General features: G+C 43.1%; 4 protein-coding genes across 6 annotated transcripts; 2 read left to right on the forward strand and 2 right to left on the reverse strand.

Annotated features, from left to right (window-relative positions):
• Nucleotides 1–1,182: 1,182 nt before the first annotated feature.
• On the forward strand, nucleotides 1,183–11,681 carry LOC139376650 (histone H3.3A). The gene is made up of 5 exons (XM_071119470.1): nucleotides 1,183–1,275; nucleotides 2,078–2,209; nucleotides 2,362–2,515; nucleotides 2,649–2,846; nucleotides 11,671–11,681. Exons 2-4 carry the CDS (start codon nucleotides 2,082–2,084, stop codon nucleotides 2,775–2,777), a joined length of 411 nt encoding a protein of 136 aa, XP_070975571.1. The 5' UTR covers nucleotides 1,183–1,275; nucleotides 2,078–2,081; the 3' UTR covers nucleotides 2,778–2,846; nucleotides 11,671–11,681.
• LOC139376647 (uncharacterized) lies at nucleotides 3,453–14,681 on the reverse strand. Its single transcript, XM_071119465.1, has 16 exons — nucleotides 14,576–14,681; nucleotides 12,631–12,738; nucleotides 12,466–12,541; nucleotides 11,959–12,115; nucleotides 11,752–11,797; nucleotides 11,229–11,287; nucleotides 11,006–11,041; nucleotides 10,837–10,889; nucleotides 10,462–10,594; nucleotides 5,647–5,864; nucleotides 4,906–4,951; nucleotides 4,674–4,739; nucleotides 4,532–4,591; nucleotides 4,327–4,412; nucleotides 3,769–3,863; nucleotides 3,453–3,609 (listed from the first exon to the last, which is right to left on the reverse strand). Exons 1-16 carry the CDS (start codon nucleotides 14,610–14,612, stop codon nucleotides 3,575–3,577), a joined length of 1,311 nt encoding a protein of 436 aa, XP_070975566.1. The 5' UTR covers nucleotides 14,613–14,681; the 3' UTR covers nucleotides 3,453–3,574.
• Nucleotides 14,682–15,146: 465 nt separating this feature from the next.
• Nucleotides 15,147–30,226, forward strand: LOC139376648 (butyrophilin subfamily 1 member A1-like). The gene is made up of 9 exons (XM_071119466.1): nucleotides 15,147–15,284; nucleotides 17,583–17,667; nucleotides 18,214–18,312; nucleotides 18,396–18,503; nucleotides 18,687–18,845; nucleotides 24,980–25,120; nucleotides 25,460–25,511; nucleotides 27,606–27,632; nucleotides 27,732–30,226. Exons 2-9 carry the CDS (start codon nucleotides 17,605–17,607, stop codon nucleotides 28,316–28,318), a joined length of 1,236 nt encoding a protein of 411 aa, XP_070975567.1. The 5' UTR covers nucleotides 15,147–15,284; nucleotides 17,583–17,604; the 3' UTR covers nucleotides 28,319–30,226.
• Nucleotides 29,846–59,476, reverse strand: LOC139376642 (integrin beta-4-like). 3 transcript variants are annotated; one of them, XM_071119455.1, is made up of 39 exons: nucleotides 59,258–59,476; nucleotides 52,811–52,896; nucleotides 52,504–52,586; nucleotides 52,319–52,414; nucleotides 51,834–52,038; nucleotides 51,635–51,731; nucleotides 51,248–51,419; nucleotides 50,700–50,963; nucleotides 50,365–50,454; nucleotides 50,105–50,227; nucleotides 49,062–49,229; nucleotides 48,714–48,790; nucleotides 47,078–47,283; nucleotides 46,668–46,771; nucleotides 44,223–44,577; nucleotides 43,749–43,855; nucleotides 43,612–43,645; nucleotides 43,282–43,476; nucleotides 42,955–43,058; nucleotides 42,782–42,840; nucleotides 42,484–42,656; nucleotides 42,191–42,370; nucleotides 41,841–41,989; nucleotides 41,500–41,707; nucleotides 39,684–40,001; nucleotides 39,373–39,542; nucleotides 38,894–39,074; nucleotides 38,520–38,657; nucleotides 38,197–38,379; nucleotides 37,642–37,770; nucleotides 35,589–35,780; nucleotides 35,117–35,290; nucleotides 34,459–34,581; nucleotides 33,916–34,065; nucleotides 33,185–33,373; nucleotides 32,480–32,635; nucleotides 32,202–32,366; nucleotides 31,775–32,002; nucleotides 29,846–31,628 (listed from the first exon to the last, which is right to left on the reverse strand). In XM_071119455.1, coding segments are annotated over exons 1-39 (5,982 nt in total). In that variant the 5' UTR covers nucleotides 59,260–59,476; the 3' UTR covers nucleotides 29,846–31,479. The 3 variants fall into 3 exon arrangements, with proteins under 3 accessions (XP_070975556.1, XP_070975557.1, XP_070975558.1); XM_071119456.1 differs by lacking the exon at nucleotides 59,258–59,476 and adding an exon at nucleotides 56,556–57,206; XM_071119457.1 differs by lacking the exons at nucleotides 34,459–34,581; nucleotides 59,258–59,476 and adding an exon at nucleotides 56,556–57,062.
• Nucleotides 59,477–66,512: the final 7,036 nt, after the last annotated feature.

Consider the following 66,512-nt stretch of genomic DNA (forward strand, 5'->3'; position numbering starts at 1 on the left):
CAAGACATCAGTAGGTTTATAATTGAACACATTTATGAAGATTTTACACTATTGTGGAGAGATGTACTGTTTGGATTCTTTACATACAATAGAAATAAGCGGAATCATTTTTATGTAATTAATTTCATTATTCTTTTGGACAAATTTCATATACACAAATGTAAATTTACAAACATTTTCGTACCCTACAAAAAGAAATTGAACTGTATTTTAAGACGGTTAAATGCTCTACTAACAAAAAAGCTGTTAGAATTGTAAGTATATGCATGTCCCTTAAGGTCCTTGTGTAATTGTAATGTGATATTGTACCCCCTAGCTCGATTGTCTACTAGTTGTAATCTATGTATGCTTGTGTTCCCTCATGTGCTTTATGTATTGATTTGATATTAATAAAAAATAAAAAAAATGGAACCATTTCCCTGTTTGACCGCTAGGTTTTATGGGTATTTTGACACCAGCACTGTGTGGCTCTATTGAAGAATAGCTACTGTTGACCTATCTCCAGGATCCGAACTTCAGTTTGCCTCCAGAAAAATGCAGTTTGCCCGAACAGCCCCTCAAAAAAAATCACACAATTCAAAAACGTGCTCATAATATATGCACGAACTCTACCGAACTATTTCGGCTGTGAAGCATGTGGACGCCTTAACCCTATCAAGGTGTATATCAATTTAACCTAACATGTTTTCCTTGTTCTTTCTCGCTGATATGAAAGATAAGGTCCTTATATGCTTCCAAAACCATACCGCAAAGCGATGGATGTTAATGTTTAGACCGAACCCCTGGGATCTTAACAAAACTCCCCCCCGACTAAAGAAGTATTTGTTTAATGACTCTTATGTGTCATTTAATGGAACTGAGAGACATGATCAAGAGCTATAGTGATGTGCTTCAAATTGCACCGAATTGTTAGAACATGTTGAGACATGTTATGAATCCCATTTTGTAAAAAAGAAAATTGAAATGGCAATATTTTCAACCAAAGTAGTTTCCTATGATGTCCCGGCTGCTGATTGGCTACAGAGGACAGACAACAACCAATGGGAGGGTGACTTTGTTAACCAATGAGAGAGACGTTTTGATGGAGTTTAAACCAATGGTCTCACGAGTTTCTAGTTCTCAACCAACCGGATTTATAAATGGTTAGTTGACGTCATGGGGAAATATAACGTTTAACTCACTTCCCCAGTTATCGTTATTCGTGGTGTGTGTCTGGAGGAAACGGAGTCACTTTAATTACGTTCAGTTTTGGAATAATCCAGCAGTTACCAATCGGTAAGTAACTTTTGCGGTTTTGGTAGTTTTCGTCTTACCAATCACAAATATTTGAAGTTGACGGTCTTCAATATGGAACAATAGAATCTGAGATGGCTGGAGGCTAAGCATACTTGGTTGTCTACAGTACTGTAGGTAAATTACGTTAATTGGTTTATTGCATTTTCTCGAATGTGACTTTCGATTCAAGCAGGCGCGTGAGTTTTAATGAACGTTAGCTAGCAACATGCCATATAGCAACGTTAACGTTAGCCTTGGTGCTAATGCGCTTGGTTGGTTAGTATTCGATCAGTGTTGTAGCTTTACGTTTACGTTACAGTAAGTGTTTGCGTCTTGTTGGCGTCATACCCACAATGACTCGTTAAATTGATAGCAAAACGTTCTTGACGTGTGTTTTACACCTAGCTATAGCGTTTGCCCGCTCAAACGAACAAAGTAAATACGAAATGTTGGAGGCAACAAGTTAAGGCGGGGAGGTTTGTTCATAATCAAGCGCGCTGCTGGGACCAAGACTCTTCTCCGAGCGGTACCTAGGGGCGGGGGAGAATTCAAATTAACGATTGTTACAATGTTGCTCAATTGTTGCAAGCTTAGCAACAATCGTCACTACCTAGCAAAGGTGACGAACAATTTTAAGCGTTTTCGGCTGCAACATTTGAGCTGTTGGTTTGAGGCAACTGAACTTGCAGCATATATCCCAAGCTCTTAGATGTTGTGCCTCGTTTTGAAAAGCTATTTCAAATCCGTATTGCCCTCTTCAAATCCCAGACGGACCATAATCGCCGTTATTTAAATTTTCTAGTAAAATGGCTCGTACCAAGCAGACCGCCCGCAAGTCCACCGGAGGAAAGGCGCCAAGAAAGCAGCTCGCCACAAAGGCAGCCAGGAAAAGCGCGCCATCCACCGGAGGAGTAAAGAAACCCCATCGTTACAGGTACTGGGAGCAGTGCAACCGGTTTTCCAACATTATTTTGTTTACTTTGTCTAGATTGAACCTGCAGATGTGTCAGTAACAGTTCTAGTTTCACACATTTTTAGGATTAATATCTAATTAACCAATCTAACACTACTGTTTTTATTCCCCAGGCCAGGAACCGTGGCTCTGCGTGAGATCCGTCGTTACCAGAAGTCAACTGAGCTGCTGATCCGCAAGCTGCCCTTCCAGCGCCTGGTGAGAGAAATCGCCCAGGACTTCAAGACAGACCTGCGTTTCCAGAGTGCTGCCATTGGAGCTCTTCAGGTAAGATCCATGCGGACTGCTGCTATCACACTAATAGTATGAGGGCTATTGGACAGGGCACACTGGAAAGATATATATATTTTTTTTATTATTCCCATTTTTTGTGATTTCCAACTTTTCTTCTCAACAACAGGAGGCCAGCGAAGCATACCTGGTGGGTCTGTTCGAGGACACCAACCTGTGTGCCATCCACGCCAAGCGTGTCACCATCATGCCCAAAGACATCCAGCTGGCCCGGAGGATAAGGGGAGAGCGAGCTTAAATGGCATTCAACTGCCTGCTCCAGACATAATCCTATTTATCTTACTTAACAATTTCATATGTTTTATTTCCTGTTTTTTTTGTTGTGTATTTTACAATGATAAGAGATGAGTCATTCCACAAACCTCAATTCAGATCTGGCCAATGACAGAGGAATTTGGGAATATCTGCTTCAATTGCAAATGAGGCTTGTTTTTACATTGAGTAGAGGATAGTGTATTACATTACTGTATTGACTGTTCAGTCAGATGCCCTCTTCAAATGTTAACTGTCTCATTTTGGATCCTGGTGGATAGTATAGGCTCCAGATGAGGTTGGAGCTCTTGCTTGTGGGGGGGGTGGAGATGTCTGAATTCTTCTCAGCTGCCAGGGGAAGGAATGGTCTGGGTCCTTCATCAATTTCCACCCTTTGTCTGTCAGCATGTCTTGCACAACACCTCACTACTACACAGTGGTGTTGGGATTTACCTCTTGACACTGTCTGGGATGGCCAGGAGCACGACAAAGCCCCCTGTATATTCTGACCTGCTTTTTACATGTTATTTTCCCAACATACAAAACCTTGGCAGCTACATTTAATACTATTTATGGAAGCGTTGTCGCATTGTAGTCTTTCTATTAAATGTCTTTATGAATAAATGCTCATGTGTTTGTGGTTCTTGTTCTGAGGATAATGTCTCTAGCCACTAGGGGCTTTTACATTTGGTTTTCACACTTGAGTTTTTCAAAGCACGTGTTTATTCAATCACCACAACATTTTGATGTTTGGCACATATCCAGTTGTCAAGGGGTTTCTTTTCATACGAACCACTCCGTGTGCTTGAAACCAATAGCTGTGGAATTTGGGGAAAAAAATCTGATTTTGAAATGTGACTGGAATGGGATTTGAATTGAAAGACTATCCCAATATTTCAAATGTTTATGGTCTTGATGGCATCCCACAACAGGAACTGCTCATACCAGAGATTTTAATTATCTTCAATTATACTCACCGATTCGGTTGACGATCTCCTCACATTCTTTGACCGCACTGGCTCTAAGCACCACGCAGCAGAATCCTGTTGACTGAGGAGTTTCTGGGGATTCTCTGAAAATGGAGCCAATTACACATTCTGACATCTGCTCTCAGGCAAAGGTGCTGTAGCAGCTCAAGATGCTTCATCGCTGCTGTTAATGGTTTTCTCCAGAGGCGCGCCTTAGACCAGCATCTGCAACCTCATTGAATTTCTAAGAACTGTTCTCTATTTCCCCTCCTGAATGTTATTGTTAGGATGGGGATAATGTAAACTGATCCTAAATCTGGTTACGGGCATTTTATAGATGGGGAGGTGTGAGCGACAGGAAAATAGGATGCTGCTACTCTTCCTGTCCCGTTATTTGGTCTACTGTACAATGAATAACTCAAGTGTGTGTGCTTTTGCACAAACTGTTAAAATGTCTTACGGTTGTAATGTTTGTAAATATTGGAATATCTGCAATGGTGAGAAGGCCTGGGACTATTCTCTGATATATATATAATGGCTGATCATTTAAAAAAAACTCATACTCACACTACGCAGAAGGCAAAGATGGTATAGTCTGGCTGGCCAAACCGCCCTACACATGAGATCTCTGGATAATGATGCTGGAACAACTCCTAAACATAACACACAAGGGGGAAAATTGTGTGAATTTCAACCAACAACCCTATATAATAATTTTGATCCGCTGGAAAACACCTGTTTAGCCAACGTGTGACATGTTCCAGTTACTCACTGTCATATTGGATTTCTCAGTGCAGATCAAGTGGGTTTCCTTAAGGTCTAAAAGTACTTCCTGTTGGGAAAGTGAGAGGATATGTTAGTAGTCAGATTACAACAAACTCTAGTCAGGTCAGCATGTCTCTATTTGTCAGTACCATGCTGGGCTGGTTTTGCTGTATGACCAGGGGGATTCCATTTTGAAGCACCTCCTTGCCTCCATACTGTCAAGAAAATATATAAAACATAAACACAGTCACACACAATAACCACAAGTACACAACAAACCACAATTGATGTGCAAATAGTACGAAATAAAAATCTCAAACAGCGAAGCATTAAGACAATACACACCAACATGTAATTATAATGTTCAAATAACATATCTACCATTCCAATGTTTGTCTTTCCCAAGAACTGCACAATGTACACAATTCTGTGGGGGGAGAGGGGTTTAGTGCCTCAGATTAGGTAAACATGCCTGTGTACTATTTTAATATAAGAGATTAGAAACAGATTTCAGTGTGAAACTACAAATAGCCCTACAACCTGAACACTGTAGATCTGAATGGATAGGATTGGTATAAGCAATATGATAGTGCCCAATAATGTAAATTTTCATTAGATGACTAACAGCCACTGCTGACGACATCGCACCTCCATCTTGAACTCCCCCACTGTTGCAAAAAATATTTTGGAAGCTATAGAAATGCATTTATTAATGTCTATGTTTGTTTTCGTTAAATGTATTCTATTACAAATGAATGCACATTTAATTAATTATATTATGTGAGCTAAGAATAAAAACATGAAAAAATACTTTTTTCCTTAAAGTAACATTTGCAGAAAGTACTAATGTTACTGTCCCCACAAAAAATACTAAATACATGTAATTTTGTCCTTGAAACATTTCATTGAAATTCTGTAGAATTCCATTCATTCCTATGGAGGACTGCTTCTTCTGGGGAGTGCCAATATTGCCGACCGGTGGCTTCAAAGCCTCTCATTGTCCAATACATAGCAATCCAGGGTTTATATACATCATTGGTAATAACACCAAATTGCTTTCTTATTAGCAGGCTGCAAACCAATAACAGATGCATTACCGCAACAACAATCGCTCAGACTTGCCTTCCCTCTTTGAGGCACTGAGAGGGTGTGGGCCTCTGGCCCTGATTGGTGGGTTCTTGGGAGGAAGGGGAGGGGCCTAGCTGCAGGGCGGGGTTCTCTTCTCTGAGAGCTCTTAGGAGTTTGATGATGGGGCGATATACACCCCCGTCCTGCACACACCACCGTAACACACGCAGGGACAGGGGATGCCCCTTAAGCCCTGAGAGGACCACACCTGCCTGAGAACACAAACACACAAAAGCACAATGTCTCAATTAAATATTCAAACAGAAAAACGCCTTGTACAGCATATTAAAAAAATATATTGTTTGATTAAGGTGTGGCTGTATACAGCACCAATCATAAGATTGGACACACCTAGTCATTCAAGGGTTTTTCTATATTTGTACTATTTTCTATCTTGTAGAATAATAGTAAAGACATCAAAACTATGAATAACACGTTGAATCATGTAGTAACCAAAAAAGTGTTAAACAAATCAAAATATATTTTATATTTGAGATTCTTCAAAGTAACCACCCTTTGCATTGATTACAGCTTTGCACACTCTTGGCATTCTCTCAACCAGCTTCATGAGGTAGTCACCTGGAATGCATTTCAATTAACAGGTGTGACTTGTTAAAAGATTATTTGTAGAATAGATTTCCTTCTTAATGCGTTTGAGCCAATCAATTGTGTTGTGAGAAGGTAGGGTGGTATACAGAAGATAGCCCTATTTGGTAAAAGACCAAGTCTATATTATGGCAAGAACAACTAAAATAAGTAAAAAGAAACAACGGTCTATCATTACTTTCAGACATGAAGGTCAGTCAATCCGGAAAATGTCAAGAACTTTGAAAGTTTCTTAAAGTGCAGTCGCAAAAACCATCAAGCGCTATGATGAAACTGGCTCTCATGAGGACCGCCACAGGAAAGGAAGACCCAGAGTAACCTCTGCTGCAGAGGATAAGTTCATTAGAGTTACCAGCCTCAGAAAATGCAACCCAAATAAATGCTTCACAGAGTTCAAGTAACAGACACATCTCAACATCAACTGTTCAGAGGAGACTGCGTGAATCAGGCCTTCATGGTCGAATTGCTGCAAAGAAACCACTACTAAAGGAAACCAATAAGAAGAGACTGGGCCATGGGCCATGAAACACCGGTGGACCGGTGGAAATCTGACCTTTGGTCTGATAAGTCCAAATGTTATATGTTTGGTTCCAACCGCTGTGTCTTTGTGAGACGCAGAATAGGTGAACAGATTATCTCTGCATGTGTGGATCCAGCAGTGAAGCATGGAGGAGGTGTGATGGTGTGGGGATACTTTGCTGGTGACACTGTCTGTGATTTATTTAGAATTCAAGGCACACTTAACCAGCATGGCTATCATAGCATTCTGCAGCAATACGCCATCCCATCTGATTTGTGCTTAGTGGGACTATCTTTTGTTTTTCAACAGGGCAATGACCCAAAACACACCTCCAGGCTGTGTAAGGGCTATTTGACCAAGAAGGAGAGTGATGGAGTGCTGCATCAGATGACCTGGCCTCCACAATCACCCGACCTCAACCCAATTGAGATGGTTTGGGATGAGTTGAACCGCAAAGTGAAGGAAAAGCAGCCAACAAGTGCTGAGCATGTGTGGGAACTCCTTCAAGACTGTTGGAAAAGCATTGCAGGTGAAGCTGGTTGAGAGAATGGCAAGAGTGTTCAAAGTTGTCATCAAAGCAAAGGCCGGCTAATTTGAAGAATCCCGAATAAAACATTTTTTTGTGGTTTTTTGTGGTTACTATATGATTCCATATATGTTATTTCACAGTTTTGATGTCTTCACTAAAAAGTAAAAATAAAGAAAAATGAGTAGGTGTGTCCAAACTTTTGACTGGTACAGTATATATATACAGTTGCAGTCGGAGGTTTACATACACTTAGGTCGGAGTCATTAAAACTTGTTTTTCAACCACTCCAAAAATTTCTTGTAAAGAAACTATAGTTTTGGCAAGTCGGTTAGGACATCTACTTTGTGCATGACACAAGTAATTTTTCCAACAATTGTTTACAGACAGATTATTTCACATAATTCACTGTACCACAATTCCAGTGGGACAGAAGTTTGCATACACAAAGTTGACTGTGCCTTTAAACAGCTTGGAAAATTCCAGAAAATTATGTCATGACTTTAGAAGCTTCTGATAGGCCAATTGACATAATTTGAGTCAATTGGAGGTGTTCCTGTGTATGTATTTCAAGGCCTACCTTCAAACTCAGTGCCTCTTTGCTTGACATCATGGGAAAATCAAAAGAAATCTGCCAAGACCTCAGAAAACAATTGTAGACCTCCACAAGCATGGTCAATCCTTGGGAGCAATTTCCAAACGCCTGAAGATACCACGTTCATATGTACAAACAATAGTACGCAAGTATAAACACCATGGGACCATGCAGCCGTCATACCGCTCAGGAAGGAGACGCGTTCTGTCTCCTAAAGATGAACGTACTTTGGTGCGAAAAGTGCAAATCAATCCCAGAACAACAGCAATTGACCTTGTGAAGATGCTGGAGGAAACAGGTACAAAAGTATCTATATCCACAGTAAAACAAGTTCTATATCGACATAACCTGAAAGGCTGCTCAGCAAGGAAGAAGCCACTGCTCCAAAACACCATAAAAAAGCCAGATTACGGTTTGCAACTGCACATGGGGACAAAGATCATACTTTTTGGAGAAATGTCCTCTGGTCTGATGAACCAAAAATTGAACTGTTTGGCCATATTGACCATCGTTATGTTTGGAGGAAAAAGGGGGAGGCTTGCAAGCCGAAGAACACCATCCAAACCGTGAATCACGGGGGTGGCAGCATCATGTTGTGGGGGTGCTTTGCTGCAGGAGGGACTGGTGCACTTCACAAAATAGATGACATCACGAGGAAGGAAAATTATGTGGATATATTGAAGTAACATCTCAAGTCATCAGTCAGGAAGTTAAAGCTTGGTTTCAAATGGGTCTTCCAAATGGAGAATGAACCCAAGCATACTTCCAAAGTTGTGGCAAAATGGCTTAAGTACAACAAAGTCAAGGTATTGGATTGGCCACAAAGCCCTGACCTCAATCATATAGCAAATTTGTGGGCAGAACTGAAAAAGCGTGTGTGAGCAATGAGGCCTACAAACCTGACTCAGTTTACAACGGGCCAAAATTCACCCAACTTATTGTGGGAAGCTTGTGGAAGGCTACCCGAAATGTTTGACCCAAGTTAAACAATTTAAAGGCAATGCTACCAAATACTAATTGAGTGTATGTAAACTTCTGACCCACTGGGAATGTGATGAAAGAAATAAAAGCTGAAATAAATCATCCTCTCTACTATTATTCTGACATTTCACATTCTTAAAATAAAGTGGTCATCCTAACTGACCTAAAACAGGGATTTTTTTACTAGGATTAAATGTCAGGAATTGTGAATGTAAACTTCCGACTTCAACTGTATATGTATACAGTATGTGATAACCAATGTGATAATTTGCTTGTTTTTGTTGTTCTCCAAATAGCATTTTAGGGTTTTTAAATTGTTTAGAAATGCAGTAAATGAGCTTCAACTTTCTTCAAAGTTCCCCAGGAACAGTGGAAGAAAAATAGCCCCATATACTGTACTGTAGTGCCTTCAGAAAGTATTCACACATTTTGTTGGTTACAAGGTGGGATTTAAATGGATTTAATTGTAATTTTTTGTCATCAATTCACACAAAATACTCTGTAATGTCAAAGAAGAAAAATTCTAACATTTGTTATAAAAAAAAAATGTCTTTCTGGCTAAGTCTCTAAGAGCTTTGCACACCTGGATTGTGCAATATTTGCACATTGATATTTTTTAATTCTTCAAGCTCTGTCAAGTTGGTTGATGGTTATTGCTATAAAGCCATTTTCAAGTCTTGCCATAGATTTTCAAGCTGATTTAAGTCAAAACTGTAACTAAGCCACTCAGGAACATTCAATGTTGTCTTGGTAAGCAACTCCAGTGTATATTTGGCCTTGTATTTTAGGTTATTGTCCCGCTGAAAGGTTTTCCTTTAGGATTTTGCCTGTGCTTAGCATTATTCTGTTTCTTTTTATTCTAAAAAACTCCCTAGTCCTTGCCGATGAAAAGCATACCCATAACATGATGCAGCCACCACCATGCTTGAAAATATGAATAGTAGTACTCAGTGATGTGTTGTGTGGATTTGCCCCAAATATAACGTTTTGTATTCAGGACATAAAGGTAATTTCTTTGCCACATTTTTCTGCAGTTTTACTTTAGTGCCTTATTGCAAACAGGATGCATGTTTTGGAATATTTTTGGGGAATATTTGTGTTCTGTACAGGCTTTCTTCTTTTCATTCTATCATTTAGGTTAGTATTGTGGAGTAACTACAATGTTGTTGATCCATCATCAGTTTCCTCACAGCAATTAAACTCTAACTGTTTTAAAGTCACCATTGGCCTCATGGTGAAATCCCTGAGCGGTTTCTTTCCCCTCCGGCAACTGAGTTAGGAAGGATGCCCGTATCTTTGTAGTGACTGTGTATTGATACACCATCCAAAGTGTAATTAATAATTTTGCCATAAACAAAGGGATATTCAATATCTTTTTGATTTAATTTTTTAACCATTTACCAATTTGTGCCCTTCTTTGCGCTGGTCTCTGTGGTTGAATCTGTGTTTGAAATGAACTGCTTGACTAATTATTTTTTATACCTTGTCGGATGATTTTGCATGGTCCTGAGGAGCAGCTGACTAAAAAGCAGGTGTGTTAGATTAGGGCTGGAGCCATTTTCTTTGTAAAGGTCTCCTTACCTGTCCATTGCAGGCATTCCGTAAGGAGACTCCGTTGATCTCATCAATGATGTCACCTGGATGTACACACTTGTCCACCTGAGCCTGGCTACCTGGCAACAGTTTCAAGACAAAGACACGGCCACTGAGATACCTGGGGGAAGAGAGAGAGAGAGAGAGAGAGGTGGGATAGAGAGAGAGGTGGGAGAGAGAGAGGTGGGAGAGAGAGAGAGAGGTGGGAGAGAGAGAGAGGTGGGAGAGAGAGAGAGAGGAGAGAGAGAGAGGTGGGAGAGAGAGAGAGAGAGGTGAGAGAGAGAGAGAGAGAGGTGTGAGAGAGAGAGAGAGAGAGAGAGGTGACTGTGTATTATGAGGAAGGATACAAGCACTGCCACTTACCTGAGCACCATCCCTAGCTCACGACAGGGTACTGCCTCATACATATCACACACCTGGAAAACACAGACATAGTCCTCACTTCAATAGGCAAAATATACACTGACTAACTATGAGGCAGGGAGGTCATACATAGATCTGAGATTGTACAGGGCTCATTTCAATATCTTACCGGTAGAAGCCAGCTCTCATCCAGAAAACTGCAGTTCTTAAGTGAAAATGCAGACATTTTGCTGATGTGAGCAGTGACATTCTATGTTTTGAGAACTCTTTGTATTTGCAACATTTTGTTTTAGGCCAACAGTCTAAGCAGAGACTTGCCTCGTGCTTTCTGACACTGTACATCAACCACATCATAGTCAGGCAAACAGGAGAGGGAAGGAAACATTTTGTACCTCCATGTCCAGTTTGAATTCCATTTCTGAGAGGACCATGAGCAGGGACATGAAAGGCTCTTAGAGAGGAAGGATATTTGACTCAGTCATCATGAGTGTTGTTGGACACTTCACAAGTTGAACTTTAATAATGGAACACTGGTCACTTTAATCATGTTTACACACTGCTTTAATCAACTCATATGTACAGTATATACTGTATTCTATTCTACTGTAGTCTTACTTTAGTCAATGTCACTCCAACATTGCTTGTCCTAATATTTATATATTTCTTTATTCCATTGTTTTACTTTAGATTTGGGTGTATTGTTGTGAATTGCTAGATACTACTGCACTGTTGGAGCTAGGAACACAAGCATTTCTCTACACTCGCAATAACATCTGCTAAACATGTGTATGTGACCAATAGAATTTGATTTTATTTGATCTGGTGTGATGAAAATTATTTCCTGATATTAAGGCCAATGCCAACACCAAACATTCAGTGAAAACAAAACAATCAGGAAGAGAAGAAAAGCCTCACCCACAAATTCCTCATTCCTAAGAAGTGAAATAGCTGGGTTGTACCACTGGAAAATAGAAACCAGTAAAACAAGTCAATGATATGATTGCCTATTCAAACATAACTGGAATATAGCTTAATTACTGAACATCAAAGAAATGTAAATTGTAATGTTACAACAATGTAACAACAAGGTATTAGAGCCAATAAGAGTGAGAGATAACAGACCTCTAGTACTTTGGGTGTGTGTAACAGGTGTTTGATGACTCCTTCTAGAACCCTCCGTCTGAGGGCTAGCCTAAGGAGGTAGCGTCCTCGTCCCTGAGCTGACAACAGCTTCCTGCAGGCTAAGGTCTGTTCAACCGCAAGTGACACAGCACTCAGTCTAGAATACACGCACAGGAACACACACACACACACGCACAGGAACACACACACACACACACACACGCACAGGAACACACACACACACGCACAGGAACACACACACACACGCACAGGAACACACACACACACACACACGCACAGGAACACACGCACAGGAACACACACACACACGCACAGGAACACACACACACACACACACACACACACACACACACACACACACACACACACACACACACACACACACACACACACCAGTGAGGGAGCCAAGACAACAACAGGGGGGTTAGTAGTCACTGTATGTTATTTTCTAGAACACCATCTCTAAATGTGCTGTAGGTAGTTTACCTGCCGCAGTTGTCGTGTTGGAGGAGTTGCTCGAAGCATTGCCAGTAGTCCCTGTGTACTAGACCAAGGACTGGCTCTGAGGGAGACACACACTAGTTAGAATGTAGGCAGGCTCTAATGTTCTGTACTCCTGTCTGTATGGCTTTGCTTTGTTATAATACTCACGTTGAAGGCCCTTCCTGAGGGTGAGCTCCAGTAGTTCACAGCAGGAGGAGAGGTGAGGGTTGACATCTGTCACTGTCCCCTCTTCTGACTGCAGGTTCAGGATGCATACTGGACGAGATAAAAATATACACACAATGCAATATATGTGCGCACACATTACATGGGCCACATGGGGTAGATACTGTATGTGCACAGGCGTTGAGGCAACAATGCCTGAATCATAATGGACAGACATAGACACAATAATAGACCATACACAGTCAATTTAGACGTTTTAAATCAATACTTCAAGAGTTCATTTTAACACCATCCCAGATAACATATGGTCCTACTCTACAGAGTCTATAAAGTACTTTGATTATACTGTTACATTTTGAGTGTTAATGCAACACTTTATAATGTAAAAAATGAACACCGCATTAGACTTGCCATTGTTACTCAAATGTAACACTATGGGGTAATTAACACTCACAGTGTTATTTATGTTCAACACTAGTGTTAATCTAGAGTTAACTCCTACTAGTGTTATGCAAAAGCCTTGTTACAGTAAGTGATTTTGGGTGTTGTTTTAACACTATGTGGTGTAACGCCTAATTTGCATATTTCCTATTTTTGCATATTTTCCTATCAATTATTTTATTTTAAAGGCCTATGGCTTCCACCAAATGAGGCGAATGTTATCATTAAAATACTGAGATTTGTCAAGATGTACTCAAGAGAAAGAAAGGATTGGTTCATTTCCCCTCTGTGGTTTAACTTTATGACAATACATTACATATATCACAAGCCCTTACTTTGATGGCCTCATGTTGCCCTAACACAGTGGTGGTGGGAAAATCCTGGTTTACAAATTACAGGCCACATCAGGCCTGCAAGTCACATTATGCTGGCTGACAAAGTGATGTGTAATTCCGTTTTGGAATTTGTATTCACTTACATTCAGATTGACTACCAGGGTTAGGAACTCTGGTAAAAGAGACTACCTAAACCATTTAACCCGGGAAACAAACAGTTCAGTAACAGTGCAATAAATCAAACTAACTGATTGGATTAGTTTAGAATAATGTACGTTGTGCCATTTGTGTAGTATAAAGATTAATCAATCAATGCAAAAAACACAGGTATTAAAAACAATCCCCACCAAAAATCTACCTGCATAGCATACAGGGTAATCAGATAATGATGGGTGTGGATTGGATGGGAATATCTCTGGTTATTGACACCAACACTGGGGTTATTTTAGACCACTGAGTGTTAATTTCACTCTAACAGAGTGAACATTTAACTCCTTAATCAACACTAGAAATCAACACTGTAGGCTTGTGATATATGCACAATACATGGACAAAATATGGCAGATATGTGGGTGGTCTCTTTGCTTTTGCTGTATGGTGATGACTGACAGAGGGCACCTCTTCCACACTTGATGGCCAAGGAGGACCCAGTTACTTGGCAACCTGGAAACATCCCTGCTTTTGTCTATTTGTGTTTTGCATAGTGTCTGATAGGCTTCACCAGCTCTAGATTGCATCAGGTGGTTGAGTGATAGAATAAAATAGAGGTGAAAGGTGCAGTGAAACTGCATGAATGCATCAAAGATGCAGCTCCAATAGTAACATCGGAAAGTGATCCTTCAAGATATTTCATACAGATGATGACATGTCGAACATTCAGAGATAACACATGCTTCACAAAAGATAGACTATGAGGCAATTTTCTGGTAGAAGAATGTACTTATTCTATAGTCCCTGCTGCGGCACATGAGCGTAACCTGAGCCGCCTATGTAGGAGCGTCTGTCTAATGATTGAGCTACACTAGGCTGAGTAAATATCTGCTGATACTCTCGCTCAGCCTATTCCTGTCTGTGTATCTACAAATGAACAATACATAACCCCCATATGCATGTTTCCATTCACTCGGTGTCCATTTGCAGTATGTTCTTACCTTTGAGGGTCACGAGCAGCGGGTCTTTCGGAGGCATAATTAATATTATTAGCGCAGATATAGACGCACTGTACCGCCAGTCATTTAACAACGCGTCATAGCTTGCACACACTTCCGCATGTCTAAAACATACCGAGACACCCTTTCCCTTCGGCTGTTACAGATAGGGAAATGTAAACATGCTATCAATGTCCAAATAGACTACACGAATCCCATTTTGGGGAGGTTGGACTGAAAATATCAGTGACAGCTGCAATAAACAATTTTCTCTCAAAAACATTGAAGCTAGCCTACTCAGTTTCAGAATAGACTGCTTCATTTTGCACACACTGAATGGCTACATTGTTTCTGTCATATAATCGCGGTCTCTCAAATTGACGCGCTGTAAATGAGATTCTATACTCTGACGACCTCTTGTGGGAAAAAAAGTGAATTATCAAAACGCGTGAAGACCCAACAAAGATGTCTACCTGTTTCGTCTGCATTCGTCAATTTTTCGGAAACACCCGAACTTTTATTCGCACAGCGGGGTGCTAATAAGGTCACTCACTCACTCACTCACTCACTCAATGCAGTTGCAGTAGATAGAGCCTGGCGCATGTATAACGGCAGTGCGGTGCAGAGTAGGCTACAACAGTAGTTAGTCATAGGTCCTACTCCTACTGAGAACATTTTCTGGACTACAACCATTTCCTTGTGGATTCCCTAGGTAAGTATTTCTGCTCCAGACATCTTAATTTCAATGCAATGTTTTCTTGTTTGTTTCTCTCACGATGTCTAAAATAATCCACGAAGGCTACTGTAGACGCAAGCTTTACGCATCAAATGATGGCGGCACTATCCAAGCTAGTCTTGCAACATTGAGTTTGGATATGTTTGGAGAATTGTTTAACGCTCTGCATGCTGCGCCCTGAAAGTGAAATCTTTTTTATGACTTGATGTCTGCGCTGTGCGCTCTGGGGAAGGGTCGGGTCAGCGACAGAAGTATTGTGTAACATATTGTATATGTTCTTATTATATAGACTTCATAATGGTATTACTCATGTGATATTACGCGTTGGAACCAGTCCAAATGAAACCTCCAGCCCACTCTGTTGTGATAATCTGTTCGTACCGGCCAGAGGTGTTGTCTTGTGTGTCCTAGAATAGAAAGTCACTAAGGTTGTGGTCAGGGACAGGTGAGTTATAATCCGGGATCTCCTCTTATCTCAAATCCACAATACATCTAATGCATAGCCTAATAAACCTTTAATTTCAGGTGCGTAATGATAAAGGTGTCCATTAACTAGATAGCCTATGTTTTTATGTTTCGCCGGAAATTGCCTGTCGTGTTTACAAATCTGGCTTTATGTCTATTACAGTTTACTCAACTCCGTTTAATTCGTTAACCGGATTAATGGCACGGGTTCTGCCGGTGTCCTCGGTAGACTCTCCCGGTCACTGTGTGCGCGCACGTGTCCCAGTCACTCGTTTTGGACATGCGCTAATCCCGCTTGTTGTTTTGACCACAGAAAAAGAAGACGCAGGTTCACCTGTTGTGAAAGTGTTACAGTCACGTTTAGGTTCAGTGGCTCAACTGCCTCATTCAAAACTCCCATCTTTGCGTAGTAATATGGTGCATACATATTGGCGTGTAAGGCCTAAATTCTTCTGTCAATTCTGATCTAAATCAATAAATCTAAATGACAAGTTACAAGTTCAGGTCTAAGGGGAAGGGGCTCTAACTGATCAAACTGTGTTAGAACAGTGGTGGCCAGCCCTCCTCTTGGAGAGATACTGGTTATGCAGGCTTTCGTTTCAACCCAACTATAACACACCTAATTCAACTAATCAAGTTCCTGAGCATCACCTTATTAGTAGAACCAGTTGTTTCAGGGCAGGGTTGGAACAAAACCCCACAGGAGGGTAACTCCACCTGATTAAGGATAAGTCCTTTCAAGGTGTTATTATAAGGTGATGGCACAGAGCCTTCAAAATAACCCTAACAACCAACCAGCCGTGAAAATCCTTTGTAGGCAACATTTCCAAACACAAAGCATCATTGTTACTCTGCTGTGTTCTCCTTGGAAAGTTGATGAATTGCATCTTCTTTTGGCCAATTTCTCCTGCTGCCTCTGTCACAAAAAGTACAGAAAATGTACCCTCTTGTACATCAAACTAGGAGGTGCTGCTGATTCACGCAATTGAGAATCGATTCTTGTTTAGATGGAGTATTTGGCTGTTTTGACTTCCAGAGCCAATTCACCCTTTAAACAGAACATGTAAGGTTCTTGGACTAAGGAATAACGTTAAGCTCTTTTAGTCCAATGTTGGGCTAGCACTGGACTTAAGGTAAGGTGGCTGTCTCCTAGGTACATACATTGAACACCTGGTCACATATACCTACTTCTCACATTTATTCACACATCAAATCAGGTTACAGACCGTGCAGTGTAGCTAGGCCTAAGACCTTTAAACATAACAAGTGCAGGAAAATCAGTGGGCTAGTTATTGGTTTCGTAACAACAAACACACACACACACACACACACACGCACGCACGCACGCACACACACACATCGATTTGAGGTGCTATTGGAGCCCAGTCAGCTGTAGATCAGGCCTAGCACTGACAGAGTGAGTGCCAGTGCATAATAAACCTGTGTATCACTGTGCCAGCGTATTGAACCTGTGTATCACTGTGCCAGCGTATTAAACCTGTGTATCACTGTGCCAGCGTATTAAACCTGTGTATCACTGTGTCAGCATATTGAACCTGTGTATCCCTGTGCCAGCATATTGAACCTGTGTATCACTGTGCCAGCGTATTGAACCTGTGTATCACTGTGCCAGCATATTGAACCTGTGTATCACTGTGCCAGCATTTTGAACCTGTGTATCACTGTGCCAGCATATTAAACCTGTGTATCACTGTGCCAGCGTATCAAACCTGTGTATCACTGTGCCAGCGTATCAAACCTGTGTATCACTGTGCTAGCATATTGAACCTGTGTATCACTGTGCCACAGGGCCTCTCCCCCAACTGCCAACATGATGAAGGAGTGCCTCCAGTTCCTCATCGAGCCGGCGAAAAAAATTAAGATCCGCCTCAAGGTACAACCCTGGGACACCTCAACTCTCAGACACCTCGTAGCCCTTTCCTGCAGTCAATTGACCTAGTGGCCTCAGGGGTGGAATGTTATCAACTGGAATGTTATTTAGTATTTTTCATATTTTCATAATTTAAAAAATATGGATGCAGAAAATCTGGTGTTTCTATGTCAAGCGGTTTTGTTATATTTCAGTCTTCTGTGATGTACATAAAGTGTAATATTGGGATCCAAACTCAACATGTAATACATTTCAACTCTTTAGTATATCTAATATGGTACAGGTGTTTCATTTTTTTAAAGCCCATAACCATGTGTGTGAGGCGTATACTTTTGTTTTAAAGTAGATTTGTTTAAGATGACCAAGATTACTGCCCCAATGCAGTAAAAGGATAATAGTACTGATACTTCTCCTTGTCAAGATGTACTCAAGATAAAGAAAGCATTGCTTCATTTCCCCTCGGTGGTTTATCTGTGTAGCAGTGCTTCAGGTGATTTTTTTTAACCATTTCCTTTTTCTCTCTCTCATCCATTGCTCACTCTGTTCTAGGAGTCTCGTAAGAAAGTGACAAATGAGAAGAATGAACCTTTAGTGGAGAGTCAGCTGTTTATAATGGAGCTGGCCAGGGAACTCAACAGACTGTGCCAGGTACACACATACACAAACACACACACACACATGCACACAACCACTCTCTCTCTCTACTATTAACTCTCTCTCTCTCATTGCAGAGGTCAAATGTCCTAGCCCACATCTGGACCAATGAAGACTCCTGGCCTCCCAGTGTGTGTAGAGAATACATAGTGGAGTGGGCTGCCGTGCTGGAGAATAGAGTACAGGTGAGCACTCGTATTTGAAAGAAGTGAAACTAAGTTTTACTTTAAAAGCCTTTATTTCTTGAAATCAATCCTTTGTCATTGTCCTCTTTGTTGATAAACTATTACCATGCCTTGATTTGAGACTTGTTAATGTCGTTTTTACTTAATGATCTCTTTATTGACCCATGTCCTTTGCTTTTGCAGCCAAGGAGCATCCAGACAGAGCTGCAGGCTGACAGGCCAGAGAAGAGGGAGTGGAACGGTCGCCTGTTGTGTATGCTGGAGACAGGTGGAGAGTATGACATGGCATCCCACAAACGGGTCATCATGGACTGGACACACCAGCTCAGAAACAAACTAGAGGTATGGAAATAGGGGAGGGATTGGGTCACTACTACAGGAGGTTGGTGGCACCTTAGTTGGAAAGAACGGGCTTGTGGTAATGACTGGAGCGGAATCAGAGGAATGGTATCATATACATCATGCACATTTCCAGGTATTTGATGCCATTCCATTTGATCCGTTCCGGCAGTTATTATGAGCCCCTCTCCTCTCAGCAGCCTCCTGTGCGTCCAGTGTATTACTAAAGTGGTTGTACTACACTACTACTTGTTGTTGACAAATTAACAAAGACACGTTGTCCTTCTTTATCTAATTTTATCCTCTGGCACAGCGAGTAGTTTACTGATGAACTTTAATTAGAGTTGTTGTTATCCCTTGGCCTCCCCCTTCTTTCTCTTTCTCTGTATTCCTCTCTTCCTCTCCTTCTATTTCTGTTGCTGTCAGACTCCCAAGGCTGCCTCACCTATTTGATTAAAGACTTACTCTTGCTCCAAATTCCTATTCTTCTCTCTCTCTCTCTCTCTCGCTCTCTCGCTCTCTCTCTTTATCCCTCCGTTTCTGACACCTCTGTAATTAAGGAGCAGCTTCCTGTCCCAGTTCATCCTTACCTCTCCTTCTCACATGACATGCTCTTCATTTATTTAACAATTTTATTGAACATTTATTTAACAAAGAACGTTCCAAAAACATACCATCAACAATTTACAGACACACAAACAATGACTACATCTCATCTGCCCAGTCCCGCATTCTCACACCACATGCCTAGTGCCTGCATTATTGTTTTCCACTTGGCCTTAAATTGGTTTTCTTGGTCGTCCATCCTATTTCAATAATTCAATAATAAATCATTTGGTTTTTCCATTGTGTCCATTGACTTCCACGTTTTTAGCATACGTTTTTTTCAAGATGAGTGAGGATAAAGGAATCGTCTAGCCCATTGGGTACCTCACTACACCCCATATGCCATGTCTTAAAATATGCAGACAGATGGATTAAAAGAAAGTTTACATTGTGATACTTCTGACAGCCAACTTTCTAGCTCCGCCCACAACTTCCAGACTTAATTTCTTAAGGTATAGGGGGCAGCATTTTCACTTTTAAATAAATAGCGTGCCCAATTTCAACTTCCTGCTACTCATGCCAAGAATATAAGATATGCATATTATTAGTAGATTTGGATAGAAAACACTCTGAAGTTTCTAAAACTGTTTGAATCATGTCTGTGAGTATAACAGAACTTATGTAGCAGGCAAAACCCAGAGGACTAACCGTTCAGAATAAAAAAATGTTTGTTCTCTGTCTGTTCAGTGAGTTCTCATTGGCAAACAATATTTCTTAGGAACTTGTTTTCAGTTCCTACCGCTTCCACTGGATGTCACCAGTTGCGCATTTCGGAAGCTGTTTTTTTCTGGATCAAATGCGCCAAATAAATTGATATATATGGACGGAATTAATCGAACAAAAGGACCAATTGTGATGTTTATGGGACATATTGGAGTGCCAACAAAAGAAGCTTGTCAAAGGTAAGGCATGTTTTATATTTTATTTCTGCGTTTTGTGTAGCACCTGCAGGGTTGAAATATGCTACCCTCTTTGTTTACTGTTGTGCTATCATCAGATAATAGCTTCTTATGCTTTCGCCGAAAAGCCTTTAAAAAATCTAAAATCTGGATTCACAACGAGTGTAGCTTTAATTGAGTATCTTACATGTGTGATTTAATGAAAGCAGCCGTGCTGCATTTTCCCGGGCTTTTTCCCAAGTGGGACGCAAGCGTCCCCTATACCATAAGAAGTTAATAGCATTCCCAGAAAGCATAGATTATTGAGTCATTATTCGTTTTACACTTGAGAGACGACTCTGTCGTTGTCCTGTAGAATTTGTACATTTTGTCTCTTGTGTAATGCATTCTATACATTAGTTTATATTGGACATTTTTATTAAATGTCATTTCATTAGTTAGGCTCCAACTTTCCCTCCATCTTGTGCCAACAACAGTTCTTTTAAAATATATTTTCCAGTAGTTTATATTTTTTTTCTAAGAGATTGTCACTTAGATATGATCTCTGCAAGGTTTTATATATCTTCCCTATCATATGAACATCCTTTTCTGACTGAAATAGGATTCCCTCAAGGTTACTCTAATGTCCAAAAGATTTTAAATGTACATTTTGTGATATGTAACTTTTAAGTTGCATGTATTTGAACGTATCTACATTTGTCAGTCCAGAATTACATTTGAATTCTGTCATGGAAATAAATGTATTTCCTGTTAACAAGTAATTTACAGTTTCTGTGCCTTTAGTTTTCCATGTGGGCCAATTTATTGATGAACTCTGGAAAGCTTTTCAAGGATTGTTCCATAAGGTTGTGTTTCTAGGAAGTGATATTGGTACTTGTAAAATACATTTCATTTCTTCCATATTGTTATAGTGTTCTTAACTATGAAGTTGTTTATGTTCTTTGTAAATAGACATGTAAAATATTCTGGGGGTGAGCTTGCGCATCTTCAATATGTACTCATTGTTCCTCTTTAGTGCATTTAACTATATGTCACAAGTAAAAGCCTTAGGTAGCGAGTTGATACAATTCTGGAAAGTCTGGAAGGTTAAAATCACCCTCAGACTTAGGAAGATGTAAAACTTTCCATTTTATTCTATGAATTTGATTGGCCAATATAAAGTCTGTTCGGACCGAGTATACTTTTTTAAAAGAATGTCATTGGTGGGCTAATTGGTATTACTGAGAATAAATACAAAAACATTGGCAGCCATGCCATTCTAAAGAGGTTTATTCTACCTGTAAGATTTATGGGAAGATTATTCTATTTAATTAGATCTGCTTTCATATTGTTGAGTAATGGAATAAAGATATATTTATATATTTGTTGTTTGTTGTCACTTATTAAGCATCCAAAGTATTTAATATTTTTGTGGTCCACTTAAAGGATTGCTGTAGATCGGATGTTGTTCTTTTTCTTATTGCCATTATTTTGTTTTTTTCCACGTACATTTTATAACCTGAGATTTTTGAGTATTCTGAAAAATATTTTTACAAAGGGAAATTGAGTTTTCAATATTACTCAGGTATATCAGGAGATCATCTGCAAATAATTGTATGTTTAACAATACTGATACCTGTTACGTTTGAGTCCTGTCTAATTCTTTCTGCAAGGGGTTCATTTGCCAGTGCAAACAGGAGGGGGGATAAGGGCCCATTTCTAAAACAATTTAATCAGATAATGTATTACAGTGGCTTGCGGAAGTATTCACCCCCCTTGGCATTTTTCCTATTTTGTTGCCTGACAACTTGGAATTAAAATTGATATTTTGGGGGTTTGTATCATTTGATTTACAGACTGAAACAGGATTCCCTCAAGAATTTCCCTGTATTTAGCGCCATCCATCATTCCTTCAATTCTGACCAGTTTCCCAGTCACTGCCGATGAAAAACATCCTCACAGCATGTTGCTGCCACCATCATGCTTCACTGTGGGGATGGTGTTCTCAAGGTGATGAGAGGTGCGCCAGACAGCGTTTTCCTTGATGGCCAAAAAGCTCAGTTTTAGTCTCATCTGACCAGAGTACCTTCTTCTATATGTTTGGGAAGTCTCCCACATGCCTTTTGGCAAACATCAAATGTGTTTACTTATTTTTTTCTTTAAGCAATGGCTTTTTTCTGGCCACTCTTCCATAAAGCCCAGCTCTGTGAAGTGTACGGCTTAAAGTGGTCCTATTGACAGATACTCTAATCTCCGCTGTGGAGCTTTGCAGCTCCTTCAGGGTTATCTTTGGTCTCTTTGTTGCCTCTCTGATTAATGCCCTCCTTGCCTGGTCGTGAGTTTTGGTGGGCGGCCCTCTCTTTGCAGGTTTGTTGTGGTGCCATATTCTTTCCATTTTTTAATAATGGATCTAATGGTGCTCCGTGAGATGTTCAAAGTTTCTGATATTTTTTATAACCCAACCCTGATCTGTACTTCTCCACAACTGTCCCTGACCTGTTTGGAGCGCTCCTTGGTTTTCATGGTACTGCTTGCTTGGTGGTGCCCCTTGCTTAGTGGTGTTACAGACTCTGGGGCCCTTCAGAACAGGTGTATATATACTGAAATCATGTGACAGATCATGTGACACTTAGATTGCACACAGGTGGGCTTTATTTAACTAATCATGTGACTTATGAAGGTAATTGGTAGCACCAGATCTTATTTAGGGGTTTCATAGCAAAGGGAGCGTATACATATGCACGCACCACTTTTCCATGTTTTATTTTTTCACATTTTTTGAAACAAGTTATTTTTTTTAGTTTCACTACAGGTCTGTGAGAGCCAGAAATCTTGCTTGTTTGTAGGTGACCAAATACTTATTTTCCACCATAATTTGCAAATAAATTCATTAAAAATCCTACAATGTGATTTTCTGGATTTTTTTCTCTCATTTTGTCTGTCATAGTTGAAGTGTACCTATGATGAAAATTACAGGCCTCTCTCATCTTTTTAAGTGGGAGAACTTGCACAATTGGTGGCTGACTAAATACTTTTTCCCCACTGTAAATACATTTTCATTTTCAAACTTTTAAAATGGATCATTAATCTCATTGTTGTTTCTAAATACTGCTTTTGTATCTTTTAAAATTATAACTGGTTTAACATGTATTCGTTTTATGAGAGCTGCGAGATATTTACCTGGTTTATTTGCCATTCAGTTGTATGCTTTATTTGAGTTAAACCTGTAGTTATCTCTCTTCAGAAGTAAAATATTGTGTTCCTGCTTAAGTTCAGATACATTTTTTCTAAGATAGTGATTTATTTTTCTTTAAGTTTAAGTTTGAAATCGGATGTAACTTTCTTCAGAGTATGAGATTTTCATTCCCCTAATGTACACCTTAAATGCACCCCAGATTATATCAGGGGTCGGCTTTTCTCTGTCCTCTATGTTTACATTTGTAATGGTAAAGTTTAGATTTTTTTTTTTTTTTTTTGTAGAGATGAAAATGTTCAGCCTCTTTGGAGGCTCCCTAAATTAGCCGCCTTTATTACTACGGCTGTCAATCTCATCAAATGTCTGATTTAGTTCACCTGCTAAAATAATGGTTCCTGTCTGGATTTGATCTACTATAGCCTGAATTCTATCTAAAAACACCAGATGTGCCCCTGGTGGAATATACAATGAAATCAATGTGCATTTTTCACCATGTAAGGTACAATTCAACATTAGAAAACTGCCTTCTTGGTCCATATGCTGGGATATGTGAAATGTATTCTTATTTATCAGGATGCCGACACCTCTGCTGTTACTACAGTAGGTGGCAGCATAGGCCTCTCCAACCTAGCTCCTCTTTAAATGTTCCATTTCTATTTTTTGACTATTTCTACTTTTGAAAAACAAAACACATCTGCTGACAGTCTCTTTAGGTGTTCGAGAACCATATGTTTTTTTTCCCCATCATGGAGCCTGTGGACATTCCATGTGATAAGTGAGATTTGTTTTGGTCTTTACTTGTATATAATCAAACTGAACCTTATCTGTTCTGTCTGTCATTGAAGAACCAAGTAAAACATTTTAACAGACATGACATATGAGGGCGGTGGGCATTCCAAAGAATGGGAGGATTATGGTATAAATACATAGTGATTGTATACATTACATATATAGAGCTTGTGGGCATGTGGGCTGGGCAGACATTTAACAAAAAACACAAAAATAAAGCAAAGTACGGACACGCTGACATGCTCTTCAGACTGATATTGTAGGAGAGATGGGATCTAAACTTTTCAGAGTGGTATTGAATGGCAAAGAGATCTTGGTGGGCAGATCCCAATTTAACCGTTCAGCTGAGAAGCAGAGTTTAGTCCACTAGTGTTTGGGAGGTATTTTACCTGTGAGCTCAAGAGCAAAGCAGTAGGGGATCCTGGGACGGCCCCACAAAAAGGGGGATGCCACTGGATGCCAGGCCCCAGGCCTCTCATCAAAGATGAACAATCCCCTATCCTGCGTGTGCCAATATAGTGGACTTACTGTATAATGTAGCTCTGAATTCAGAAAGGCCAGTAACAGAAGATGCCATCTCCCTCTAAATCCCGCCTCTCCAACCCTCTTTTAGTTTCTTAGTATATAAAGTAATAACCATATTGACTTCCCTCCTTCTCCCTCTCTAGCCCATTGTCTGGCCCGGTGAGCCCGTATTGATGATGTTGGATGATCTGGAGTTCCAGTGGAGGAGGGGGCGTCTGCCGAACCTTCTCCCAGCCATGGAGTTGGTCATGTGGGTCGTGCTGAGTGCAGACAGCCCTGACAAGGTGTGTGAGTTTCAATGAGTCAACAAAAAAGAATAATACAAACAATACAAAAACTAACACCCTTGCCTGTCTTGACGTAAACACTCACACTTTTCCTTTCTTATTAGCACTGATTTGCTGATAGCTACTTATTGAGGCAACTATTTGCTTACTGTGACTGTGATATGCAGTTGTCTGTCTTCGCTACCTTAAGATGAATACACAAACTCTTAAGTCGCTCTGGATAACAGCGTCTGCTAAATGACTCAAATGTTCATGTAAACTAACTGATTATCAATTCACATGCCTGACTAGACACATATCACACAGATAAACTCACTCAAGCCTCTGTGTTTGCAGGAGGACGTAACCAAGCAGTGGCTGATCAGAAAACAGAGGAGTCAGAAGATTGGTGTGTAGAGCTTTGACGTGTTGGAGTCATCAAGGAAGTGTTAGATTCAATTAGGTCAAGCGTTAACCCGCGCCAGCCGACGCCCGCATAGCTGGTGTTTTGGTGGTGATTGGGAAATCACGTTAGAAGTTTAGAACGAGAAAGTGTAGGCTATATAGAAATAATGACGCTCAAATTGAAAACTATAAAATGAAATAATACAGATTCTTATCAGCCTAATGGAGATGTAGATTATATTCCAGTGTTCAGATTTGTAAACACAGCTGCATGGGATTTCTAAACGTGACTCGGTGCAGCCAATGGCAATGTCCACAATAGATATAATGTCGGCAGCCGCTTGTGGATTTGACAGCTCTAAAACCTGTCACATGCTTCCCAGTCGAAACAGTTTGCGCATGTATTATGATGACATTTTGTGACGTTTTGGTGTTCAGCAGTTCTTTTTGTTGGGCTGTTTGAGCGCATTACATTTTTCCTTGAGGCAAGTCGAAGTTTGGTAGCCGAAGTCGGAGTGGGAACTATGGACAGGATTCTTCAATGAAGTGTTTGTTGTCTTTCAACGAGAGACCACTAGTTTTCATGCACAATTTTTTACTTGAGAAATACTGCACCAAACATCTTTGTTAGACGTCAAAATGTATTACAGAGTATTTTGAGGGAGTGTTATTGACTATGTTGTTGCTACAGCATCTAAAGAGGGACAAACAGTAATATTGATGCCTTTTTCTCGTTTTTCAAGCTAAGGTCTTTGCCTAGCCGAGTTCAGCTAGGAGCAACCGAACCTAGAATGTGGGGCGCCTTAACACCGCCAAAACAACAGCAACATGGTGTCAGCTAGCACAAATCTGATTGAATCTAGCCCTTACACAAGTATAACAGCAATCAGTGACAAAGAGATGTTGGAGATCACAGGTGTGTCAATGTGTGACAATGAGAGATGGTGACTATTTTGATTATGCCACTAAGTATTGATGAAGGGTAATAATCGATCATTGGTCAAGATATTAAATCAGGGCAAGGTGGGCACAGGCTAGCCCACACCATTCTCAATCTAGCCCAGCATGAGCTAGCCCACAGCAAGCCCATATCAGGGCTAGCCTACAACAAGCCCAACACAGGCTAGCCCACAACAAACCCACACCAAGCCCAACACAGGCTAGCCCACAACAAGCCCAACACAGGCTAGCTCACAACAAACCCACACCAAGCCCAACACAGGCTAGCCCACAACAAGCCCAACACAGGCTAGCTCACAACAAACCCACACCAAGCCCAACACAGGCTAGCCCACTCCAAGGGGGATTGGTTTGGACACAGTTATTTTTATGTAACCCGTTACTGAGAGTTTCGTTCCAGTTGAAGTGTTCTGTTGTGTGATGCAAATTCATTCTGATCTAGTACACTGCCAATGATGGAGGGGAAAAAATGAAATAAGTGAATGTGACATATGAGGGACTTAGCAGTTTCTCTTGTAAAAATATATGTATGACAGCTGTCTTTCGCTAAATACCTTCGAGGGTTAAATAATAGATCAAATGTATGAGGTGGACAGCTCAAATAGGTCCATTATTTTAGCCCACATCGGGCCGACATCATGCCAGTGTGGGCATGTTTTCTGGGAAAAATATGGGTTTATTTCAGGCAGTGATGGCTGCCCATTGGCCCAGTGTGTGCCTACAGGCCTGTAGGGTCAGCCTACACGGGGGCCAATATTTTTGCCCACATTGTGCCAATGGGTGTGTTTACACAGGCAGCCCAATTCTGATATTTATTTCCACTAATTGGTCTGTTGACCAATCGCATCAGACCTTTTCCCATCAAATCTTTGGTGAAAAGACCAATTAGTAAAAAGAATGATCAGAATTGGGCTGCCTGTCTAAACACAGTCTTAGTGGGCATGTTTGCTGGGATGGTTGATGAATCACTTGAAGTGCTGCCAATTGGTACTGATAAAACATTAAAGAAATAACTCATTCCAGTAGACACCAGAGGAATGGACAAGCATGCCTGAGTCCTTTGCAGTTACGTAACAGGAAATTAGTTAAGATTGAACTTTTAACAGTATTTTGACCCCAGTTTTGTTAACACTTTCAGATGCAGCCCGCTACATCCCCCATAATGGTATGTGAAACTCATGCTGGACTCATGCTTTATTGAGGAGTAAAGGAAACTGTAAATACAGTCAACCCATTTCTCACCCTAACAACTTTTTTATCTCAGTATGGAACTGGATCTGTGATGCTGCAGAGGAAGTGACCCTTGACCCCAAGACAGCCAACCCTGACCTCATCCTCTCCAACGACGACAAGCGCATGTGCTGTGGCCTGGAGCGGCGAGACATCCCTAACTGCACGTGTCGCTTCGATGGCTGGTGGTGCGCTCTGGGAAACGAGGGCTACACCTCTGGGCGCCATTACTGGGAAGTTGAAGTGGGCAACCGGGACTGGCGGCTGGGCGTGGCTAAAGCTTCTGCCCAAAGGAAGGGTTATAGTTCCCTCAACACAAAGACGGGCTACCTAACCCTGCGGCTGGAGAGGGGCTCAGACCTCAAGGCCCTGACGGTGCCTTCCACCCCGCTGGTCCAGATGCTGGTCCCCAGGAAGGTGGGGGTCTACCTGGACTATGAGCAAGGCCAGCTCTCCTTCTACAACGTGGAGAAGAGGTCCCACATCTACACGTACAACGAGACCTTCACAGAGAGACTGTTCCCTGTGTTTGGGACTGTAGAGGTGGTGAAGGGTCTGGTGATCAGGTCGGCACAGACCAGGGAACCCTGCCTCTGCCCTGGACCCTGTCTCTGGTGCTAAGCTAAGTGCTTAGATAACATATCACAGCATCTTTAAAACTGGTCCCGGAGAGCTAGCGTAGAATCCACACTTAGAGCTCGATTCAATCAGATTAAGCGTAAACCCGCGATAGTTGACACCCACATAGCTGGTGTTTTGGCGGGCTCAAAGTTGTAACTGCGTTGGAGCTGTCAAATCGGTGAGCAGCTGCTCGTAGTCATTGTCATGAAGCCACACCCGTCCCTCTCGCGTTAGACGTTCAGAACGAGAAAGTGAAGACTATACATAAATAGTGACGCTCAAACTGAAAATCACTCAATAAAATAATGAGGGTTTCTATGAGCTTAATCAATGTGTAGATTACATCACACATTCCAGTGTTCCAACATGTAAACAAGGCTGCATTGGGATGGCAATGTTCACGATAGGTATAATACTGGGAGCCGCTTGTGAATTTGACAGCTCTAACACGGATCCACCTCAGACAAACGTCAAAACAACAGCTATGTGGGTGTCGGCTAACGCAGACCTGATTGAATCGAGCCCTCAATATTGTAAACGTAGCTCTATTCCGTGTCAATTCCAGGCTAGTGGAGTGCAGGCGTTTTGCTCTACTCCAGCCCTAACACACCTTATGCAATGGTTTGATGATTAGTTGATTAGTTGAATCAGGTGTGTTCAAATTAGGCTGGAACAAAAGCCTGCACTCCCCAGGACAAGGGTTGAAGAACAATAATTTCCCAACACTTTTTCTCTTAGTGTCTTCATACCAGTTTATACCATCTGGAAATGAAGTGGTAACTGTTTGTATTGGTTGTTAAATTGCCATAGTATTTCATGGTATAAAGACATTGTAAAGAAAGTGCTGCCCAAATTACCCAAAGATCCAATGTTGTTGAAATGCTGTAGTTCAGTGAGAGTTTGCACGCAGACGAAAGACAGACAGCACGCAGTAGTCTCATAATGTGTGTCAGCATATTTTGGGAAGTTGCAGTATGATATTGACCGTGTATAACGGTGTGAACATATTTTGGGAAGTTGCAGTATGATATTGACCGTGTATAACGGTGTGAACATATTTTGGGAAGTTGCAGTATGATATTGACCGTGTATAACGGTGTGAACATATTTTGGGAAGTTGCAGTATGATATTGACCGTGTATAACGGTGTGAACATATTTTGGGAAGTTGCAGTATGATATTGACCGTGTATAACAGTGTGAACATATTTTGGGAAGTTGCGGTATGATATTGACCGTGTGTGAACGGTGTGAACAGTGCTTTTTTTTTTCTTCCAGTCATCAATAAATTAACATTTTCAAAGATCTGTTTGTCGGTTTGTGGTCTACAAAGGTTATGAGAATAGATAGAAATGCAACTATAGTATTGAGGTTCATATTCAATCTTTATTAAATGCCATAAAATGGACATGTCAGATATAAAAAAACAAACAGCAGATTATTGTATGAACGTTATACAAAGTAATTCATGAGTAGCTATGATGACAAGGTATAAACATGTCTTTTTGGTATATTTATGAAATATCATTACGACTTTTTTTTATTTTATTTTTTATCAAATTCAACTTCTACATTCAACCAGTATAATTATTTTTGCCATATATCTCACTAAGTGTAAGGACTTGTTACAATAGACAGTATTTAGAATTGAACCAAAGCACAGCATAGGTGTAAAAATACATTATAAAGAGAATACAATCTTTTTGTCACAAAACATATCCCTCTGAAATATCAGGACCAAGTTTTCTATCTATGCTAGAATATATTAGTTAGGCATAACATGCTTGTAGACCGAAGTACTCTTTTTAAAATAATTATACAGTAATGAGAAAAACATTTAAAGTATGAAATACTGTTACCTTATGATGTTATATCTACATTATGGGTTTATTAAAGACATGCTCCAGAACTTTGGCGACTAAGTATTTTTTAAAGCTCCTAATTTGGGCTGGATGTGTCAATGTGTAGTTCATACAGGCATAATCTATGAGCAGAATTACTGTTTTACCTCAATTAGCCACCAAATTCCTAATTTGATAGCGATTGTTTTCTGGAAGCTGTACAGCTCCATTTTCTCTACATTTTGCCCCCGTGTGGGGCGAGTTTCAGCCAATGAGCTTCAGTCCCTCGCCATCTGAGTGACAGATAGCAAGATAGCACACACAGCATCGCGCGAGAGAGAGCAATGACGTGGTGCACATATCTGCAGACGTGTGACATAGTACGGAATGTTCGGGGACCACTTTTGGTTTGTGAGTGCTACCTTCAGAACTACTGGCTATAAGGTATACACAAGTACCAGAGAATCTCTTTAACTTTGTTCAGCATGGAAAATGTACAAAAAAAAAAACAAATATGCAAAACCATAGGAAATATATTTTTACACAAACATTACATCGCAATACAGTATTTGGCATCAACATTTCAATTCAATCTCTTCTAACAAAGAAAACACGTCAGCCTAATATATTTCATGTTTGTAATAGTAATGACTGTGAGAATCACCAACAATATAATAATACAATTCTCTATGAGCCCCTACAAACAAACATAGTTAAGTGTACTGGCAGGCGGTTGCTACTAAGATGAGACAACCTGTGATATGTGGTTGTCCCACCTAGTTATCTTAAGATGAATGCACTAACTGTAATTCGCTCTGGACAAGAGCGTCTGCTAAATGACTAAAATGTTTATTTTTTTAAAAATGTAATCAAATTAACAAACTGCAGCCATCTTGCAAGACATCTAGCAGCCAGCCGGTATAAACACTTGTACACTCTCCCTCCATTATCTCTCAGATAATCTCTGCCAAGAGATATTAACACCAGTGCGGGCTCTACTTTAAACTATTGTGATACGACCTCAGATTAGCGCAGTAGCCTAATCTAAAGCCTCTGGGCGTAATACCAGCTAGAACCAATAGAGGGAGCCATGAGTATTGTGTATAAAAATGACAAACTTCCAACAAGACTGTGGGGGTGGTAGAGTTCTTTGAATGTAAAATGTTTCCAAATAGAAACAAGAGACAAAGCTATAAACAAAAGAATGACATTAATCCCATGTCAGACAGAGGGCAGGACAGGATCCACTGTAACAGACAGAAAGGTGAGCACGGTGTGTTGGGCCCCAGGGACACCCTCATCTTGTTGTTGACCTTTGACCTCAAGCCTCATAGAACGACCTCTCGACCTTCTTGGTGACGCTGCTGGAGCCGGCCACCTGCATGCTCCTCTGGACCACCTCCTTAGTCACATGACGTGTTACCATGCCGCTGGTCTCTGTGTGCTGGGAAGTCATCATCATACCGTCCCCTAGGGGTAGGAGAGGGAGTTAGTGTGTGAGAGAGAGAGAGACACTGTGTGTGTCTGTGTGTGTGTGTGTGTGTGAGGGAGAGAGAGACACTGTGTGTGTCTGTGTGAGGGAGAGAGAGAGAGAGATAAAGAGATTCAATTGATACCTGAGAAGTAGGGGTCGTTGATCATGGTGTGTGTGACGTTGCTGTGGGTGCTGACCTCTGTCGGCAGTTGGAACACATCTCTCTTGGTCAAGGACTGACTGCTGTACTGAGACATACCTCCTAGGCCTTCTATTTGGGACATACCACCTAGGCCTCCTAGTTGAGACATACCACCTAGGCCTCCTATTTGGGACATACCACCTAGGCCTCCTAGTTGAGACGTGCTACCTACAGAAGGGGAAAAAGAGAGACAGAGAATTCTATACACATCATTCCAAATGTACAAAACGTATAGAATATCGGCTTCTAAATAAGAAACCCAGCATGGTCAATTTACAGTGAGTACCGACACATTATTAATTTCAATATAAACACTAGATAAAAACCCTGGATAAAAAAAGAGTGTTTTAGGACTCTGTCCTCTTACCCCCATCCTGAGACTCGATGGTGATGATACCCTCCCTCTCGGGCCCGAAGCCCTGCGTCGTCCTGGCCTGAACTTTGAACTTGTATGGCATGTTCTCACTCAGGTCTGGAACCGTCAGACTGGTCTCAGCGCTGTTACCACTCACCTGGAAGGAACGCATGTCACCTGGAGGGGAGAGAGAGAGAGGAGGTGGGGATTAGAATATGAAATGAAAGTGAATGGTCATTTTCTGGCATTGTCCATAACAAATCTGATTTGGAGTCAGCGCTCAGTCTCACCTCCTCCGTGCAGCTGTTCACAGGTGACCACGTAGCCCAGGATATCTCCGTTGGGTTTGCGGGGTTTGTCCCAGCTCAGCTGCAGTGCCTCGGGGGACAGAGCTGTGAATACCAGGGGGCCTGGAGCACTGGGGGTGCTGAGAGTGAAGGGAGAACCTGAGGGAGAGGGGGAGAACGGGAGTTAGAGAGGATAGAGGTAAGGGATGGAGCTGTGAATATTAGGAGGGCTGGAGCACTGGGGGTACTGAGAGTGAAGGGAGAACCTGAGGGAGAGGGGGAGAACGGGAGTTAGAGAGGATAGAGGTAAGGGACGGAGCTGTGAATATTAGGAGGGCTGGAGCACTGGGGGTACTGAGAGTGAAGGGAGAACCTGAGGGAGAGGGGGAGAACGGGAGTTAGAGAGGATAGAGGTAAGGGACGGAGCTGTGAATATTAGGAGGGCTGGAGCACTGGGGGTACTGAGAGTGAAGGGAGAAACTGGAGGGGGGAAAGACAGAGTGAGGAAGAGAGAAACAAAGAGAAAGAGAGAGAGAGAGAGAGAGAGAGAGGGGAAGATAAAAAATAGGAAGGTGTAAAGAAGGGACAAAGGAGATTAAAGATAAGAGAAAAAGTAAATATAGAGTAAAACAGAAAGAGGTCAGGTGTGAATTAGCTAGCAAAGGAGTGTGGATAAAAATGGATCAACAGAGATGTATTGCTGATTACCTGGCATTGGACTGAGTGGGCTGTTGGGGTTGACGGCTGACTCTATGGTGATGACTCCCTCCCTCTCTGGTCCCCAGCCCTCCAGACTCTGAGCCTTCACCTTGAACAGGTAGGAGTGGTTAGGCAGCAGGTCCTGCACCACCACAGAGTTCTCTGCTGGGCTGGACACGTCTATACGCTTCATATCACCTGGAGAGAGAGACAAGGGGCTTTGATTACTGTAGAGCAGTGGTACTCAAAGTCTGGGTCGCAACCCCACTAAGGGGGTATTGCAGTGGGGTTGCCAATTGTTTTTTTTGGGGGGGGGGGGGGGGGGGAGTATGAGTGTTATGAGTAAATGTATTATTGGTTTATTTTCATTTTGAGATGAAAATGTAATGAATTTAATGTTATTTGTTGAAGTAAAAATCGGAATGACCAATGTTAAGGCTGTCATTATATTTGGGGTGGGGGGTCACGAGAAGTTATTGTGGAAAAAAATGGGGTCCCCAGAAATTCTGCCTGAAAAAACGGGGTCCACACTGAAAAAGTTTGAAGGTATGCTGGGACAAGTTTTTGAGATCTAAATAAGTTGACAGGGCTAAGGAAACTGTTAAAAACACATTTCTTCAAATCCTAGTCAATAAAAACCCGAGAACTATGTTCACAAGTGAAAAACAACATTCTTCTTCCGCACATCAACAAAACACCATGTGTTTACAATGTGACACAAATCAGTCATGGGTCCATACCTCCATTGAGTAGCTGGTAGAGAACACAGTACCCCAGCACATCCCTGTCACAGTGGGGCTCCTGCCAGCTGACCTTCAGGGCCGTGGGGCCCAGGGCAGAGAACACCAACCTGGTGGGGGTGTCAGGGACCCCAGAGGCCAAACGAGAGTCTGACGGGAGAGAGAGAGGTCAGTGAGATAGAGACAGACAGAGAGAGATGGGGGGAGAAAGAGGGGTCAGGGGTTAGGGGTTAAGTGGAGTCAAGTAAATTACAGGGGTTACATTGACAGTTAATAGGTAAGATTGGATTAGGGAGCGGGGAGTGAGCTCAATGGAGAGAGAACTAAAGAGAGAGAGAGAGGGAGAAAGAAAGAGAGAACCTTCCCTAAACCAAACATATCACAGCAAAAAACAGCTTTAGCGACACCAAGCCTTCCTCTCAAACCAGCAATGGGCGTGGTAAGTCCTACTATGAACCCACAGTGTAGCTTTAAGCCCTGCTATTGTCCCAGTGGTGTGAGAGAGGACAGCTCTGTGTGTGTGCTGCCGGCAGACGGACTCACCCTGGAGCACCCTGTCCAGATTCAGTAGCGCATCGTTGACATCCTCAGACTGGGTCCTGCCCCGCAAGACCTGAGACATACTGTAGCTGTACTGTGTCTGAGTGGGGCTGAAGCCATAAGTACCTGAGAACGCAGGGAGCAAGAAAAAAGGGAGCAAATGGACAAAAGAAGGAGGACAGGAGAGGGAGGGAAGTGAAGGAGTGGGAGAAGGAGCACAGGGAGGGGAGAGAAAGAGGCAAGGGAGGGGAGAGGATCGAAGGAAAGAGAACGACAGAAGATAGAAAAGGGGAGAGCGACAGTCACCATAGCTCCTGCATAGCCCTGTACAGCCACCAGCCCCAATAATTGATAACTGACATCCAAGCCATCCGCCTCATGCATCTCCTCAGTAAACCTGTTGCAGATGATGTGTATATCTGAGATGTATAGCCCCGACTGCTACAGGCAAACAGATAAGCTTCTCCCAGCGTTCAATAGCAGAGGACAGAAATATCTAAATACTATGCAGTGGCATTTTCCTAAGCAAAAGCCTCGTAGTCAAAGACCTCGTCTCAGTGGCTCGGTGAAATATGCCTGTGACCTGGGACCTGTGTCAGTGTGGATCGTAAATGATCGGCTCTTTATGCTTCAAATACGCCTCAACTTCAACGAATCTTACTTTTGCCGTCTGTGTATCCCGACAATCCACTGGACAGGTCTCCTATGACGATGGAATCTCGGATGTTGTCGTCATACTCATAGTAACCTCGGTTCTCTGACCGCTTCCTCATGACAACATTCTCTGTGCGCGTCCCGCCCCCGATCACCTGAGTGCGGGAGAGCGAGTTCCCTCCTGTAGGAGAGGAGAAGAAAAGACCGGAGTAGAATTATGATGAACCACCAGAGACATGGATACAGAACCGTGGAATTCTGGCATGCCTTCTGAGTGCAATGCCTTTCGAACTTTCGGTGTCAACACGTTGCCCATTGAAACTCGAAATCTCCCAAGTTTGCTGAACTCTGTAAAGTGTAGCTACTGTTCTGGTGAAGACAAGCCAGCTGGAATTTCTTGTCACTTTCATACCATTGTAAATCAACAGGAAGATTCAAAAGCTGACACATTGTAAGAAAGAATCTGCATCCATCCGTACCTTGTCCAGAGAGGTATGTTGTGGAGGACTCCGTAGTCATGGAACCTCCGGCCCCTCCTCTGTGGTTGGAGCTGAGGGTGGACATGGGAGACAGCTGGCTGTAGCTGGAAGACGACATATTGGCACTGCGCGACATGGAATTATTTCCCCCGGGGAACAGGAAGTTTTGTTCCCACCTGCCGTTCATTTGGTCTGACAGACAAAGATGAGGAGAGACGGAGAAGTGAGAGGAGAACATAAAGAACATCAATAACATTCTGGAACCCAACGTAACCCAAACCAAACATTCTGGAACCCAACATAGCCCAAACCAAACATTCTGGAACCCAACATAACCCAAACCAAACATTTTGGAACCAAAACAATTGATTCAAGTGCATCGATAGCAACAAATCACAACGAACTGCAAGAGAAATGGCCACCTTACAACCTCAGACGGCACACAGGGACATATTTTTGCAATCACCACCTTCACACCCATGAGAAGACTTTACACAAGCTTTAAAAGCTGCCTCCTTTCCAGGGTCTCTCTCCACAGAGGTGTAAAAAGGACAGACAGAGGAGACAAACAGGCACCTGGAAAAGCCTGTCCACGATCATCAACTGGAGGCGGGGCAGTTGATGCCTGGAACCCTCTGTGGGGTGGAAGGTCGCGAGGTGCAGCAGGGGTAGGGATAAGAGTAGAACCAGGTGGCAGTTTCAGGGCAGATGGCAGACGTGAGGAAAGGCGCATGCTGATGATTAGCGATCTGAAGACTCAGGCTCATCTTAAAGGATCCCCGATCGTGCATATTTTGTGTAGCCAGAGAGGAGATGATAAGGGGGCACTGCAGCTGCTTTGGAGGTTGGTGGCTGCCATGCACAGTAGCTGGCATGCTATATTTCTGTCTATCTGTCTGTCTTGTCTGGCTGTCTAGCACTCCAGGTAGGTGGTCTTCACCTTTCAGGGATGGGGTCTGTGCTCGACTGGGCCGGGGAGTCTCGTCAGTGCTGGTGTCTGTGTCTGTGCTGAGGCGGTAGGGGATCACATCCACATGCCTCTTCCAGGACACCGAACGCAGGTCCAGCTTGGAACCCACCAACTTGATAAAGCCTTGTTATGGAGGGGAGAAGCAAGCAGGGTGGGTGGGTGGGTGATGGTCTGGATTGATAGTTTGCATGGCAGTTGTTGTTTTTGTGAAGCTTGGTGATTGGTGAAATGGCGAGCGATGGAAGGAGTGAAGGAGGGAGGAGGAAGAGGAGGAGGCAGCATGTAATGTAGCTTCGGTGATATCTACAACTACAGATGTCTGGAGGCTTTCAGCAATCACAGATTTCTTTGCAGTTTGGATCAATGGTAGGAAAGGTTTGACTGGCATGGGGAAAAAAGCCATAAAGAAGAAAATAAAGACTGGTATGAAGACTGGCATGATAGAACCCAAAGCCATGAAGAAGAAAATAAAGACTGGTATGAAGACTGGCATGATAGAACCCAAAGCCATGAAGAAGAAAATATTCTGATGATCTCATGAGATGTAAAATAAACGTCAGTTTCTTAAAAGACACCTCAGAGAGAGAAAGGGAGAGGGGGGGGGGACGAAACAAATAAAGAGAAAGAATGAAGAAAGAGGCAGAAAGAGAAGGAAGAAAGAGTGCAAAAAGAGAGAGAGAAGGGTGGAGGAGGCCCTCATTTTTGTAAGCCCCTTGACCATGACACTGTAAGACCTTTTCTGTTTTCATTTATTTTCTTTCTCTCCTTCAGTGAGCAGAGGACTGGACGACAGAAGATGGATCGACAGATCTTTCTTTGCATGGAACCCATCTATAACAGTCCTGTCCTATCCAGTCTGCATTCACTTGGTTTCACAGAGCAGTGAAGCTCACTGGCTTAATGAGGGGGCTACTACCCAATATGTATACATCTAAGTAGCGGTTACTTAGCAACAGCTATTCTTCATGGGATCCACTGAAAACACACTACAGAACCACAACACACAGTACGCCACTGAAGGTAGGCTGCGGAGAGACAGGCTCCCGAGAGCCAGCTAAGGTGGCGTAATCTGTGGGCACCCACCTTCGTCTGAGACGCTGGGTCTCTTGGAGCCTGTTGGCGACCTCAAGACCTCGCTGCTGTACATCAGGTAGCCGTCGTACTCATCCCCCGCCTCCGCGTCCACTATTGGGATGTCTGGGATGATAGGGACTGCAGGGAGAGAGGGAGGAGACTCAAACTATGGTCATGCTAAAAGTATTAAATTCAATATAGTGTCCTATAGTAGGAGACAGCACAATTCAATATAGTATCCTATAGTAGGAGACAGCACAATTCAATATAGTATCCTATAGTAGGAGACAGCACAATTCAATATAGTATCCTATAGTAGGAGACAGCACAATTCAATATAGTATCCTATAGTAGGAGACAGCACAATTCAATATAGTATCCTATAGTAGGAGACAGCACAATTCAATATAGTATCCTATAGTAGGAGACAGCACAATTCAATATAGTATCCTATAGTAGGAGACAGCACAATTCCGGTCCTTGAGGGCTGCAGCAACAGTTGGTTTTCATTGGTTCATTTGAGGATTTATTTTCCACAAAACAGCAACACTTAGAGGAACTCACTGGACATGGGTCTGACGGGCTGTGAGGCCAGGTTGATGGTTGCCTCTCTGAATGGACCCCAGCCAACGCTGTTCTTAGCCCGGACCTTATAGCAGTAGGTCTGGGCTGACTGCAGGTTCTCAATTAGCAACATCCTCTTCTTAGGGTTGTCTATCTTAACCTTCTTAGCTACACCCATCGGCTCTACAGGGGGAAGGACGAGGGAGAGGAGAACACAGAGATCCCATTAAATGATTGAGTTCTAATATGTACGCGTCAGAATGTCTTAGAAGCACAAGCATTAAGAGGCATTCGGTGATTCTTCGATTTGATTGGTCACTCACTTGTGTTGTCATTGATGGGTGTGTAGAGGACCTCGTAGTTGGTGATGACACCGTTGGTCTCGGCAGGCTCCGCCCAGCTGACCTGAGTGACAGTTGGACTGATGACGTTGAACGCAAGACGACCGGGCTCACTGGGGACTGGAGGAGGAGAGGAGAGAGGGATGAGGGGAGGAAAGAAAGAAAGGAGGAAACATTTATCACAAGGTAGGAAAGAGGGGAAAACCATCGACACAATCGTTGAGCTTACATCCTGTGTCAACCCAACAATATTCAACAAGAAAGAAAAAAAACTGTCCACAATCCTAGAAGTGTTATTTGTGAAAGACAATAAATGTAGTCCATATTTGACAGGAACAGGAAGTGTGCTCACTCACCGTCCTCCAGGGTCTGACAGGGCACCATGTCGCTGTAGTTTCCGTTTCCCAGGGCGTTGTAGCCACACACCTTCATCTCGTAGTCACAGAAGGGGTACAGGTTGGTCAGCTCAGCGTGGGTGGTCTTCACATCTATCACCTGGCCATCAGTCTCAGGGTCCCCATAGATCCAATACTTCACCTGGTGACCAGGGAGAGGGAAACAGAAGATGTAGAAAACACAGGTGAAACACTGGTTGGAATGAACACTCTTCCAACGTTTGTTTGTATACTCCAAAATTACACTGGAAAATAATCTCCTAGTTTCCAACAGCAAAAATTGGCAGGTGGGTCAAGGGGGCGAATCTAATGAGTTCCTCTGTTGATGAACTATGCTCCTCACGGGGTAAAAGGGTTTAAGTCAAGGTAAGTTAAGTATGACAGTTCCTCTCAGCACCTCGCAGTCCAAGGGATTAGATCTTGAGGGGGGGGGTCCTTACCTTGTAGCCCAGGGGGCTTCCTAAGGGGTCCCAGTTGAGACGGATGTTTCGTGGGCCAGTGGCTTTAGCCTTGACGTTGGTGGGAGAGAAGAGACGACCACCAGGAGACATGGCTGTCCGGTTGATGAAGTCCTTACCCTGCTGCTGCTTCTGGGCAATCTCTGGTAATGCTGAGGGAATTAACTTATTTTAGTGATGCACATCTCATGCATCAGATTCCTTATAGATACCCCATACTGTATGTGTGTGTGTTTGTGTGTGTGTGTTTGTGTGTGTGTGTGTGTTTCAGTGTCTGTTTCTGTGTGTATTACCTCCATCAGTAATCGTGACCATTGTCGTCTTCCTCTCCCCGACCGCAGCGTTCGTACTGGGGTCAAACAACTCCAGCTGGAACATTTCTGGTTTGACCGGTCCAGGGTGAGGGCGTGGGTCGATCACGATGTTCTTCTCAGTCTCCCCGGGAGAAAACTTGAGGGGACCGGACAGCTCGAAGCGCTTGGCATTGCGGGTCTTCCAGTGGACGGTGGCGGGCCCCTCCTGGTTGCGTGTGCGGACCACGGGGATGGAGTAGGTTGGGTCAGCTGTGGAGAAGTTCTGGGTGCTCTTCATAAACATCATCACACTGGGCTCTGAGGGAAGCAACGAGAGAGGAAGTGTGTTATGGCCATCTTACAGAGGAGGAAGTTATGGCTGCCTTTCTAACCTCAAATGAGGCTGTTACCCATGCTCTCAACACCCAAGATAATAATGTCCGGGACCTGTTGTGCGACGCTATCCTGTGAACTGACGAAGATCCAAAGAAACACTGTTATATTAAAACTTTTGAAATGATCAAAATAATATACAGGTATCTTTCTTTATTTTTTCATGCTATGTGATACACCCTGGACCACCTGGTTGGTCAGTGATAGTGACAGTAGTATATAACCTCTCACCTGGTTGGTCAGTGATAGTGACAGTGGTATATACAGTGCCTTGCGAAAGTATTCGGCCCCCTTGAACTTTGCGACCTTTTGCCACATTTCAGGCTTCAAACATAAAGATATAATAATTTTGCACGCCCAATTTTTCAGTTTTTGATTTGTTATAAAAGTTTGAAATATCCAATAAATGTTGTTCCACTTCATGATTGTGTCCCACTTGTTGTTGATTCTTCACAAAAAAATACAGTTTTATATCTTTATGTTTGAAGCCTGAAATGTGGCAAAAGGTCGCAAAGTTCAAGGGGGCCGAATACTTTCGCAAAGCACTGTAACCTCACCTGGTTGGTCAGTGATAGTGACAGTAGTATAAAACCTCACCTGGTTGGTCAGTGATAGTGACAGTAGTATATAACCTCTTAACTGGTTGGTCAGTGATAGTGACAGTAGTATATAACCTCTCACCTGGTTGGTCAGTGATAGTGACAGTAGTATATAACCTCTCACCTGGTTGGTCAGTGATAGTGACAGTAGTATATAACCTCACCTGGTTGGTCAGTGATAGTGACAGTAGTATATAACCTCGCTCCTGGTTGGTCAGTGATAGTGGCAGTAGTATATAACCTCACCTGGTTGGTCAGTGATAGTGACAGTAGTATATAACCTCTCACCTGGTTGGTCAGTTATAGTGACAGTATTATATAACCTCACTCCTGGTTGGTCAGTGATAGTGACAGTAGTATATAACCTCTTAACTGGTTGATCAGTGATAGTGACAGTAGTATATAACCTCACCTGGTTGGTCAGTGATAGTGACAGTAGTATATAACCTCTCACCTGGTTGGTCAGTGATAGTGACAGTAGTATATAACCTCTTAACTGGTTGGTCAGTGATAGTGACAGTAGTATATAACCTCACCTGGTTGGTCAGTGATAGTGACAGTAGTATATAACCTTTTACCTGGTTGGTCAGTGATAGTGACAGTAGTATATAACCTCTCACCTGGTTGGTCAGTGATAGTGACAGTAGTATATAACCTCACCTGGTTGGTCAGTGATAGTGACAGTAGTATATAACCTCGCTCCTGGTTGGTCAGTGATAGTGACAGTAGTATAAAACCTCACCTGGTTGGTCAGTGATAGTGACAGTAGTATATAACCTCTCACCTGGTTGGTCAGTGATAGTGACAGTAGTATATAACCTCACCTGGTTGGTCAGTGATGGTGACGGTGGTTCTGGGGTAGCGTCCCAGCTTGGCTCCCTGTCTTGGGTTACTGAGGTCCATGACAAATTGTTTGACCTGTGTGTCCTTCAGCAGACCGTCTCCCTCTCCCAGCTCCAATAGACGCACAGGGACAGTCTGCTGGGTCTCCCCTGGCCCGTAGGACAGTTCCCCATCCACTGTCACATAGTCCTGGCGAGAGAGGAAAGAGTAGTTAGGATTGGAAAAAGAAACAGTCACTTAGACTAATGAAAGGTGTGATATTGCTGTCTTTTAGTGTGTGTGTGTGTGTGTGTGTGTGTGTGTGTGCGCGCGCGTGTGTTACCTTCTTGTCCTTGGCGGTGAGGTCTCGGGTGCGGTAGGTGACCTGTGTGTGTCCGTCCTCTATGATCTCTCTGCTAATGGGGATGTTAGCCACTCTGTCCTGTCGGCTGTAGGTGTAGGAAGGCTGGAGGAACGACATAATACTCTTGGCTGGAGAGGAGAGGAAAGACACACAATTATGAGCTAAATAAGGTCAGGGGAAGAACACAAAATAAAAGAGAAATATACACATATTCACTGGAAATAAATAGTAAGAAAGTGTTTTGTAATGCTATATGGTTTTGAAGAATCATGTGTGTGTAAGAGTATGGAGGTCAGGGATTAGATAAGGCTCCTCTGATTGGCTCTCACCGTGTTCTTTGATGATGGTGATGTTGACGAAGCGTTTCCCTATCTCAGCGATGCCCAGAGGAACGTCCACCGCCTCCACCTGCAGCTGCTTCTTATCATCGTCATCTTCCTTGATGAAGAGCGGCACGCGCACATCCACCGTCTCCACCCCCTCCTGGAACTCCACGGCACCAGCCGCCTCTGCAGAGAGAAGAGAGAGAGAGAGCGAGATGGAGAGACAGTTAATAAACTCCCAACACACAGACATACACAGAGACATACACACAGACATACACACAGACACAAACACACACCTCTGTCTGTGGCCACTGTGTAGTAGCCCGGCACCACTTTGAGATCTTGGAAGTTTCCAGACTGGACGTTTCTCTCAGTCAGTTTGACAATGTCGGGGTAGCTGGAGCGAGGAGCGGACACGACTGTGTCTACAATTGTGTGGTCTTTTCTTTTACCAGCATTTCTCTGTAATCTGAAACACAACCAGAATATCAGTAATGACATGAGGAAATACGATTTAGACGACGTGCACAAAAATGACTTACATTGTAATAAATTCAAGAGGGATTGAAAGTCATCCTGATATAAGTGTCTCACCTAAATTTGGTATTCTGAACCTTCTGGGCTCCAGGAACATGCTTGTACACTTCATTCAGCTAAACAGAGAGGACACACATAAAGTATACACAGGCAATCCACTGTCACAAGGATGGTCATACAATACTGTATATTAACACCCAGCTTGCTCACACTCACACAAACACACTCACGTTGTCATCAACCTCCCTGCGCAGCATCTCCGTGTCTCTGGCGTCGGGGTGAGACAGACTTTCTGTGAACAACCTGTTCAGACGCAGGGACAGAGGGAACTGGACTATAGATGGAGGAAGAGAGGAGGAAAGAGGGGAGGAGAAAGAAAGAGAGTGGGAGGAGAGGAAGAGGAGGATGAGAGGCAAATTAGGACGAGTAGAAGGGGAGAAGAGAGGTGGATTAGGGCTCATGTTTCATCACTCAGAATCATGATCATGTAAACCAGGAAGTTCTAGTGATAACTCCAACCAATGGGAGAGATGGAATTCGGAACACTTCACACTCACTGGTCTCTTTGGGGTTGGGCTGGACCTGCGCCAGCGGGTGATTGGGCGATCGGTGCACATTGTCGGTGATCTTCCAGCGAACCACGTCGGTGCTCTTGGGCGGGCCGGTCCTCACTAGGGGCGTGTCCAGGTGGTCAGAGGTGAGCAGGGATTGGCGGAGCATGTACTGGTCCTCCTTAAAGCCAACCATACGGCCTACAGACACACATAGGAAAACACATGTTCAATCACACGTTACAATACTGCCTGGAAACATGGTACAGATCCAGTAATATGCGCACAGAAGGATATTAAAAGGTTCATAAAAGTGATACGGCTCGAGGAACTCACCTCTTCCACAGCATGGCAGCAGAGCAAGACATGCCTGAGAGAGAAAGAGAACGAGGGAGGGAGGCAAAGAGGGATTATTTCCTTCAGAGTGTGGCAAGGCCATGGTTGGGTGTGTTATGGTTGTGACGGGACAGTACCTTGCAGCAGGCGCAGTACTTCCAGCAGCAGAGCAGCAGTAGACCCAGCAGTAGCATGAGGAACATGATGAGAGGGATCAGCCACAGGAAGCCAGCAGGGGGACAGTCTAAGGGGACGGACCACCACCACATCAACCATAACATCAGCATCACAACCAGGGTGCAAGTCCCAAAGATGCTGAGCACTTCCAGAACAAACCAGGGAACCCCCGTGGTTGTATTAGCGTCATATAAACGAATGTATAAGGGCTATAATAATTAGGCGGGTGCCTATGTCTGTCCTTGTGTGAATTGGAAATGTTTTTTTTTGTTGCATATCCCACTCTCTCTGAGACACCCTCAGAGTGTGGGGTAGCCATTTTCTGCCATTATCAACAGCGACCCTGGGCACATCAGCGACCTTTCGGTTACTGGGCCAACACTCTAACCGCTAGGCCACCTGTCACCCATATATGAACGCTGATCATGCCTCACCTTTCTTTTTAAGCACTTGGACTTCCAGTTCCTTGTCAGTCTGGTCCTCAGGGTAGTCCACGGTGTAGTGGTACGTACAGTCGTCATCCTCGTCACGGAAACTACACGCCTCAATCACCTCTTTATTTTCCTTGAGCTCGTCCACCATGACCACTTTGAACTGGCACTGGTCACACTGGTCGCTGTCCTTCTTCTCTCCGGTCTTCCAGGCCTGACACTGGACACAGCTCCTCTTGTCCTCACACATCCCCAGCTGGGCCTGGAAGTTAGCCTCGCAGGTGGGGGTCATGGCCAGGCCAGAGTCCTGGCACTCACAGCGACCGCATTTACACACACCACGCCCGTTACAGACACCCTGAGAGAGGGAGGGGGGGGGGGTTAGATCATTCAAGAAACATATTGTCGCAATCTGGAGGGAGGGAGGGTTCACAAAATGGGACAAACACCCAAATGAGACTCTGCATGCAGAATTTAGCTAAAATATATTTTGTGTACAACGCAAAACCCCAAACAATGTTCTGCAGAGCAGAAATAGGACTATCCCCTCTAGAACGGAGCTGTTAAGTTCCACAACCACCTAAAATTAAGCGATGCCCACACATTCCACCTCAAAGCCCTCACCTACAGAGAGATCAACCCAGAGAAGTCCCCTCAACTAGTTGGTTCTATGGCTCTGTTCACAAACAGACCTCACATAGCCCCAGGCCAGCAACACAAAAATATAACTATTTGACACACTGGAAAGAATCAACCAAAACACTGAGCAAATTGGAATGCTATCTGGCCCTAAACAGAGAGTACACAGTGGCAGAATACCTTAACACTTTGACTGACCCAAAATGAAGACAATCTTTGACTATGTACAGACTCAGTTGAGTATAGCCTTGCTATTGAGAGGTCGCCATAGTCAGTATAGCCTTGCTATTGAGAGGTCGCCATAGTCAGTATAGCCTTGCTATTGAGAGGTCGCCATAGTCAGACCTGAGCTGCACTTCTTCCTAACCTCCTGGCAAATGTATGACTCCATTAGAGACAGATATTTCCCACAGATCATACACCCACAAAGAATTAGAAAACAAATCCGGGGCCTCCCGGGTGGCGCAGTGGTTAAGGGCGCTGTACTGCAGCGCCAGCTGTGCCATCAGAGTCCTGGGTTCGCGCCCAGGCTCTGTCGTAACCGGCCGCGACCGGGAGGTCCGTGGGGCGACGCACAATTGGCCTAGCGTCGCCCGGGTTAGGGAGGGCTTGGTCGGTAGGGGTGTCCTTGTCTCATCGCGCACCAGCGACTCCTGTGGCGGGCTGGGCGCAGTGTACGCTAGCCAAGGTGGCCAGGTGCACGGTGTTTCCTCCGGCGCATTGGTGCGGCTGGCTTCCGGGTTGGATGTGCGCTGTGTTAAAGAAGCAGCGGCTTGGTTGGTTGTGTATCGGAGGACGCATGACTTTCAACCTTCGTCTCTCCCGAGCCCGTACGGGAGTTGTAGCGATGAGACAAGATAGTAGCTACTACAACAATTGGATACTACGAAATTGGGGAGAAAAAGGGGTAAAATTCAAAAAAAAAAAAAAAAGAAAACAAATCCAACATTGCTAAACTCCCATATCCGTTCGGCGAAATATCACAACAGCAAGATTTGTGGCCTGTTGCCATGAGAAAATATTTGTAAATACCGCCAATATTTGTATGTTTATTTATCTTTCCCCACTATTCGTTCCACAATGATTTGCACCTTGCTAAAACACTGTACATAAGCTGACACTTGAAATGTCTTTATCTTTTTGAAACTTTGTTGAGTGCAATGTTTACTAATCATTTCTAATTGTTTTTGGTTAATGTTGTTTTGTGTCTTCTCACTTTTGTTTATTGTTTTTTCACTTTCTTTGGCAATGTAAACATGTTTCCCATGCCAATAAATCACTTTGAATTGAATTGGAGAGAGAGAAACAGACAAAGAGAGACAAAGAGACACAGATAAAAAGAGGGAGAGAAACAGAGACAAAGAGAGAGAGAGAGAAACAGAGAGAAACAGAGACAAAGAGAGAGAGAGGGAGAAACAGAGACAAAGAGAGAGAGAGAAACAGAGAGAAACAGAGACAAAGAGAGAGAGAGAGAAACAGAGACAAAGAGAGAGAGAGAAACAGAGAGAAACAGAGACAAAGAGAGAGAGAGAGAAACAGAGACAAAGAGAGATAGAGAGAGAGAGAGAGCGAGAGAGAGAGAGAGAGAGAGAGAGAGAGAGAGAGAGAAACAGAGAGAAACAGAGACAAAGAGAGAGAGAAACAGAGACAAAGAGAGATAGAGAGAGAGACCGAGACAAAGAGAGAGAGAGAAACAGAGACAAAGAGAGATAGAGAGAGAGAGAGAGCGAGAGAGAGAGAGAGAGAGAGAGAGAGAAACAGAGACAAAGAGAGAGAGAGAGGGAGAGAGAGAGATGATGTAGCGCTCACCCCTTTAGTGTCCAGACAGGTCTGGTTGCTCATGGGACACTCACAGGCCGGTCCCTCCCAGCCCTCTGCACACGCACACTGACCCATGAAGCAACGACCACGGTCTAACACACACACACACACACACACACACACACACACACACACACACACACACACACACACACACACACACACACACACACACACACACACACACACACACACACACACACACACACACACACACAGAAATGGTTAGAATCTACTTCAAGTGCTTCACACTCTCACAAAGACTCAGATTTTGTGGAGTTTAGGGAACACAAACTGTATGACAAAGATCTACACGTCTTACGACAGCCCCATTATTCTAACGCAACGCGGTGCCTCAAGCTCGCTATCTGAGACAATGATGACGGCCACACACTCACCGTTGCAGAGGAAGCCTCCGTATCTTTGACACTGGGACTTGTCAAACTGACAGAGGGGTCCCTCGTACTGGTCGGTGTTGTAACACACACACGTTCCACACAGGCAATCTCCTCGGCCAGAACACGGCTCCCCCACTTCAGGACCCAGACAGGAACTACCCGCGACCGGCGACGCACTGGTTGAGCAGTTACAGAAAGGTCCCAGCCTGGGGACACACACCACGGGGAGAAAGATGGTCTTTAACAGTCATGTTCTGCCTTTCTTCTGTCCAAGTGTAATTGATTCCTAATGGGCTATATCACTCCTCAGCTCTGCCACATGATACTGAAGTGTGGTGAGCGTTCTGCCGTGCATCACCCTGGGTTGCTATACATGAGCGGTGGTAGGAGTGAGTTTCCCATCTTATAATGTAAAGCGCTTTGAGCACTGGAGAAGCACTATCAATTATTATTGGGGTGGGCTGGGGTCAGTTTGTTATATCTGGAGTACTTCTCCTGTCCTATTCGGTGTCCTGTGTGAATCTAAGTGATATCTAATTCTCTCCTTCTCTCTTTCTTTCTCTCTCTCGGAGGACCTGAGCCCTTGGACCATGCCCCAGGACTACCTGACATGATGACTCCTTGCTGTCCCCAGTCCACCTGGCCGTGCAGCTGCTCCAGTTTCAACTGTTCTGCCCTATTATTATTTGACCATGCTGGTCATTTATGAACATTTGAACATCTTGGCCATGTTCTGTTATAATCTCCACCCGGCACAGCCAGAAGAGGACTGGCCACCCCACATAGCCTGGTTCCTCTCTAGGTTTCTTCCTAGGTTTTGGCCTTTCTAGGGAGTTTTTCCTAGCCACCGTGCTTCTACACCTGCATTGCTTGCTGTTTGGGGTTTTAAGCTGGGTTTCTGTACAGCACTTTGAGATATCAGCTGATGTACGAAGGGCTATATAAATACATTTGATTTGATTTGATTTATTATTATATCCTCCTGAGACCCAGCACCTCATTTTTGCCCTCTCTCGTGGGCATCAGTTCTCGGTCCGTATCTCTGAGGCCACACAAGCCACTGTTTTAAGTCATGTTGACCCATTGAGAGGACATTCTGGGCTTTTCAATGATATCACAGGTGTGGAGGGTGTGACCGTGACAACGTCAGCACATTTTATGGAAATTTGAAAAGAAGTGTGTGTGTGTGTAATTACTAATTACAATTTTTGTGGGTTTGATATTCAAACTGTTTCCAGTAAGTGAATATCTCAGGAGTAGTCAAGTGAGTTGTCAGGACTGTGTACTTTTCCCCCCACATTAAATAAGAGCTAAATAAAACCTTATCAAGAATTGTCCTCTGTAGTGGACACCCAGATGCCACAACTATGTTTTTCACCTACTGTCCCCATTCCCTGTAATGTTCATTTATTCACATTTCAGTCTAAATGACCACCACAGACGACAATCTTTCCCTTACAATAAAAGACAACTAACAATTTCTTGGTAACATGTTTCTATCGCCTCAAACACTATAAATACAAAGAGAGGCGCACACTTATGTATAAGCTCCCAATAATTTAACAAATCCCCCCCCCAGATCTCAGGAGGATATAGCATATGAGAGAGAAAGTACATCCAGTTGTGTTTGTCTCACCAGCCACCGTAGCACCGGCACTTCCCACAGACCAGGTCCCCGTGGCCTGTACACCGCACTGCATTTTTAGTGGGGGTCTTTAGGAAGCGGAGAGAGGAAGAAGACAGTTAGAAACCAAAACCCGTGTGTGTGTGTGTGTGTGTGCGTGTGCGTGTGTGGTGTGTGTGTGTGTGTGTGTGTGTGTGTGTGTGTGTGTGTGTGTGTGTGTGTGTGTGTGTGTGTGTGTGTGTGTGTGTGTGTGTGTGTGTGTGTGTGTGTGTGTGTGTGTGTGTGTGTGTGTGTGTGTGTGTGTGCGTGTGTGTGTGTGTGTGTGTCTTTGTGCTCATATGTGTCGGTCTGTCTTCATACCTTCTCACAGTCGCAGGTTTTACAGAGCACTTCGGCGTTGATGTTTAGAGCCGTGCTGAAGGTTGTCGGTTTGACTCTCATCTTCCCCTTTTTGTCACCCTGCTCCAGACTGCACACATGTTGCTCTCCAACCATCTCACTGGCCTTGACACGCACCTTAAACTTCCCCTGGAAAACACAGAATGGGTTAGTGTGTGTGTGTAAATGATTTATATATACACAATAGATGACTGACAGGGGGTGCTGTTTTTGAAGCCACCGCGCCTCCATCTTGGCACCCACACCATTGTAAAAATATTTTGGAAGATAAAGAAATGCATTTATTAATGCCATATTTATTATATTAAAGACACCTAAATGCATCCTTTTGAATGATATTATATCAGCTAAACCCCCCAAAATAAAAGGAAACAATTAAAATAAAAAATGTCCTTAAAGTATAATATGTTGAAAGTTTTAATGTTACTGTCCCCACTACAACCCAAAATACTTAAATACATTTTGGTATTGAAACATTTAATTGAAATACTGTAGAATTCCATTCATTCCTATGGAGGACTGCTTCTGTGGCTCAAAGCCTCTCCTTGGCCAGTACATAGGATCAGCAATACAGGGTTTGTATACAAATATTGTCATAATTTTAACATTGTGTCATGTTAGCTGTGTGTGTGTGTGTGTGTGTGTGTGTGTGTGTGTGTGTGTGTGTGTGTGTGCGCGTGCGCGCACGTGTGTGTTGAACTATACTTGTTTGGACCAGAAGTCCCCACAAGAATAGCAAAATAACAAACATTTGACTAACTGGGGAAATTTTTTTGGTCCCCACAAGGTCAAATGCTATTTCTAGGGGGTTTAGGGTTAAGGTTAGAATTATCGTAAGGGTTAGAATTAGGTTTAGGGTTAGGAGCTAGGGTCAGTTTCAGGGTTAGGGAAAATAGGGAATAGGGAAAATAGGATTTTGAAATGGGACAGAATTGTGTATCCCCTCAAGGTTAGTTGTACAAGACTGTGTGTGTGTGTGCATGCGACATCTAAGTGTTTCTTACTATTTGTCCAGGCTTGACTTTGAAGGTTCCAGCCTGCGCAACACTGCCACTGTACGATAGGACCTGAGCTTCTATAGCTTTAGGCCTGTCCTCAGCACGGATGCTGATCTTAGAGCGGATATTCTGAGAGGACGGACAGAGAGCATGATTAGGACATCTGGCAATGCCTTACGTAATAGCCCTTAGGGGATGCATCAAGTAGAATCAAATTGAAGTAATGTGTTCAATTTGCCACACCTGTAAAACAAGCCCATTCTCACCTCAAAGGCTTTCTCCAGGATATTGAGGATGTTAGCAGAGTCTTCCTGTAGCAGACCCAACTCAGCGATGGGGAAATACTCATAAAGCTTCTACACAGGGAGAACCCACAAAACATGAATAAGATATGTTTTATCTGCTACAGATGAGTTAAGAGGTATTTCAGGCCTCCCAGAACAGACAGTGGCTAAACTCAGTGGCCAAACCCCCATTACAGTAAGTATGATTGACTGGTGATGATGAAAATAGGCATGATGCTCTGTTTGTAGGGTTAGAGTAAGGTTCAGGGTTAGGGTCAGGGATAGTAAGGTAAGCAGTGACTCTTCCGAGTTCTTACCTGATAATAGGTAAAGGAGTGGTTTGTGATGGCGAAGATGGGGATAATGTTGTGTTTGCCCAGCAGGCGGACCAGGGTGGGCACAGAGGGGTAGTCCTGCCTGGTGTCCTCTGTGTATTTCCCCTCGGGGTCCAGGTGGCACTGCTCATCGTTGCGTGGCATGATGCCCGCCAGCACGTTGGCACCGTCTGCCTCGTAGTGGAAGGCCGACTCGGTGGAGAAGACCAGGAGGTGGGTGGCATGGCTACGCCAGCCGATCTTTTCCTGGAGGGGAGGAAGAGGAAAGAGACAGAAGGAAAGAGGGCGAGAGATACAGTTGGAAAAAGGGGAGACGGAGAAGAAAAGGGGTAAAGAGAGAGTTCTATACACGTGTAAGGAGGCTCTTAAAGAGTCACACAGAGCGGTGCACGACAGTTAACCAATCAAACAGCAAGCTTCAACTAATTAAACATCCCAGACGGGACAGCAAAGATGGTCGCCTGTGTCCCCTAACCACAAGACATTGAATGGTAATATCCGTCTTAGTAAATCTAACTCTATAGTCCTACCCCGCAGACTGCAGCCTGCAGTATGGCGTCGAAGCCCCCCTCTGGAGCGTCCAGGTTCCCTGAGATCCTCTCCTTCTGCAGCTTCTCGGTGAAGGACCGCAGGTCAGGGGTCAGAGTGATCACATGACGGAACGAGAAGGGAGGGTCGCTGTTGGGCCAAGGCTTGGCAAGTCTGGAGTGAGGCAGGGAGGGAGGGAGAGGAAGAGGAGGAAAGGGGAGGGAGAGGGGGGAGGGAGGGAGCAAAATAGATAGAAGGACGGGCCATGAGTATGAGTAGTGTATAAATGCAGATATTTTGGTACCGTCGTAATGTTTACTTTTGGGTCTATGTGTGTATCTGTATCTGGATGTGTGGCTGTGTAGAGAGGATCAAAATAGTTTTCTTACTTGGATGGTCTCATGTCTGTCTGGGGCTCCACCACTTTGTCCACAAACTTGCCGAACCCGATGGTGTAATCATCAGACAGCTTCCCTACCAACGCAGCTGTATGGGGAACAGAACACATCAGTACCACAGACTACTCCAGTACTACAACACTGAGGTCAATGGGGTAACAATCAGACTCATCGTTCACCTGGAACTTACCCAGCTCAGCACCCATTCTCTTGAGGTTGTCCAGGTCGTCCTCCATGGAGTTGGAGAAGTCCATAAGAATGTAGAGGTCCAGAGGTCCTTTAGCTGGTTCAAACACCTCCATCTCAATCTCCCTCTCCTCCCCTGGCAGCAGAGTCATAGACATCTCCTGAGGAGCTACCTGGGACTGCTTCAACAGCATGTTGATCTGCTCGTTCTATAGCGGGAGGGAGGGAGGGAGGGAGGGAGGGAGGGAGGGGTGTGTCATATCAGGTATGTAACATGGGGGACAAAGAGAAGTGTCTCCAACCTCAGCAAAAAGCACACCTTGCTTGTGAGTACACCTTCGCTTGTGAGCACACCTTGCTTGTGAGTACACCTTTGCTCGTGAGCACACCTTGCTTGTGAGTACACCTTTGCTTGTGAGCACACCTTGCTTGTGAGCACACCTTGCACATTCATCGTTCGGCTGCAGACTGTGTCATTGTGATACTTACTCTTTCCATCGACATACTGCTTTTGGCTGTCACCGCGCTATTACAGCCGCGGCTTATGATGTTGTCATGAAGGTCGCAGCGGGGACCATCAAAGATCTGTACGCAAACACAAACATGGGTCACACTAAATATTTGTAGCGGGTAAGCGTTGTCTGTGGGCAACTTGAGTAGTGGTTTCTTCTCACCTCATCTGGACAGTAGGCACAGCCCTTCCCTGACTGAATACATTCTGAACAGGTGCTAGCCCTCGTAGCCAGACAGTGATTCACTATTGGACAGAGAAGCATAGCAGGAATATCTGTGTTGACATTTAGCATCAGTAGAATTCCAATGAAAAATATGATTTGATTTTCAGTTAGAGATGACTCAACCTATTGCTCAACTGCATAAACAAGACGGGGTCTATCGACATATTAAAATAGCCAAAGAAAGAGTCAATACTGTAGTAATACGAGACACACAGTAACAATCACTTGATTCAATAATTCTCACCTTTTTCAGCGTAGCAACTGGCTGTGAGGACAGCAAGAAGTACAACCCCCACCAAGAGATTTAATGTCCATCTCCCCATCTCCCTCCTGCAACACACACACACACACACAGTTTATGACCTTTCAACTTTCCCCACGGGCTAGACTACACTGACCTGGTGAGGTAGGAGTACTCTCGGTTAAATTTGCTACTTGACACTGATGGAAGGTCAGTTTTGCGTTTTCACTCCTTTGGAGAGGTTAAGGCGATCCTAGATATGTGCCTAAAGCAACTTCTACTTGGAGAGGTCAGGTAAGAGTATCATCAAGTTGACTCGAAGAGCCTCATCAATTAAAGAAAGTTGACTTTCAGCCTCCAGCATTGCCTCCTGTGTTGCATTATCTGCCTCCTGTATTGCATATTCCTCCAGTGACCTCAGTATCTGGTTATTCCTCTACAGAAATATTATGGTGTAACCCAAACCATCTGGCCCTGGTTGGCTCAGGTCTCTCTGTGGGCTTACCGCAGAGACCTTACACTTCTACAGAACAGAGAGACACTGTGAGCCATCCACACATTCAGAGAAGGATCTGTGCTCAGCCTATCTGCATGATCAACTAACTTCCACACTGAACACTCCTTAAAGGGAAAATCCACTCAAAAAAACGATATTTGGTATTGTTTTCATTAGTCCACTACTGATACACTTTTTACATGTCAGCAGTCAAGTTTTCAAGATATTGGACTTTCAAGAAGCAAAGTGTCACTGTGCATTTCATTTAAAAAAAATTGATTGTCTAAACAGTGGACTAATGAAAAAAATACTAAAATACGGATTGTCCCTTTAATAAGCAGATGTAACGTCGAACGAAAAAAACATCCCTAGCACATCAAACAGATGGAAACTAAAGGCAATTTCACCCTCTATCCAGACAGAGCCAGCTATATCCTGCCATACCCTGACTGCAGCACACAAATCCCTTTTATGTTATCCATATGCCAAACTAAAGACAGATCCTCCACAGCCAAACTTCAGACAGTGGGAGAATCAGCTTGTGAAAACGAGTTGGGGCAGGCATGGTGAAATGAATTGCAACGGGGAAGCGCTGAAGTGGAACTGTGTGAGATATTCCAGGGGAATGTTCTTCCAGACAGCAGGAGAGACATTGTTGGATGTAAACGTTATGTGAAAGGAGCTGCAGTCTTATACAGTAGTAGACAGCAATCATAGACATGGGAAACCACACAGATTTTCTCCACAGGGAATCTTACATTTGAAGTGAATGCTGACAGAATGTGCTTGTAATTGAATCAGAGGAGAAAGAGGGTTTTATGATCCAAATCCCCCCACCCCCACCTCACCCACTGTTTTGACCATTGACTCACCGAACAGGAATTTCACCCCAAGGCGAGAAACTGACCCAACCATCACAAAAACAGAGCAGGAAAACACAGGACATGGCACTTACTGTAGTGTAGCACCTTATCGTGAACTTGAGCTGCCTACAGGTGTGTGTGTGCACGTGCGTGTGTGTGTGTGTGTGTGTGGGTTTCCGGTATTACCGGTCACATTTATCACTGACCAGGTTGAGTAGGCTAAGAGAGAAAAACAGGACCAATGATATCTTCACTGTGAGGAGGAATGCAAGGTCCACAAAGATTGTCCGTTAACTACTGGTAAACACAGCCACATCAAAGAAGAACAATGTCTAAAGTTGAAGAGACTTTCTCATGGAGACAGTTAAAAGTGCTAAGAGTTTGAGGGGAAAAAAACAATAAAGTTGTGCTTGAATTTACCTTGGTCTAAATGAAAAAATATAAGGGCCTCCTGAGTGGATTATAGAGGTCTAAGTCACTGCATCACAGTGCTTGAGGTGTCACTACAGAGCCAGGTTCAATCCCAGGCTGTGTCACATCCGGCTGTGACAGGGAGTCTCATAGGGCAGCGCACAATTGGCCCAACGTCTTGTGGGCATTACTTGGCTCATTGCGCTCTAGCGACTCTTTGTGGCGGACCAGGTGCCTGCAGGCTGACTTCGGTCATCAGTTGAACTGTGTTTCCTCCGACACATTGGTGCCGGGTGTTAAGGAGCAAGGATTGGCGGGTCATGTTCTGGAGGACGCATGACTCGACCTTCGCCTCTCCTGAGCCCGTTGAAGAGTTGCAACGATGAGACAAGATTGAGAAAAGGGTGTTAAAAATGAACAAATATATGGACCCCAGAAAGTTGTGACTGTAACAGCTAATAGGTATCCAAATAAACAATAGTACCACTGGGTGAGAACTGGTTGAATCAATGTTGTTTCCACATAATTTCAACTCAAATGTTTTATGTGATGACGTTGAATAAACATGGAAAACTGATTCGATTTGCAAAAAATAGTCAACGTAAGGGATTTCAACTTTTAACCTAAATCCAATGATATGTTGAAATGTTTAGTTGATTTCATGTTAGTTGACAACTCAACCAAATGTAAATTAAAAACTATACGTTAAAATTACATCTGTGCCCAGTGGGAGATGTATAAAAAGACAGATTCAGAATGTAAAGACCGAAAGAGAGAGAAAGACAGGGGGAAATATTTTAAAAAACACATGAATCATTGCTAGCTCAGTAGTTATTGCTCTAAATAACATGCCCGGCGGCCAGGTGAACATTCCAACAAAGGGAGGGGCCCTAAACCGTTATGACATCATTAGAGAGAGTCACGTCAGTCAGTGACAGGGAGCACAGCCAGGTCCTTCCATGAGACAGCTAGGTAAATCAACCCTCAACTACACACCTGGAGCACTCAGTCAGCCCCGTATAAACACAGTTACTACATGAACACACCATCAGTCCATCTAAGCCAGGCAAATACATCTGACCAGGTAAACACATGTGAGAACAGCTATCTGAGAGTGCAAGAGTGGAGAGACGTCCAGGACCTTTTCTCGGTCTGTGGGTTTTCATTCTGCTGCAATCAGAACGAGAATCCCTTGTGGTCTGCACTGTCACAACGCACACTGTAATTTCCCTGTAAATCTAGTTGGGTCTATGTGACCAGAAAGGGAGCGGTACTCAATAGTAGTTGGTGGGGGGAAAAAAAACACATTCTGCAAGAAGAAGAATGTTGTTAGGCAACAACGTTTCTTTACAAGCCATTCACAAATATGGTTTGATTGCAATAAAATACATGAAATGCTTCTTTGCATCCCTTCGAATCAGCATAGGGTTTTGAATGTATAAATCCTCATCTCTAAGGGCAGGTGGATACCTGCAAAAAGAGCCTCTATTGTGAGTGCATTTCATCTGCAAAACTGAATTCTTCTTCCATAACCGTGTCACATTTTGGTCTAAATATGGTTCACTATGGAGGAATGAGACGCAGAACAACGTCAGAGGGACAACAACAAAACACCTTGTAAGAAGTCGAGCTACAGACTCCTACTCTAACTTACTTTAGTGATCCTTGATTTGAGTGACATACACTCTAATAAAAAACACAGGTCGTAGACATTGTAAAGTGATATGCTTTAACTATTTTATCATGCACAGTCCTCTGCTTGCTTGCTGCCTCGTGGCCAGGACTTCCATGCCCCCCCCCCCCCCCCCCCCAAGATATTTATATAGGACTCTAATAAGGATAAATAAAAGATAAATGTAATAAAACTAATTTGGCAATACTCAAGTAGATAACTATAAGTAGCGGTAGATCAGTGAAAGCAATGGCCGCAATTATTGAGTTTATACCAATAGTTCAAGAGATTACTGATCAAACAAACCTCTTATGGCTGCCTTGCCCAATCCAAGTCCAAAAGTCTGACCAAAAGAAATAAGGAAAAGCTTAATCCTCTTTTCTTTAACTCTCCACTCTTCTGTAAAGTTAGTATCCACCTGCCTCTGGGGGAGGGAAACCTCCTTTACGAGCCTTCAAGTCCAAGTTCCACGTTTCCAGGAATCTCTAATGCTAGTGCACAGGAGAGAAACACACTTCTACTTTCGCCCTCTCTCTCTCTCTCTCTCTCTCTCTTTCTTTCTTCCTTCCTTCCTTCTCTGCTCAGCTCCGTCAAATATTGACTCCTATCCCCTTGAACCTGGAGGTGAGGCGCCCGTGTGTGCGCGTGAGTGTCACAGTCTTGAAATGAGAGAGAGACAAGGGAGAGTGAGAGCCACCGAGTGTGTTTGTGTGAGCATGTGAGTGTAAAAATATGTGTGCTGAGATTTGATCCCTCCTCTAACTTGCACCCACTCACACTCTCTCCCTGTCTCAAGCTCAGGTAAGTAGCTAACAGTATAGATAACTCCCTTCCTCTCTATATGTCACCTGGCGTTTTTACTTTCAAAGCTCCACACCTCTAAATGTGCCCCCCTCCCTGCTACATTCCTTCCAGGCTGGGCTCACCTGTGTGGGCTTGAGCCTGGCGAAGCTGGCCCCTCCCTCTGTGGCCCAATCTCATGGGAGTGGCAGAGAACAGAACACTGTCTGGAGGCTACGGGAAACAGTCACAGTCAAAAGTACACAAAGAGCTGGAGTGCAGTACTGGACTTCCACATACCTCTGTGTGTGTGTGTGTGTGTGTGTGTGTGTGTGTGTGTGTGTGTGTGTGTGTGTGTACAGAGATTTGCTTTCCCTCGCAAATATACAAACAAACTCACTTTAATTAGTGACATGATATCAAACAGCGCAAGAACATTTATTGAACTTGAAACGCACAAACACACACACACACTCCTAAACTGTGCGTGCAGCTGGAGTAAATGAGATGGAAAAGCGGGCAGTGCAGTAATGTGCATTCCTGGGCACAGAGACCAGAGAGAAGAGGGGGAGCAGAGGGCACCAGACCCAGTCACCATGCCCACCTGGCACACTGCCCTCTCTCTGGGGCTAACCTCTGACTGTGTGTGTGTGTGTTTGTGTGTGTGTTAAAGAAGAGTTGCATGCACTTTCATGCACTGTGAAATATAGTATATGTACATATGACCACATTATAGTATTTTACTGCCATCAGCTCTATTGAAAGAGTTAAAGGCATGAACTCTGTGCTGTATCTGTTACTGTTCACCTTGGAGGGGATATGAGCTCTGCCCCGACCAGACCACAGACCACAGACCAGCTGTTATAGGTTACACAGCTCCTGTGGCTAGACCTGCTCTTACTGGAGAAACCACTGTCCAGTGTCCACACATAGCCCATGAGACGCAGATCAAAAACCAAGACAGTAGATCTATGGGGTCTTAAGACTCAGGAGACCGAGACTCTCTGATCCACAGGGGACTGAAAACACATCAAACAGGCTTATTCAGCAATTAGAGAGAACAGGCACTGCATCTCGTAGAGTACTCAGACTCCTGTCTGGCATACTATGACTCATAGGTGATAAAACAGCCTTTTCCACCACAATGGACTGTTTGGAAACGACATCATTAAAACAGAACACAGCCATGCTCATATCAACAAAGTTTGGGTTAAACAATGGTTTAGTCCTCTCCAGAGGAATAGAAATGTTGCAAAAACACCACTCCCTTCTTCCCTCCCTCTCTCCTTAGTTTTTGGCAATGTTGCCAACACAAACATCACTTTGCCTTAGTTTTTGATTGAGGGAGTTATAGGGTGTCGCTTTCCTACAACTTCTTAATTTGTGCAAGGGTTCTAGCGTCAGCAACGGTAGGAGGGTGTTCTTAATCTTGAACAATGCTTTCAATATTACCAAGACATTCATACGAAAAGGTTTACTGCAGTCCAGTATACATGTGTAAGTACTTATTATGCATATTATTGCAGTATACCTGTTACTTTCTGGTGTTGTACAAAACCGGCTTGACATGAATATTAGACCCAACTATCACAAAGCTCTGACACATACATGGAAACTTCAAAGGAGACCCACTGGATGCCTGCAGGAAAGCCAGCCCATGGCAGGCTAATGTGGCGGTAACAGGGAACTTAATAAAAGGATGTTGGTTTTGTGACACACCCTTACACTCTTCTCAGATAGGGCATAGCTGCCAGGAAACCCAGTAACCTCTAACCTCTAAGAGTTTTTTTAAAACAACTTTATAAAAGCATGATATTGAATGCCCAACAAAAAAACATAAAAAGGCTATACTAGTTGTAATATATAGGCCTACTAGACTAATTGTATGCCAGCTTTCTCAGAGAGATGTCTAACAAACACGCATGTGCTTTAAAGCTAAACGTTATGCGACATCCGGATTCTGACTGTGCCCTGTTTGTCGAAATGACCGCTGCGGGTGGCACTCCCAATGCCAAACATTTAGACATGCCAAAAGCACACTGGAAGAAAAAAAAATGCATCTCCCTCAATGTCGGGGGCGATGACATTCTGTAAATAAATATTTGATACTTCAGTAGCATAACTGTAGCCTAGTGGGCCCTTCGTTGTCGAAAATAGGTGCTTTTTGAATAGTGCAAATTGCTAATATAATTTAACATAATCAAACACAGATTTGAACAGATACTCACATTTGTTCCACTCTAAAAATGTTAGGCTGCACAACTTAGTTTGTTACCGATAAACACAACTCGTCCGTTACGGGTGGCAGGTGGTATTGGCGCATACGGGATGCGCGTGAATCATGATATTGACAGGCTTCGACGACATAAAGCCTACCATAGTCTATTTGACACTAATCCAGTTAAAATGTCATTGCGTACAGAATGTCCAAGTTTAGAGCTTTTTTTGGGAGTCCCCAATACTGTCCCCAACTCCAACTCTCGCGCTCTGTGAAACCCACTGTCTAGTGCCAACCTCGGATTTCCATGACAAAGGCGCCCGTTCTTAGATCATTGCACTTGCTCAATAGTCTTTGTGTGGAACTTTTTTCAATAAAACGGGTACAAAGACTGCCAATGCGACATTTGGTCTGTTTCTCGGAGGAGTGGAACACCCATTCTTGAAGCTATAGGCCTAGGCTAAATAAGTGCTTGGTGTTTCAGTGCATTTTGTCCAAACATGGACTGAAAATCTCTTAGACCAGTAGCTAGCCTGTTGTTATGTATACCCACAACATTTGGCGTGGATAATGTTTCAGACAATTCGACTTCTTATTTACTGAATACATTGTGAGTCAACCCTGTGTCAGTGCACCGGATGAAAGGTCTTATTTTTCAGGCAGTGTTAAGGCCGGGTCAGCACTTAGCTGTACATTGGGTGCGTCTCGTGACTCACCTGTGTGCAGAAACACGCACACACAGTTCCAAGGACAGGCCCAGCTCAGCCAAAAGTGTGTGTGTGTGGGTGCGCGCGTGGTACAGACGTATCTCAGCACACTGCCAACACTGCACCCCCCCCCCCCCACACACACAAATAACAATACTGATAACAGAGGGGAGATTGAGAGAGTGTAGAGAAAGATAAAAATAGTTTTTGCACAAGCAGAAGAAAGTTTAATGACATATTGAAACTCCTAGTGTTTTTGTTTACTTCTGTTCCTAGTTCAACAGACTCCACTCTCATCTGGTTTTAGTGTTCAGGAGTATCTTGGGAAGCCGAGCTAGTGATGGGATGCGAACCAGGAGTGCTTGCCAGTAGCCCTGAACAACGTCTGTCATGACAGACATCTTCAATATTCATATTTGACATTCCTGATAGACATATTCATATCTGGGCAGTGGGCCCTATAGCCTGACAAGCTGAAAGATGAAAAACACAGGAAACTCAGTCAATATAGACAGGTGGGTTGTTAAGCAACAAAAACAATCCAAGCGCAACAATGGAGAAAAACGGGGGTTGGCATAGAATCAAAGGATTGTTGACATAGTTTGACAACAAATTAAAGACATAAATACATTTGCACAAAGAGCACTTTATTGCTCTCAAATACATCTTTAAAGTTGTTGGTCAGCTAGCTATCAATTATTTTGCCATATTAGCATTGACATGACAAGAGTCAAAACAAGACATGGTATCAATAACAAGATACAACGAGACACGTACGATTCCCCACATGGTAGCTTCTTTTCATTGTTGCTAGCTATCTGACCATAACACAACACGTGGACTTCTGCCCCATCACAGGAACACATTGTTGTCATGACATTGTCAGCTAACCCACAGCTATTCACTTAAATGTTTGTTCATTTGCAATGTCTCAAGGTTAGTCTGAAATGCCATGACAGGGAACCTTGGATGTGTCTTAGTTATCTTTCATGGCTTCCTATGCTACCACCATATTGGCTTTCACTCAAAACTCCCCTTAATGAGTACAGGCCTCTGTACTCATCAAGACCTCTGTACTCATCAAGAGACAAACCAGCCACTTGTGACATCCTCAATACACTTAGAAAGGATATGGCACAGAGGTTAAAGCAACAACAACAAAAATCCCATGACTGAAACTTTAGTCAATCTCAGATTGATTAACTTGGTCCCAGACAACCTCCCCTTTCATGTAAGAAGGTCATGGCCATCATGCTTTTAGGAAAAACTGCAAGTTTGTCCATTTCTAGTCCCCTTGCTTTGGGGGTCCGGGATCCTCCCCGGAATAATTTGTATGTAGATTGACTGAGAAGCTCAGTTCTGGGGACTTTTCAAAAGAACCTTCTACTCCAAAATGAATGAAAATAAAATCATGATGACACCATCTAATATATAATTTCCACCTGCGGAAATGGGTCCAACAACATATTGGTAAAAATTGTACAAATGATTTTAAAATATTGGACCATGTATATAGCCTGTGCATGATCTATATTATCAGATGTGCTATTATCAATAAGCATTATCACCTGTAGCCCAACAGATAAAGCATAGTGGCTATACAATGTAAATGGGCTGAAGGGGTTGGGGTTTGTCCATCTGCATTTAGCCCATTGGACACAACGTCCTGATTGTTATTATTAATTATTATTATTTAATTATACATGATTATTATTCAGTTTCTATGACAAGGTATGTCATTGCCCTTTTAATACGACATTGCCCCTTTAAGAGCTATGTTGTAGTGATTGATGGGAAGTTCGGCTCTTTTTACTCTGATCTTTTCGACTCGTACAGTCAAAAGAAGAAAAACTTCCGACTAATTTCGTTCATTTGAGTCAGTAATGCCCAGAGCGCGCAGGACCCATTACCGACGAACTGAAAACTCGAAAGAGTCATGTTGCTACGAGCCTCCCGTTCACATGTCGTTCAAGCATAGGGTGGTTTATTGGAGCTGTCATTTGTGATTTATTTATTAAGGTGTGCTTTAAACAGTGTATATTTGTAGATTGCTAGGCATACACATGAGATTATTTCTTGATACATTTGAAACGAGGTCTAGCTGTGGCTGCTACAGGACTAGAGTGTCCTCTTGGATTACATTGCTTGATAGCTGTGAGAGTGATAAACTATTTGTTTTCGAGTTGGAGTTTGTTGAGCAAAGGCTGTGTATGTTTTGGTTCTAAAAAGCTATCCATCATAACATTAAATAATCAATTGCACAATGCGATCAATTATCAGTTCTTACGGTATTTGTATTCTCTATCTACCGTCATGATCTATTTTATTGCGCGCATATGTAAAACGGTGGTCGGAGCACGTCTCTGGAGCGTGTATTAATCCTGCTATAAAACACTTTGCGGCCGGCACTCGCACGTCAAATTTATGAACGAGTCAGTCAGATAAAATAATCATGACTCTCAAGTCAGTAAAAAAGAGTCGTTCAAAAATAACGAATCGTTCGCGAACTGCACATCACGACTCTGTTGCTCAGCTGCGCCTAAACCAGTGGTTCCCAAGCAGGGGTACTAGGACTTCTGGGCCTACTTGAGTAGACCATACTGGTAAAATGGTAAAATGCACGAGGGGGTACTTCAGGGATAGGCTTACTCCAGGCAGAGCAGAATTCAGTTGATGGTAAACTAACCGAAAAAGGTTGGGTACCACTGGCCTAAACCATGCTTGAAACTCCGGTTGTAAAACTGCGTTTGTAAAACGATGCCACATGCGCAATTGAAGGATTATATAAATACACGTGGTGGCAATGTGAAACTTGGATCCCCCGATTTTGTTTTAACAAAGGCCAAAAATGCTATCAAAATACATTTGCCAAAGCTGCTTTTAAAAGTGTTTTTCCGCGATTTAATTAAGAACGGTTGTGTATTTAATGCTTGTCTGAATACATATTTCCTTCATATGGCTCGCGAAATTTGAATTCGCCTCGAGAGGATTATCCCTGTAAAATATGTGATCACATATCTTGGTATTAAAGTCAGCAAAGATCAGAAAGAACGGGCCAATTTAAATGTATTTCCTATTGTAGAGGAAGTTGGAAAGATATTTAACTCCTGGTTATTAAGAGATCTTTCTTTATCTGGACGTGTACTTTTATCAAAATCTGAAGGTCTGTCCCGATTAGTTTATTAGTCCTTGCCTTGGATGTTCCTCTGTCAGTAACTAAAATGGTTAATACTAAATTATTTAACTTCATATGGAGGAATAAACCTCATTATTTTAGAAAAGCAGTAATATTTGGCACCCAAGGTGAGGGAGGGTTGAATGCTCTGGATATTAAAACCTCTAATATAATATTTAAGATGAAATGGAAACAAAACTATTTAAGAAATAAGGATTGCATCTGGAATATCATCCCTCATTTAATATTCCAAAAGATTGGTGGTCTAGAATTCTTACTCAAATGTAACTTTGATTTGGGTAAAATCCCTATTAAACTTGCAAACTTTCCTAAACAAGTACTCCTAACTTGGAGCCTCATGTACAAACACAATTTTTCCCCACATAGGTATACAATCTGGAAAAATAAAGACAAAATACAAAAACAGGGTCTTTATTTTCCAGAACTGGTATGACAACAGTATTATTTGGGTTAAACAATTATTGAATAATGATGGACAACTATATGATTATCCAGAACTTATTAGAACACACAATGTTACATTCACTCCTGAGGAGTATCAAATGATTGTTAGAGCTGTCCCTAAAGGTACTATTCTTCTTTTAGGAGAATATAACAATACTCCAAGTGCAACTGTTGAGGATTTTGTAGCCTCAATACAACTAGAAGGAATTGACATTTTAAACTACAAATGTAATAACATGTATATAAGGAAACTATGTCAATATGTTACTATTCTCTCTGCTAAAATGTACTGGAATGCAGCCCTAGGACAAGTGAACTGGAACAAAGATCCGATATTGTCTGGTAAATATTGTTTATCTAATAAGGTGAAAGAAGTATCATACAAACTCATTCATATAATCTACCCTGTAAAGACCTTTATTATACACAGATTTAAAATAGCTATTGATAACAAATGTGTATTTTGTGGTTGTGACCCAGGAACTCTTGACCATTTATTTTGGGACTGATCTTATGTCAGAAGATTTTGGTGTGAGTTAGAAGATTTTATTTTAAAAGAAACAACTATTAATGTTAATTTGAAAGACTCTGATATTATGTTTGATTTTGATCCAAATGATATGGACCCTGATTTAACTTTCATTGTTCATTTGTTTTTCTTTCATGGGAAGATTCTTTGTCCATAAAATGAAGTGGGCAGAGAACAAACCCCTCTTCACATTATTTAAGATAGAATTTATATATTATTTTGAAATAATCAGTAAATGTAAAAACAAAAAAGCAATACGCACCCTAAAAGTATTGAACAAATAGAAAATGAATCTTGATATGTAATACCCCTGTTAGGTTTATGTACTCTTGTTTCTATAGTTCTGTTTTTTTTGTATTTGTTGTGTTAAAAATAAAACTTAAAATAAAAACAATAAAAAAGGAATATTATCTTGCGTAGAACACATGAAAACAAGCCAACTAGGTAAATATGTCAACTATTATAACTATGGAGTTGTCGGATTTTGTTTTAATAACATTACACATCAAAAATAGTAGCAAATAGTACTTGGCCTATCCACTGGGTACTGGAGAAGACCCATGAGGTCTACTGGTAAAATGCACGAGGGGGTACTTCAGTGGTAGGCCTACTGCAGGCAGAGCTAAATTCAGTTGTTGGTAAACTAACCGAAAAAGGTTGGGTACCACTGGCCTAAACCATGCTTGAAACTCTGGTTGTAAAACTGCATTTGTAAAACGATGCCACATGCGCAATTGAAGGATTATATAAATAAGTGATAAAGTATATAGGCTTTCAATTACTGTGCCAAGAGCTACAGTAGGCTATACTGCTGTCTGAGTTGAGCGCTGCTGTGGTGCGCATTATATACTATTTGATTCCCTTCATCTAAATATCGGAGTGTCATCAACAATCATGCATGTCAATTCAGTGCACGCAGCTTAACAGAGAAAATAAACTCAGTAAAAAAAGAAACGTCCCTTTTTTAGGACCCTGTCTTTCAAAGATAATTCGTAAAAATCCAAATAACTTCACAGATCTTCATTGTAAAGGGTTTAAACACGGTTTCCCATGCTTGTTCATTGAACCATAAACAATTAATGAACATGCACCTGTGGAACGGTTGTTAAGACACTAACAGCTTACAGACGGTAGGCAATTAAGGTCACAGTTATGAAAAATTAGGACACTAAAGAGGCCTTTCTACTGACTCTGAAAAGCACCAAAAGAAAGATGCCCAGGGTCCCTGCTCATCTGCGTGAACATGCCATAGGCATGCTGAAAGGAGGCATGAGGACTGCAGATGTGGCCAGCCAGGGCAATAAATTGCAATGTCTGTACCGTGAGACGCCTAAGACAGCGATAAAGGGAGACAGGACGGACAGCTGATCATTCTCGCAGTGGCAGACCACGTGTAACAACACCTGCACAGGATCGGTACATCCGAACATCACACCTGCGGGACAGGTACAGGATGGCAACAACAACTGCCCGAGTTACACCAGGAATGCACAATCCCTCCATCAGTGCTCAGACTGTCCGCAATAGGCTGGACTGAGGGCTTGTAGGCCTGTTGTAAGGCAGGTCCTCGCCAGACATCACCAGCAACAACGTCGCCTATGGGCACAAACCCACCGTTGCTGGACCAAACAGGACTGGCAAAAAGTGCTCTTCACTGACAAGTCACGGTTTTGTCTCACCAGGGGTGATGGCCAGATTCGCGTTTACCGTCAAAGGAATGAGCATTACACCGAGGCCTGTACTCTGGAGCGGGATCGATTTGGAGGTGGAGGGTCTGTCATGGTCTGGGGAGGTGTAATACATCATCATCGGACTGCGCTTGTTGTCATTGCGGGCAATCTCATCACTGTGCGTTACAGGGAAGACATCCTCCTCCCTCATGTGGTACCCTTCCTGCAGGCTAATCTTGACATGACCCTCCAGCATGACAATGCCACCAGCCATATTGCTCATTCTGTGCGTGATTTCCTGCAAAACAGGAATGTCAGTGTTCTGCCATGGCCAGCGAAGAGCTCGGATATCAATCCCATTGAGCACGTATGGGACCTGTTGGATCGGAGGGTGAGAGCTAGGGCCATTCCCCCCCAGAAATGTCCGGGAACTTGTAGGTGCCTTGGTAGAAGAGTGGGGTAATATCTCACAGCAACTGGCAAATCTGGTGCAGTCCATGAGGATATGCACTGCAGTACTTAATGCAGCTAGTGGCCACACCAGATACTGACTGTTACTTTTGATTTTGACCCCCCCCCCCCCCCCTTTGTTCAGGGACACATTATTCCATTTCTGTTAGTCACATGTCTGTGGAACTTGTTCAGTTTACGTCTCAGTTGTTGAATCTTATGTTCATACAAATATTTACACATGTTAAGTTTGCTGAAAATAAACACAG

This window comes from Oncorhynchus clarkii, chromosome 20 (assembly GCF_045791955.1).
Source record: "Oncorhynchus clarkii lewisi isolate Uvic-CL-2024 chromosome 20, UVic_Ocla_1.0, whole genome shotgun sequence".
NCBI lineage: Eukaryota > Metazoa > Chordata > Actinopteri > Salmoniformes > Salmonidae > Oncorhynchus > Oncorhynchus clarkii.

Excerpts from the sequence above, each read along its gene's own strand:
- LOC139376650 (XM_071119470.1), top strand. The coding sequence starts at position 2,082 with ATGGCTCGTACCAAGCAGACCGCCCGCAAGTCCACCGGAGGAAAGGCG. Across the intron at positions 2,210-2,361 it reads AAGAAACCCCATCGTTACAG|GCCAGGAACCGTGGCTCTGC; the intron begins GTACTGGGAGCA and ends TTTATTCCCCAG. Across the intron at positions 2,516-2,648 it reads CTGCCATTGGAGCTCTTCAG|GAGGCCAGCGAAGCATACCT; the intron begins GTAAGATCCATG and ends TCTCAACAACAG.
- LOC139376647 (XM_071119465.1), bottom strand. The coding sequence starts at position 14,612 with ATGCCTCCGAAAGACCCGCTGCTCGTGACCCTCAAAG. Across the intron at positions 12,116-12,465 it reads CAACACGACAACTGCGGCAG|ACTGAGTGCTGTGTCACTTG; the intron begins GTAAACTACCTA and ends CGTGTATTCTAG. Across the intron at positions 4,413-4,531 it reads CTGAGAAATCCAATATGACA|GAGTTGTTCCAGCATCATTA; the intron begins GTGAGTAACTGG and ends TGTTATGTTTAG.
- LOC139376648 (XM_071119466.1), top strand. The coding sequence starts at position 17,605 with ATGATGAAGGAGTGCCTCCAGTTCCTCATCGAGCCGGCGAAAAAAATT. Across the intron at positions 17,668-18,213 it reads AAATTAAGATCCGCCTCAAG|GAGTCTCGTAAGAAAGTGAC; the intron begins GTACAACCCTGG and ends ACTCTGTTCTAG. Across the intron at positions 25,512-27,605 it reads ACAGAGGAGTCAGAAGATTG|ATGCAGCCCGCTACATCCCC; the intron begins GTGTGTAGAGCT and ends TAACACTTTCAG.
- LOC139376642 (XM_071119455.1), bottom strand. Across the intron at positions 41,990-42,190 it reads CACCATCATCAAAGAACACG|CCAAGAGTATTATGTCGTTC; the intron begins GTGAGAGCCAAT and ends TCTCCTCTCCAG. Across the intron at positions 32,367-32,479 it reads TGAACAGCTGCACGGAGGAG|GTGACATGCGTTCCTTCCAG; the intron begins GTGAGACTGAGC and ends TCTCCCCTCCAG.